Here is a 72,089-nt window from a genome sequence, read left to right as displayed (position 1 = left end):
TCCTCCTCTTGCCTCTCAACCGCCTTCCCCAGTGCTCGGAGGGTTGGAGGGAGAAACGGAGTGGGAGATAGAGGAGGGGGGGGGGGGGGGGGAGAATATCCATAGAGTGCAAGAAATAAGGAGGACAAGAAAGTGGACTGTTCAGCGAGTGATTAGTAGCCCTATTTAAATAAAGAGCATGAATACAGTATAAAGAGAAAAGCTTCAGGTCTTTTTCTTCCTTTTCCTTTCTTTGATTGATCTCGGCGTCGGTGTGCGGTGATTGATTGGATTGCCTGCGGAACATCATCCCGCTAACTAGTCGCTGCGAGAAGGGTGTTTGTCACTGCCATTGATCTTCTTGTAAATGAAATGTTCCATTTCCAGTGCATTTTATTGTTAAATGCAGTTCATTAGCTACTCTGAGATTTATGGCCGTGTCTCCTCTCTTGGGCAGGAAGAAGAGGAGAGAGAGAGGGAGGGAGGGGAGGGAGGGGGGGGGGGGGGGTGAGAAGGAGTAGCAGGGCAGAGACAAGTGTTGATGGTATAGAGCTGCTGTAGACTTGATAAATGTGGCCCAAGTTTGCCAAGAGATGAGAGAGAATGATGGTGAAGGGAAACTGACACACTGAGCTTCCTGATACGCTGTACTTATCCTTCATGAATAATTTTAACGTAGAAATCCGAGGAATATATATTATAGAATTTCTCTTTTTTTCAGTAAGTGTGAATGTATGAAAGAATGCAGGGAAGGAAAGTAAAGTTAGGCATTTTTTTATAGTTATGCAGTTTGTTTTATGGTGGCCGAACTGTCCGTGCATGAATTAATTATTTTATGATCCTGTTGATTAATGTACTGATGTGTTTGTTTAGGAGAAAAGGTCAAATCCAATCATCACTGTGGCATTTCGTTGTCTGATGATCCATACGGATTCCTTTGGAGACGACATGTAGCCTCGTTTGTGTACTTATTGACGGTTAATTTAATGAAGAAAAAGTAAGTTGCAAAGTATAGGAGGTGTTATTTCTTGAGATGGATGGATGGACATATGGATGGATGGACCGATAGATAGATGGATGGATGGATGGATGGATGAATGAATGAATGAGACTCGATTGAATGTGCTACAAGAGGTACAATCCATCTCCAAGTTCAGCAGTATAGATGATTTATGAAGTAAAACATATGTACCTTTAACACCAGGATTCTGTTTCTGTCCTGTAGGCTATTGTAAGAAACCCAGTGCAGCCCTTTCACACTCGTATAGCCCAGAGATATGTGATCAGTAGCCTCCTGGTTCACATCCCCTGACCAGCAGAGAGGATCTGAGCAGGCAAAGTAAATGAGCAACTCTCTGCTCTCCCTCAGCAATTATCGCACACGTGCCGTTGATCAAGGCACTTAAAGGAAGGCTCAAGGCTCCAATTACTTCAGCGGAGCTGCTCTGGTTGTACTGGGCAGCTTCCAAGAGGCAGGGCATCTCTGAAAAAAGACCAAGCATACTTAGCTCATCTTTGCTCATATGTAATCCACCTTCCTTATCTGTGGAAGTCACAGCATCGGGCTTGAATAGAGAACACACGCGAGTCCCAATTTTTAGTCTTTTTTTTTTTTACTTCAGGCAATTGTCTCTTTCCACATGAAGTATTAAACCAAAATATAAGTACATAATATGACTGAGCATTTTCACTTATTCCATCACCAATCACCGTGAAGAACTAGGAAGTCAGTTCGAAGCAGTTTGGTCATGTTTAATTAAAAAAAATGCTAAAAGAAACAAACAAACAAGCATTAGTACAAATTGCCATTGGCCGCTACGCTGCACAGCGCTGCTGGCTGCGTTTTTAGAAACTCATTTTATGCCATGAAATTTAAAGACGTTTGAAGAAATGTGTGTAGAGATGCTGGTAGACCAACTATAGCTGCTTCCCTCTGCTTGTTGCCTTTATGTGAAGCAAAGCCAGATGAGAAGCAGGTTTCATCCTAGAGCCTGGAAAACTAGACTTTAGGTAGTGTTGAGATGTCGATATAACGCGTTGCCCCTGAAAAGTCGTCAACCATGTCAAGAGGTCGTCAAAATAGGCGTTAAAGACATCGAATCGAATAGTCTTCAACTGCAGTGCCTGTTTCTTGCACACAGGTGAACGTTAAACCTGCAAGGGATCCATTGAGAGGCCGGTTGAGTCTCGACAGGCTACAATGAGCAAAGCAATATTTTGCTTGGCATTGACTTTTTCTCCACTGCTCATTTTCTCTATCTTTTATCGTCTGCGACAGAATGAAAGGTTTTTACTTGCGCCTTGCTCTTGACATAGTACTTGCGGTTTGACTCTGCCTTGCCCACGGTTAATCACTGCTTGTTAGAGTTTCTGGCACATTGAAGAGCCAGACCACGCTGCTGTTTGCCCGTCAGACGGTCTGAAAGAGCAGGGCAATTACAAAAGCAAACTTTGCTCAAACCTCTTGGTCGTAATGAAAAGGGAAGGTGAGTGTGTGTGTTCGCACGGTGTCTGGTCACACACACACACACACACACACACACACACACAGAAAGAAGCTACAGAATGGTGGCAGCAGATTGTTGCATGTCAACACTAATGGTTTGTTTTAACCAAATGCTAGGACTCATAAAAACACTTCAGGAAGCTTGTTTTTAAAAAAAGTAGTGCCCTATTGTAGAAATACATAATAGACATTTTTGTACTGATTTACTGACTCCACAAGCCTCCAATAAGACTCCTTTTAGTGTATTAAAAATTCACAACAGTGACCACTTTCGATAAAAATGCCACCGTACTACATTCAGCAGTGTCTCCTCTCCTTTATCCATTTATCGACTGGAAACAAAGGGTTGTTTTTGTCCTTTTTACGTGGCGGTATTAGGCACAGTGGAGCCGTTTCTCACGGCGGGCTGACACCGCTAAGGTTAGTCGGCCGTTTTCACAAGATATGATGCTCTTCGCGGGATGTTGAGAAAACCGGGCGGAGCAATAGATCAACCAAAATGGCACAAGTATCGTGGTAATGGTGAGAAGGGACGATGACTGAGGATAGCAACTTCTGTTAAAGGGGAGGACAACATGAAGCCAAGCAAACCCCATAAAAGACGATTTAGATACTGTATGTGATGCATTTATATGACTCTCGGGATTAGGGTTTGAGGTCTACATGTCATTTAGGCCTACTGTGCCCTTGAGCAAGGCAGCACATATATATTTACGGTGGATACATAGACTGGTAATGTAACTATTGATTTCATCCCGTCTTTGAAGCATCCTTCCTGCTCGTATTGACTATAATCAACACCTCTTGTTCATCGTTCACATAAACATAAAAAGAACAATGAATATTAGAAAAAGAATATTGTTTAACACCTTTTGTCCTTAACTTAAAGTGGTAACTCACAAGTTTTTTTTTTTTTTTTGTGTATACGTCAATGTGTTTGATGTTAGGTGTTGATTGCTGTTGTGTTTGTGCACTTAAGTTCCCCAGAAATCACCTGTCAATCAAACAGGTATACAGACAATGCAATTAAGTTGACAGGAAATGTATGGGCACTTGTACTTTTGTGTCCAATTCAGTTTCATTTATGTTTTTTTGTTGTTTTATTTAGTTGCATTGCATGACCTGGATCACACGAACCTACATGCAACTTTCTCTTCAGTGCTTCATTTTTTAATTTTTGCCATGGCGGTAATTAAATCTTACATCATTCACATGAGACCACTGTCATGGTTTTGGAATCATTATAACTTGGCACACTGCCTGGTTAACAGAGAAAACAACTGAAAGAAAGTCAAATATTGGACTCAGTGAAATGTTTAGTTAAGACACGTATCTATAACTGAAATTAAAATAGGATTAAATGTGATGGCTTTTATTCTCTGTGCAGTCACACAGCTTGTTGACGTTGTTTTTCTGTCAACATCATACATATAAGCAGTTATCCAGTAGAGTATAACCCCAATTCATGTTTTAATTATCAATTAATCTGTTCTCTTTTTCTATTAATTGTAGTCTGTGTTTTAAGTGTGAGGAAACAATTAAAATGCTATTTCCTAACCACCAAACACAATACAAATGAAACATCTCATCAAAACTGATGATTAATTGCTTATCAACAATAGTTGCGGTTGTTTTAGAGATGCAGAACTTCGGTAGTCGATACCAATATTAGTGAACATCCACGATTCTTAATACCCAATTTGAAGTTTAAAAAAAAACACGTATTCATCCTTTATTACTGTTTGCATATTTTTTTTATTTTGTTGTAAATGTATTATTAATCCCTGATCGCCTCAACTTCCTCGCCAGAAACACAATTTTACAAGATGACATTTGAACACATCATAATGTTAGGATTTAACTTCTTATACTCATTTTTACTGCATGGAGCTTTAACGCATCATAAAGTGAGAACCGTATGTTAGCTGTTAGCTCTGTTATTTAGCCTAGCGGGACTGTGCTGCCCAGTTAACCTTACAAGCCAAGGATTTGTTGTTCACAGTGTCGCACTGTCAAGGATATTAACAGTAATAGCACCGTTGTGTCTTACTTTTTGGCATCGACTTCATCATCATTTATAGCTATTTAGATCTGAAACCATGACAATTCTTCTTCCTTGTGTGAGCCTCTTGTCCAGCAGCCTGTGCAGAGAACCACAGTAGCAAACTAGGAGGTCAAAACCACTGACTCAGTTTTATCTTCATTAAGGGAAATCTTTGTCAGTTTTGCAGTGCTGGTGTCTACAACTCCACTTCCTCTCCGTGATAACAAATGAGCTTACACCGTCACAGTGCAAACCTGCTTCCAGTGGCGACGCCAGGACCCTGAGTTGTTTCTCATCCATATTCAATCCCTCTGAATTGGGGACGGTGACATATGGTTGGTACTCGCGCTACATCTCCCCCTCCTGTACGAGAGACACAAATTCAGAATTGGATTTAACACTTCAATTCCCCACTGACCATCAAGGCTGACACAATTACTATGCTGGATATGCCACACACACACACACACACACACACACACACACACACACACACACACACACATACGGGTGTAATCCAATTAGAACACAGTATTTATGCCAGTGTGTATGTGTTTGTGTGAGGCAGGATGTGTGTTTGAGAGATAGTTTATGAGAAATTCATATCTCAGGGCTCCACAATAACTTTTCCACTGGTAACACTGGTGCTTACCAACTTTCCCAGTGCAGCTGGTCCAGCACGGTATTAATGGATGACACACGGCGTTGAAACCTCCTCCCAGCTCTTTGCATTATATATTAAAAATAATAAGCCTACCTTATAGTCTGCCTCATCATAACTTAATGCAGACATGTTTATAAATATAAAAGATGAAGTTGATGTGATTTCAGTCATTTTCTTTGGCAGTTATCTGGCCTGCTGCGGTGTCACAGCAAGATAATTAATCACTTACAGCTCCAGGAGCAGTGATCAGGAGCCAAGCCTGACCTCTGACCTCTCTCTCATCGTATTGCACAAGTAACAAAAACACTGGGACAGGTCAATGACTTCTTATGTTGAGTAGCTCAGAAGAATGTACTGTAATTTATTTAGTCCAGTCGTCCGCTGACATAGCACTAGCCTTTTTGTTTTCCCAGTTCGTAGAAAGCCATTAAAGTTTCAGCAGATTTCTCCACTGCAGCAGAAGTAATATCAAAAAAATTACTTCCATGAGACCAAGCCCGAGTCTTGAACGCTGACATGATATACAGGCTCCTTTTTATACATGAGCCAACAATGTGCATGTTTTACTATTAATATATGAATAGTTGCTGTGCAGTTTGTGCATGCCCTTTATTTGCTTGAGGACGTTGAGGGAAACTTGCACACAGCGGTGAATGTCCTCAAATGTCCCCTCGGAGATAATCCGTGAACAATACCAGAAGGTGTGAGAGGATCAATATTGTCTTAGAATCGATTTTTGGAAGTCGTGCCCGTGAGGCAGCAGCTAACAGGGATCCAAGTAAGCGCAGAATGTGCTGATTTAGAGAATTTTACTGCGTGTGCTGTTTATATTCATCACTTCAGCTTGTCTTCTATTAATCCCCACGACAGCACTTGTTTTACGGTAGAATAGAGCAGCAAATCTTCCATTCTGACGAACTTCCCATGCAGACGGGGTCTAATAGCCCGGCTGTATGATGGACGGCCAGTTAGAAGTGCATCCGGGTCAGTTCCCTGCTGGGCGATAACAATCATTCCCGTCTTAAAAAGTCACTGTGGAGCATCGGCAAGGACGCGTTTCTAGGAAGTCTTCCACAGAGGCATCAACGGGCTAATTGATCCGCTTGTTTGGGCTCATTTCATACCTGCATGGAAGTGCTGATGGAGGGTTCTGTGTGTGTGTGTGTGTGTGTGTGTGTGTGTGTGTGTGTGTGTGCGTGCGGGGAGGCAGGTATTAGCCCTGACAGATCGCACTGTTAATTGCTAATTGTGTTTCTCATTAGGCGCAGGGGTGACAGGTGTTGTTAGAGTGTTGTTAGTTCTTTCGGCGCTCTCCCATGAATTGTGCTCGCTCCCCGCACGCCACATTGCCGATCCGCTCGCTAATGGTTCCCTGGAGAACTCCCATCAGCCCCTGGGCTCGGTGCAGCGAGGGGTCGGTTTTAGATACTGTGTATCAGCAACAGCCGCATCGGGAGGTCTCCAAACAGGGGAGCGTTGTCAAGTACAACATCCTTTCATCACAGTCTGTATTTTACTGTATAAGTTCAGTTAGTAAAGTGTATTCGTGTATGTGTAATAAAGTAAATGCATGGAAATGAACACAAGAAATCGGAATTATCTTTGTTTAATGGGTGTGTCAAGAATTATAATCTCTCAGCTGTCAAATATATCCTGATTTGATGTTTTCTAACACATTTCTTTAAGAACCAGGGTTTCTTAAATGTTCACAAGGCATGAAATACAGTAAGAATACATTAAATTAATTGACTAGGAGCAAATAAACATTCTCCCAGTGCCCAAAATGACTGAACAATTAAATATGAACATAAATGGAGAAAACTAAAAACTTCTTTTAAAATCTACCTGTTCTCATCCAGGATAAATGTAAAGGGTTGAAAATCCATCACATTATGTCATGTTGCATATCAATCAATAGCTATAAACAGCCTTTATTCTTCCGTTCCTTTCTTCCTTCTTGGAAAGTGTACTTTGCAGTCGTTTTTTTAGTCTGGATGTGGAGAAATGAGATAAAAAAAAAAACATCTTTTGTGGGATTAAAGCACACTCTAAAGACTTAGGTCAGTTCCCCACCCGGTGTACTTTTGTTTTTGATGTCCTTAAGACAACATTTCCTTCCACATTAAAAGACAGAGAGGATTCTAATGTTATGCGCGCAAGACGTGTGGCATTCATATTTAACACTCCACTCAGCCAGTTGAGCATAGCGGGTCAATAATTCCACAACTCACAATAACAAGTCTTGTACACACCGGGGACAATGAAATATGAAAATGTGTGCTGTTTTATTGGATGTGGTAATTGCATCTTAGACCATCAGCGAGGACACATTGCGTCTTACTAAAGGCCTGATATGTATTTTGAGGAAGGATAATGGGCTTCTGCCTCATCTTTGCTAGATTGCTGTTAAAACATTTGCACTTGCTATGCACTCATTTCTACGTTCATCAGTGGAGGGAAAAAAGGTATTTTGTGCAAAATGAACAAACAATGAGCCGGTGAGATGCCTCGTTTCACAGGAGAGCTGGAGTCACGGATCCTGCTGCTCTTTGTCTTGTTTGTTTTTGTTAGATTATTAAATCGGGGTGATTATTTCACAGTTGACACAATTATTTTATTTGCAAACAATTCTTCATATCAAGCTTCGTTTTAGGAACAAGAGATTCAGTGCAGATAAAATAGACAATAGTGCAAACGTTTCTAGTCCAGATTCAAACAGGTGAAACATGTTTAACCTCCACTCACCTGCTGTTATTTGGCTAAATAGTGAAACCACACCAAAGACCCAAACAACTGGGCTGGTTGCTTCCCCCCGTGATTGACTTGTCAATAATGGCATTGCAACACTGAATTCACGTTCTTTTGTTGTTACCACATTTCTAACATTGGTGTTAAATTCCCTTTTTTTCCCTTTTTTGTTGAATCCAACTTTGCAGAATTATCCAGATCAGTTCAGATAATCGTCTAAGTCTAACTACGGCATCTAAAAATGACCAAACAGTGGTATCAACCCTTTTTTAAAACACTATTCCAAAAAGAATTAAGGAAAAGGCTTCATAAAGCGCTACTTCTGGTATACTACTGAACTGAGATGCATTGGATTTTACAGTTGCAATACGTTTGCAAACTTGTTAAATATAACATTTAATGCTTTCAATTCTATTTAAAAAGTTTTATTGTTGTTGTTGTTGTTGTTGAACTTGGCCACCATCTGTATTTTTTCCTAAAAAACTTAACACAGTGTATTTGAAAGAACATTCAATAGAGATGCACCGATTGATCGACAGCCACAGCACGGAGCTAAACGGCTAACGCTAACAGAGGTTACGTTGACTGATATGATGCGTTCAAACTCTAATCTGTAAAAATGAGTAATCAGCGTTGTTTGATTACAATGCTATCATGATGTATTTACATTACCTGTTCATTTTTGACGACTTACGCCAACTTTGGGATGGTTGGATGGTTCCAGTTATGATTTGGGATGGTGGTTTAAACGTAATCCGGAGCTCTCAAACATAGTTAGATCTGCAAAAAATCGCTATCGACACATTAAATTTGCAGTCGCTGCATCTCTAATACTCAGCACTGCGGGTTGATTGTTTTGTTGACTGTTAATTATTATTGTTGCACAGACCCTTGTGTACCTGCTTGACATGTTGCTTTTCCTCTGTAGAGCCTCCTTGTTGTCGCTGGCTACTAATTACAGCCGGAGGACTAGGCCTCTGGACAGCCATGTTTGAGTGGGACGCGTCCCCACGGTGGCACCTGCCCGTCCCTCACTGCTGCTATTAGCTCACGGTTAGCTCCACTTGGCAGCCATTATTAGCCTGGGTATTAACGTCTCGCTGAGTCACTCTTGATGCCTAGATGAGCGCCCGTCACAGCACCCATGTGGATACTCATTGTTGTGGAGAGCTCGTGGGGGACACGGCGGCGCTCAGAGTGCTAATAGGAATAATTACCCCTCAGACAACAGTTGGGTCCCTGCTCTGCAGCCGTGTTTACAGTCGGCTCCATCGGGGCCCTGAGCGCTGATACGGCTTTGCTCAAGGGACGGTTGACATTTAGACGTTTAGATGTTTAGACGTGGGGTTAGATCGATATCAGTGTACCGATATTGATCTGTTAATGGACAGTCAGTCAGTCCCCTTGCTGATATGATTGACCCTTGAGGATATCATTGCTGTTAAAAATGTCAATTGAAAACTGTCTTCAGGTTTTCATACATATTTCAGTATTAATTTGGGCTTTGCACTCCAGAAAATAGAAACTCGCCTTGGCAAACAAACGTAACATCAAAATATAATTTCTATTTTCCATCTGTGAATAATGAGCAGCCAGTTGTATGAAAAGGTAAACACAGCCAGTTGGCTAATCTCACGATAAACAAGAACAAAGGAGAGTGGATTAGATGGCTTTTACTAGAATATCCTACAGCGACAGACACGTTGGTCATATCTGTCACACTGTGATGAATTTACACCAACAAATGTCTGATGGCATCACTCCGCTCAAGCATGTGTTAGTTGATTTGATCTCTGCTCTGTGCCCTAATGTGAATGGTTCAACCTTTATTTATCATCAAGTTTAGGTTGTTATTATAATCTAAACAATAGCATAAGATAACACATATTTGCATGCAAATTTGAGTAAAAATAAATGTTTTTTAGTTCTTTAAAGTAGACAACTACCACTTTAATATGACTTAAACTCATAAAATGTCATAAAAATCGTAAAAATATTAAGGCACGTTTGAACAACGAGGCAATTCAAAGTGCTTTACATAAAACATTAAACGCATTGGAAAGAAACATAAAAACAATAATTATAAAAAAAACATTAAAACAAGCAAATAAATTAAGATTAAACTAAAGCTAAAGGCACCCTTACAGAAGCCACCTGGAAATAGTCAAATTGATTTAATATCAAAACTCTAAATATGAGCCGTCAGTCACCTCAGTCCATGAATACATATTGCAGATTGCAGTGTTGTTGTTATTGGCTGTAATGTTGACAACATCCCAGATGTGCCCTCCTCCCCCAGAGTCATCGTATTTCCCCCCTTAGTTTCTGAAAACCATCAACTTCCTCTGTGACCTTGGCTAATGTGTCTTATTTGACGCGTCTTCCTTTCCCTTGTTTCTTCCGCTACATTAGCGACTGCACCATCGAGAGCACACATCCTCCACCCCAGCACCACCGAGCGCTCCGCCCGCTCCCCACTGGAGGTGAGCTCGGGTCTCCGGGGAGCTTTTTATTTTCCAGCACACGCTGCAGATCTGTCCAGCTCCAATGAGCTCATGATCTGCACTAACAACTTCACCAACAACCCAAATACTGGTTGACTGACTGAGGGACTCGCAGCCAAGGTCTTGTTTTTTTTTATATACTGAATCCAAGTGGAGGCTGCTAGAAACGCCACAGTAGAGCAGCGGTGAATGACAGTCTCATACAACCGTGTGAGCCAATGCAGCTAGAAAATGAGAATAAATGGAGAAAGGAAAACATGCTGCTTGCTGTTCATAAAACATACTGACTACTCTCTTTTTTTAATAACTTTTAGTTTGAATTCCTCCTTTAATACGTCAACTATCAACCTGCTTATTTCATTCTTAAAAAGAAACATCCGGGAGTCGACGTGCAGGTTGTGTCCTTAAAATTCATTAAATCATCAAATGCTCAGTGGTTGTAAGACAACTTGGAAACAGGCTAAACGCCAAAAATGATAGAAGAAATTGTGAAAAGGTTAGATTGATACAGTTTCATTTTCTGTTCTTTTTTTCGCCCGAGGTGCAAATTCTGCCTTTTATGCAACAGAAACTCCATTTGTATTTTTCTGAGCTGTACTCCCCTTTACCTGTAAATTAATTGACAATCAGACTTGATACTGAATCAGAAACCATTTTAGTGTTTGGCGTTTTAAATAACACATGTAGAGCCTGTAACGGAGACACTGGAGCGCCGCTGTCGACCCGTAGAAGCTTCAGCGCCTCTTTAGTGAGCCGTCCTGCTGGTGTGAGCGCTCTGATGATGGGATGTGACAGCAGATTCCTGAGCAAAGGCTCACGTGTCCGCACGTATCTTTGTGTGTGTGTGTGTGTGTGTGTGTGTGTGTGTGTGTGTGTGTGTGTGTGTGTGTGTGTGTGTGTGTGTGTGTGTGTGTGTGTGTGTGTGTGTGTGTGTGTGTGTGAGTGTGTCTGTGTGTGTGTGGGGCTGTCTAATTGCTCAACGTTTTACAAATTAAATGAACTTGACATGCATATTATGCTCACTAATACCACAATAATCCTCACACGGTTGACATGGAAACTTCCCTTGCCAACACTTACTCGTTTAGTGGATCGACAGAACTTTTAATGACCGACTATTTTGATGTCTGAATAATTGTTTTAGTCATTTATGAAGCAAAATGCCAAACTTGTTGTGGTTTCAGCTTCACACTTTTCTCTGTTTACTGCTAAATACATAATTTAAAGATACCTGTTCTGGTAGATTGTACATTTTCACTCTCGTTCTTCCATTTTTTTTAGACAAAACAATGAATTTATTGACGTAATAAATCAAATAAAAATAAACCAGTTGACTAATGATGCCAATCCCAGCATGATGTCATACAGCTGTCAAAGGAAAATATTCCCTTGTTTTCATGTGTTTTTCATATCCATGTAGTATGTGCCATGTGATTAAACACATTAATTGAGGATATCTCACGTGAGTGTCAGTAGGTCATTGGGCTGATTGATGAACATCAATGACAGCAGTAACGAGGGACAGCGATCAGCTCATGACATGATACCAGAAAATGACCATAATTGTAAAATGTGCTCTGTTGTGTGTAAACCTTGCTGTATGGCAGGTGAACTTTGTCCCAGCTCCCCATATAAAGGGAACATATTAAACCTACATAGCAGTTAAGGACATGATGGACAGCAAATTAGACAGTAAGAAATGTTGCACATAATATGAACTGTTTGAAAACACATTGTAGAAAACATGGATGTAGCATCTGTGATGTCCCAGATGATCTTGGGGGGGGGGGGGGGGTTGAAGTCTGGATTTGCGATCATCACTTGCTGCCATCTTGGCAGGAACTGAAGCCAGAAAATCCACATTTTGGCAAAAAGGAGGGAGCTGAGGGGGATGAGCACCATAGTGGAGCATCATAGGCCGAGAGAGCTGTCAATCAAGCAAACATCTCCTTAAAAGTCTCTTCATGACTCAAATGTCCACTTAGACACATTAGTAGGACTGGAACTCACTATGGACAGCAGTTGATTTAAATACACATTCATGGTTCTCAGAGGATGAATCTCAATCGATATGATGTTCCTCTGATTTGTCCTTTCGTGCCAACTTGAGGTCGACATTTAATGGTTCAGAGTGCAATGTCTTAACGATTTGATAGATTGTCAATCAATGTGGTACCGACATTCACGTTCCTCTCAGGATAAACTTTTCACGACTTTGGTGATTCCTTAAATCTTAAATGAGAGAAAATAGAGCCGTCATCGGCTTAAAAGTGTCCACAACACTGGAATACTTGCTACGTTGTAAATCCCAGAATAGTCGTAGCAAACATTAAACCCGCTCAACATCGTCACTGCGAGCATGTTAGCATGCTAATGTTCTCATTTAGCGTCGCTGCGAGTTTCCTCAAACTAAAAGTTAACGACTGTCGACAGAATCTTATCTGCAGCGCGTCTCAAACATCTTGCATGTAAATTCAAACTATTTGCTCTCGTCTGTGGTGGTTGTGCCTTGATTTGAAATGTTTAATACGTGTAACAGCACAGTTGTTTGCATGTCATTGAACCCCCCCTCCCCCTCCCCCTCCCAGTTAAAAATAATGCAACCAAATGTACTGAACGCTGTGAAACACCTTAAACAACAACCCAGAGTGTTTTCCAAACATATTAGCACTTTTAAAGTTGATCCAGTTTCTCATGCTGTTTTTACCTGACCTCCAGGTGTGCCATTCATCACATCAGTCCTCAGTTAGCTGAGTCCTCCTCCTCCTCCTCCTCCTCCTCCTCTCCGACGCCAAACAGCAGTCCATCTAGATTCCACCCTCTCTCCTCCCAGCAAACACTGTTTAAACAACCCGGTAAACATGTCTGTCTTCATTCATTACCCTGCTTCTCATCATGATCAAGCCTCCCGATTTAATGAGGCAAATAGATATTTCTGCGGTGATTGTCTCGCTCTCCCACAAAGTATTAAGACTATTAAATGGACACATCTGTTTTTAATTAGGAGCTAAAGTCACCCCGACGCTGCCTTCCATGTTAATGGACTCTGATTCCATCAAGGCTCCCTCAGCCTGACAAACAACGCCGTGTGGTTTGTGGTAAACAAAGGCCCGATGATGTGATAAGTGAGGAGGGGGGGGCGGTGTACTGTAACTCTGCTCCGTCCAGACAAAGATCATTCTGTACATCACTTCATGTCATGTTGAAAAGCTACGTCATATTTATCATGCAGGGTTTCGCCCACAGCTGGGATGGGCTCCAGCCCCCCCGTGACCCTGAATACAGGATAAGCCGTAGACAATGGATGGATTTGATATATACTGTCAAAATCTGAAGTGAAATAAGAGCCTACCTGCAAAGATTTTTAATTCATTCAATATAATAATAATAAGTCGGGTGTGACTGAAAAATACATAATACATCGACAAATCCCTCTCTGGTGGATAAAGAAGGCCCAGATTGCATATTTTCTGTCTTTAGTCAAATGAATTGTGATTACATCGAGCTTAATGAATTACAGGTTGTATCTTTAGAAGGTTTCTCGGGGGAGTGATGGTTTCACAGTAAAAAAAAGTTTTCAAAGTCCCAGGTTAACGCTTGTTTGCATATGAAAACCAACTTGGAGCCAAGTTTGAAATGTGTAAAGGTGTCACCCGACGCCCCAGAGTCTTCGTCATCCCTCACTCCCCGCGAGCCTCGCCGCCTGTCGTCTTCTCCACACAGCCTTTCAAAGGAAAGGTTCAATTCTGGCTTTTTTGTTGTCAATTTTTTTATTTATTTTTTAAGAAAGTGCCATATGCTCACAGCACCACTACAGTGTTTCCTCACGGAGGGGAGCTGCAGTGCATTGTGGGAGCAGGTTACTGCATTCCCCCGGCATGGGGGGGGGGGGGGGGGGGGGGGGGGGGGCAGGTGTGATACTCCGGCGAGGCAGCTCCCAGCAGAATAAGACATGATTAGATGGAAAACTCACAAGCAGCTTCAGTAGGGGAGGGGGGGCGGGGGACCGAGGAGGTGGGTCTCTGAGCTCGACCTGCCATCTAGTGGAGATCATAATCATGTGCACATTTTAAATACAAAATACACATCTCTCCCTATTACATATTTTATACATGACGATGTGGGTTGGCTCCCAGTGGACCTCCCAATACTCCCTGTGAGGGCAAAGGTTAATAGGCCATAAGAAAACATGTACATTTGAGAGAACTGATGAAAATGTGTGAAAAAAACACTACATTTATTATGATCTCCATGATACATTGTGCTGCAGACATGTGGCTGCATTTGAGATTTGCTAACGCTGCCCCCCCCCCCCCCCCCCCCCCCCCTCCGCCACTTGCCTGGAAACGTCAAACATTAAACATTAAAACGGGTCACGGCTTTATTTAGAGTAGGAAATGCTGTGTGGACAGGGTGCACTTGTGCATGAGTATCTGACTCCATGTGGCAGCACTACGTTTACACTACTCGTTTCAACCTGCAGGTGGCGGTAGACGACTACTTTTAAAGTGCATACTTCCCAAAGTCAAAGCCTGCATAATGGGAGACTTTTCAGGCTATTCTGAATAATTCTCTTTATAATAAATGGTCAAAGGCGGTTTATGAAAACCTCAAAATACTGTTCTTTGTCTACGAGAATGTGTAAGAAGTGGTCGTAGTCATCATGACGTCACACGTTTGAGGACTGCGGTTTTGAAGCCTCCAGATTGGCCGTCGTCTTCTTTGATTTTGGTCAATCACCATTTTTGATTTCAGCCAGTAACCTTACTGGATCTGGATCCATCTGGCTTCTGGTGTGAAGCTGCTAACAAAGTTAACCCTTACAGTGTTTAAATGGACCTGTCAATCAGTAGGTAAGCCCCGCCCCCCTAAAGCATCTCCTGCTTTCTGGTCTGTTGGACTCTAAATGGACCATAATGTACTAAATGAACATCATGCTGGATTGAAGAAGACTTGAAACTAGAGATTGAGACCATAAACTCATGTTTACTGAGATAATACATCAAGAGGGAAGTCATTTTCTCACAGACATGAGAAACCTCGACCTCAATAACCTTGTTATTGTTCCAAGACAAGAGCCATGACTGTAGATATGATGTGCTCTGAAATCAAAGGGAAGAAGGGAAGTATTAATGGAAGCATAAAAGAATATTTGAGATAATATCTGGGCCTTCATGCTTGGCGACACTGCGTGTCTTTTGTGCAAACACAGTTTTGTGGACTTCCTCTTTTTCTCTCTTAACAAATGGTTATTGTACCACACTGTTTCCCTTCTCTTTCTGCCCCCCCTCCGGGTTTTCCCTTCAAACAACAATGGATCATAACTCAGACGGGAACCAGCTGCTTCAGCAATTACATTAATACCTGTCCCCGAGTTTGTTGGTTCGTCGACAACTCTAATCAAGTCAGAGGAAACGAGGCGATCCCTCTTCGTAGCCCGACCTGCTCTGATGGAGAACGCATGTCATCCCTCCTCCATTAACGGCGCGGCGCGCACGCCGTTCCTCTTAAGGTCCAGGCGAAGGCGAGCGTGAGTTATGGTGTCAGACACGGGGCTGAGTGGAGAGAATCAGCTGTCCCTGCCAACGTGCCTCTGAGCAAGCCAGGCGAGATGAACGACCCCCACCCGTGACCGCAGCGTTGCTGTCACTTCACGTCCTTTGGTGAACTACATTGTGTGAGAAGAAGGCGCCATTATGTGTCAGAGGGAGCAGATAGTATAGTCGGAGTTTGTCCCGGGGGGAAGCCGGCGAGGGGAAGCAGAAAAATCCTGACAACACAGTTCTGGCACGAGTCCAAAACCCGGAGCCACAATGTTCGATGGCGGAGAACAAGTCGTTATTGTGACGCGCTCTGAGCAAGACAGCGAGCTGCAGGGCGACATTGTCCACGACAACAGGTCATTCAACAACACTTCCTTCATGAAACCTCTGCCAGCCTTTTGTTCTCAGCAGCAGCAGCACTGAGCAGATGCATGATGGGTATTCCACAGCAACAATGACCCAACCGAGGGACTTTGCTGGGTTTGGATTCATCTGGTCAAGAAGTCGCTTTGGGATAAAACGCTCATTGTTTCTGAGATGAGAAGAGAATTCATACATTCAGCACCTTCAAAGCATATATATATATATATATATATATATATATATATATATATATATATATATATACATACATATATATATATGTATATATATATATATCCATCTGCTAATTGGTTGTTTACCCCCTGAAGCGTGGGCCGGTCGGACCGAAGCTGTTCACTGGCCCTTTGATGACATTTAATAAAAGCCTCTCAGCTGCAGGACGAGCCGCCGTGTTAAACACTTCACGGTGTAACGAGCCAGCAGAGTGCCCTGATGGCTGTCGGTGATATACATTTCTTTCCATCGGTATCTCTCGTGTGCCAAACGGCGTCTCATCCTTCTAGCCCGAGAGGAAAAGTGCCTTATTGGCTGCCGCGTTATCCACGGGCAGCTGCCCAATTTCCAGAAGGTTCCTCTTTTGTCACTTGAAAAGAAAAGGCCCGTCTTTCAGGCCGAAGATGTGTATGTAAGAAAACTCCTCCGGGCGCCGCCGGTACACGCCTCCTCGTCCTCCTTGTCCTCCTTGTCCTCCTTGGCCTCTTCTTCCTCCTCATCCTCCTCGTCCTCCCTGTCCTCCTTGTCCTCCTTGGCCTCTTCTTCCTCCTCGTCCTCGTCGTCCTCCTTGGCCTCTTCTTCCTCCTCGTCCTCGTCGTCCTCCTTGGCCTCTTCTTCCTCCTCATCCTCCCGTCTTCCTCGTCATCCCCGTCCTCCCCATCCTCCTCGTCCTCCCCGTGCTGCTCGTCCTCCTCGGCCTCCCCGTCCTACCCGTCCTCCTCGTCCTCCTTGTCCTCCTTGGCCTCTTCTTCCTCCTCATCCTCCCGTCTTCCTCGTCCTCCCCGTGCTGCTCGTCCTCCTCGGCCTCCCTGTGCTGCTCGTCCTCCTCGGCCTCCCTGTGCTGCTCGTCCTCCTCGGCCTCCCCGTCCTACCCGTCCTCCTCGTCCTCCTTGTCCTCCTTGGCCTCTTCTTCCTCCTCATCCTCCTCGTCCTTCTTGTCCTCTTCTTCCTCCCGTCCTCCTCGTTCTCCTCGTCCTCCCCTGCCTCCCCTTCCAACTCGTCCCCCTCGTCCTCCTCGTTCTCCCCGTCTTCCCTGTCCTCCCCGTCCTCCCCTGCCTCCCCGTCCTCCTCCTTCTCCCCGGCCTCCCCGTCCTCCTCATCCTCCTCATTCTCCCTGTCCTCCCCGTCCTCCCCTGCCTCCCCGTCCTCCTCCTTCTCCCCGTCCTCCCCGTCCTCCTCGTCCTCCCCGTCTTCCCTGTCCTCCCCTTCCTCCCCGTCCTCCTCATCCTCCTCGTCCTCGGCTTCAAGCTGTGCAACTCGCTCGTCATAATGGCCGCGCTCAATCTGCAACGAAGGCACTAAGTGCTGCTGAAGAGAAACCACTTGCTTCCCACAAAAGGGCAAAGACGCTCAGGGGCAGGCAGTTTAGAGGCGAGCCGAGCATGAAATATTCACAAAGGAAAGATGGTGGGACGGCGGTGGGGAAGGAGGTAACTCTGCCACGACTCGAAGAGGTCGTTGGTGCTGTAGGACGACGCGGTGATGCTCGGGTCACGTTGGTTGGTGTGATGTCAGACCAAAGATGGAAGCTTTTGTCCCCCTGTGTTGTATGTCTGCGGTGGATTGATATTATTAATGTTTCTGGCTTCTGTATTTCATTTTAAAGTTGTGTTGTCATGACTATCACTTTGATACTACTTTAACATCTTCATACTGAAGTGATAACAACCAAAAACAGAAATGTAATAAATAGATGCCAGAACGTGGAGTCATTAAAAAATAAAGATTCATCAATAACAAAATGTAGATGGTATCCAGTAATTCATACTTGATTTTACGTGATTTCTTTGACACAGGACTCATGATCACGATTTACTCGGCCAAAATAAGTACGATTCACGATATTATCCCGATAATCATCAAAATGTGCTTTAAAACCATTAAAACACACTGGAATCACTTCACATTTAGTTAAGAAATTAATATTTTTATGGCATCACATGAGATGCACAACTTTGCTTTTATTACTTTTATGTGAAAATCAATCATAAATACGATCATCATGAGTCATGTGGTCTCCCTGAATGAATAAAGGATAAATATATTTTTAAAATGTCAAGTGCCAATCACTGTTTCCTGGACCAAGAGGTCATTAAATCTCTTATTTTGTCCGACCGACAGTCTGGAAAAACTCCCCAAGGATATTCAGTTTGTAGTGATCTCCAATAAGAAATGGAAGGAAATAAAAACATAATCATGTGACATCTAGTCAGTAAGACGAGCATTGAGGTTTGATCATTTGATCTCAGATGAATAAACCAATAAATGTGAGCTCTTCAGTGTAATTAGGAATCATTATTTCTAACAATGTCAACATTTGGTTTAAGAAGATATTTATAATTTTCTGCGATTTTCATGAACATGATCTCCTGCTGAAATAAAAGCTGCAGATGATTTCCAGAACTGTTTGAAGATGGGGGAACCATTCTCCACCCAACAAACCCATCTCGTAGGTCGCGTCCACACGGCCTCGCTGCCGCGCTCTGATGCATTGATGCGATCCGCGTCCGAGATGAAGGTGATGCGTTCAGGGACGGAGGATGGAACCTGTGGGAACGATTGACGAGGAGCGATGGAGGTGGAGTGTGATGCGTTTGCTGACCTTTACTCCATTTCAAACCTCTTAAAAAAAAATAGGCTTCTGGAGGTTGTCAGCCCCGACACACACACACACACACACACACACACACACACACACACTGTCCTGCCAGCGGTGGAGTAACCACAGGATCCAGTGACATCTACTTGGATGATTTAAACAGAAAGCATCTTCGCTGTCCAAACATTTCCCCACACAGCTCGACTGAGTGCCACCGCTCGGCTGTAAACACGGAGACGATGATTTAGGTTCGGACAAAAGGCCGAGGACCAGACTCATCCGTCCGTCCGTCCATCCCTCCGTTGCCTACTTTGGGAATGTGTGCCTCGTCTCCGTGACGCCGGCTGCTTCATTCCAGACGATGTTTACCGTCCCGCCGCCATGAATCTCTTTCCTACCCTAATGAATCCCCGCGTTTAACTCATCCAGGTGTGTGTCCTCACATCGGGACCAGACGCTATTGTTACATTGTCCCATTTCAGCTGATGTAGCTGTTAAAACAAAGCATACCTCTTAGTTTGCCGAACTTCACCTGCACTTTCTCCGTCTCTAAGTGTTTTAATAAATCCAGTTCTAAAGCAAGAATGATCTGTTGACGTGATGGTTCTGACTTAAATAGTATAAACGTAACATTAGAGAGTGATTTGCAGCATTGACGTTACAGACGACTCCTAAGGTGCAAACACAAAACCCTCCTGCACGCGGCTAATGAAATCCATTTAGCTAGATCAACAGCCATCGAGCACAGTAAAGAGCACATTAGAGGGCCATTCCGGTCAGTTTACATGTTCCTTACACGCATTTGGTAAACTGGAGCCGTCTGTTGAGGCGATAGAGGAAACAGTCTTGTGCCTTTATGTTTGCACGGCTTATCGGTGAGCGATACGACAGGTAGGCTTTAACTCTGGATAAGAGGAGAGATCATAAACGCTAACTACTTCATGCTGGCTGGCTGGCAGCTGATTCTCAAAGTGTTTTTTGTAAAGGTTTTAGTGATTTTATATGAAGGAAATATAACTGTCAGTCTTGTATTAATGTTTTTGATATATAAATTCATAACCTTAAATCCACAGACAATTATCTCGACTGTTCCCAGTTCTGGATTTTAAATCAAATGATGATCGAGTGTTGGGAGCCTGTGGCCCTAAAAACGTCATTTTACTCCGTGCAGAGCACTTTGTGTCTGGCTGTACAAATAAAGTTTCATGTGTGCCGGCCAGCGAGCGCTTCTGCCGTTTGCCCCTGCGTGCCTCCGTGGACGTGCGTGACGAGAGGCGAGATCCATCTGAAGCTTTTATTTCCCCCGGCACTCGCTGCTCCACTCAACACACGGGGAGCTAATCAATACTGATGCATGCTTCTCCAGCTTTGGAAAAAACAAAAACAGCTGGGAGAGTCGAGACGAGGTGTGTGTGTTTGTTGATTGAGAAGCAACTTTGAATTACATTTGTACGACGGCGTATCATGGGCCACTGTAGGAGGGAAAAAAGGGGCAATATTCAGAGAAAAAAGTTGCATGAGAGAAGTTATAATGAGGGTCTCAAATTTGGTACTTTATCATAGAGGCCATAGAGGAGGTAAAATACGTTGCTTGACCGGATGTTTGCTGTTGCTATGACCACAAGTGAAAGTTTTATAAGACTTTTATAAGATGACAATTTGTCCTCATATAAATAAAAGCAACAATAAGCATCAACATCATCACCCTAAGGACCTTAACGAGGCGTTGTCACATGTTGGGATGATTCATTAGAAACATTAATGTACATTCATGGGACGTTAGCTAGCATAGATGCTGGTTGTTAGCATCATAATAAAGTTGCAAATGTCCCACTTTTTTTCTCTAAATTTTTTTCCCCTCCAGTCGCCCTGATACGCCGTTATAGATTTGAGTTACATTTGCATTGATTTTATTGTTGTTTATTACTTATGTCTCACATTCTGCCTTTGTTTTTATACGATTTATCTATTTTTTTTTATACTAGATGCATTGTAGATGTTTGTTTGTTGCATTCTGTGGACAGCAAAAGAAGAATTTCATCGTACAGGGAAACATGTTTCTTTTACTGTGCATATGACAATAAAACCTTTTGAATGTTGAATCTTAAAAGCAGCTTTTAATTCCAGGATTCGATGCGAACACTGAGGAGCGTAAGTGAGGAGGAAAATACTTCCCTTTGACCTAAGAGTGACATTTTTCCAGGAGAGTGGTTTTCTTTGGAGGGACGCTGGGATGGGAATTACTACTTAGTGGAGGCGTAGCGGGAAGGTCAGTCCAACACGCTGCAGGCTGGACGAGGGAGCGAGTCAGCAAGAGAGCATGATGGGAGTTTTAACGTAGGAAGGAGCTCTTGGAATACAGTGGAGCGGAAATCCGTTCTATATATAAGGTTGTAAAGCGACGATGTATCACAAAACACATCAAACACAAGTCTATCCAACGTTGTTTCTTTATTGACAGATGAACGTGAGACCGGAGTACAGTTGAAATGCTTCTTTTTCTTCTATTTTCATTCTCTCAACAACAATTAGAAATACGCCGACTGGCACGGACACGACATATCCTTCATCTTCTCGTGTGTTTAAAATGAAATGAGCTGCTTCAGCTTCATTTAACAGTCCACATACTCTCATGGAAATAAAGAAATACAAGATGCCAGCAAGCCGGCTGGGGGGGGGGGGGGGGGGACTTAAAGTAAGCTTAAACCATGATGTTCTATGGGATCTCACAGCTTCTGTATCAGGCTGAACAATCCTCAGTTTTAAAGATGGAACAGCACACGTTTACATATTATTGCTGATGAGTTTATCACCCGGAAATAATTGGGTCAGGCAGCTTCACAGCGGTCCACATGAACACAGTGATAACTTGATTGGTTGTGAGTTAATCAACACTAATGTAAGTGCAAATACAGGCTTGAAATCTTAACAGGAAAAGAAAGATATTTAAATCCCCCAAAAATGGCAATTCAATGATAATTTTTCTCAAATCTCAGCCCCTACTCTTTTTTTTGTTTTTACCATCCATACACTCAATTGGCAGTTTATAACGTTCACCTAGTTAAAAATAATGTTCATTTCATACAACAACAAATGCTACATTCATAAAGATTATAATGTTTGAAGTTTCTAAAAAAAGAAAAAGGTGTTGTTTCAACTAATGCTTAATTTGGGAGGTTGTAGTTACTTGTTATTAAATTGTGTTTCTTATATATAAATGTGGACCGAATTTTAGGAACACGTTTTAATATAATATAATGTCAACAGAAAATGGAACTTTACAACCTTCATACATTTATTGCGGGCTATCGTATTAGACAGGATTATGTTTATCTGGGTGAACCTAATAAACGTGATCATGTCGACATGGCTGACATAGAATACGCAGAACTTTCTTATGAGATTTGACATGAAAGGCATAAATATGGACTGTTAAATAAATAAGCAAGATTTGGGGAAAAGCTATTTTAAAAAGGCAAAAACACGCCTCTCGCTTGCTACCGACGCCATTTGTTTCAGTTAAAGTGGAACAATTAAATTAATTATGGATCAGATATTACTTTGTCACCAAGAATGAAAATGATCTTTTTTTATTTTATTTTATTACTCTATGAGTTCTGAACCTTTTTCAACCGTCTTCTCAAGAGACCTGAGTTTAAAATTCTTACAAAGGGTTGACAAAGCATTTGGGACTGGGTTTGAGTTCCCAGACCAAAAACCTCAACACCGTTAAAGTCGCTACACTTTGCATTGAACGGTGACAAACTGCAAAGATGAAACACGAGAAATCCCACGAGTGTCTGACAGAGGGAAACGCATCGTTGACAGATTCAGAGCTTCACTGCTGGATTAAAGTGAAGCTGGACTTTGTTTTTTTGTACATGACCTCCCATTCAAGTCCGCAATCCTCCACGTTGGTTTCCCATTAACCGCATTTATTTTAAAGGTGCATTGTACGAGACCGGGAGCATTTTTGATTGCCTCATAGCTAATGGTGCTAACGTTGCTAAAAGTAGAAACTACGGCAAATAGTGCTGACAGAGCTGACGTGATTACCTGAGGGGAACCGGAGGGTGGGGGCTGTATCCGCAGAGCAGCGGCGCTAAAAGTAAGCTAAGTAAGTAAACGAAGCACAGAGAAGCTGAGATAACAACACACACGGAGGGATGGTGCTCGGCTAGTTATTGCTCCACTGTATCTTGACATAGCAAACAGCTTGCTGCTGTATTAATGCTCCGAATGTCGTAAATTGCACCTTTAAACTTGTTAATTTCCCATCAGGGTTTTTTTCTTTTGAAATAAAACAAATCTGGCATCTTAAATGTGTTGCAGACTTCTAAAAGTAGTTTTTTGCGCATTTTTTTAAAATCCGTTGTAAAATGGATTTTTGGATATGCTTCGCATGATAACGAGTTACCAACATTCGTTGGGGAGCAAAAAAAAGTTAATCCGATAAATTCTAGCCTGTTTTTAGCCGATGCTTCCAAAACAGTGGTAGCGATAGGGACAAAATTGCTTATTTTAAACCATTTACGAGGCTCAAAGTATCCCGACACTTAGGTAGTATAATGAGGGTCTTAACATATAAATCAAGGCATTGACAACTTTGTAAATGTACAGATAGTTTATTAAAAAGGGCCTTGAGTCGCCATCTTGAAATGAAGTCCCTACAAGTTGATTGAGGTATAGCAATTTCTTTTTACCATGAGAGATGCCGCTATCGCTACCACTGTCGACTAAAAACAGGCTAGCTTAGAATGCATCGGATTTTGCTCCCCAGCGAACGTTCAAACTCGTTATCATGCTAAGCATATCCAAAATCCACGAGATTTCCCCTTTAAATGGGCGGACCATGCCCCAAAAAATAAAGACCCAACATATTCCCTCGTGAAATGCATGAAACGGGAAAATGTGCCAACGTCGAGCTGCTGTTGCGTCGCGGTTCCTTCTCGTGCGGTTAACGGTTGGTTGAGACAAACGATAAATACATTCTATTATTAGTCCTTCTGTCTCGGTGTGAACGAGCTGGGAAAGCTCGGAGGTCAACTTTTTCTTTTCTTTTTTATTTAAGTGACAACCAACGATATCTACAGACAAATAAAACTTCTTGTTCTTTCACAGACAGGTTCATATATCTTTTTTTTTATAAAATAAATCTTATATATCCAAGTGTACAATAATAAAATGATGCACTCTGCAGAAAAAAAGGTAACAGAAAACTCTCTCTATATGTACACTATTTTGGCAGACAAGAACATGGACAAGTTCAGTATTGTAAACAGCTCTTTACTCTCATTCTTTTGTCCACTTTTTTCTTTTTCACTTCCGCTGTCCTGTTACATTCATAACTCTCCAAAAAATTGTGCTTTAAGAAATCTCTTTCTAATAATCCGAGGGCTCTTTTCTCTCTCGTGTTGCTCGGCCAACGCCCCCGGTCCGCTGAGTATTAGTTCTCCGAGCGCTGAGGTCAACGTCGTCTGTGATCCATGGCTGGTAGTTCACTCGGCTCTCGGAGCTCACCCGGCAGGTAAAGAACGGGGTGAGAGGAATGGATGCGGGGCTACAAACTACTGCAGATGCAGATGGAGATCAGGAGTCATGTCTGGCACTTTGATAAAGGTTTGGTATTTATATGATGTGTGCATTTTAATGGCTAGGCAGCATCAGATGCGTGGCACGTTTTTTTAATACTCTTCCAGCTTCAGTCCAGCGCCTAAGCATTTTAAGACTTAAGAAGTAATGCCATTGTCATTTTCCAAACCTGTCTAAAGTGTCTGTGATCCTGACCCTTGGGAAGGATTGGTGTCCCGGGTTTAGTTGTGACATTTTATTGATGATTACAAGGCAGACGTCTGAGAGGATACAGCTGTGCTCGGGATACAGGAATGTACACAATGGAATGTATGTGAAAACACTGGTGTGTGTGTGTGCATGTGTGTGTGTGCACGCATGATGCCAGAGAGGTAAAGCAGAGAGAGCAAGAGCTTCGGGGTTTTGAGCTCAGGAGGCAAGAACAGGGTAGAGGTCTGAATGGGGGTGGGGGCAGGACTTAGGGGGTCTTAGTTGTCCTCATCAGTGAGCTCCTCTTCCGCGGTGGCCTTCTCGGGAATGGCCTCCAGGCTGCGTCTGCTCTTGGACTCGGATCCGGTGGAGCCCCCAGTTGGTCCGCCTTTACTCAGGTTACAGGTGAGAGCGGCGTAGTGGATCTGCTTGAGGTTCTCCTGGACTTCACTCCTGGCGTGCTTCAGGAGGTCTGCCTGACCCTGAGGGAGACCGAAGAGTGAAGCATAGTTTCTAAGATTGTGACTGACAATTACTTTTTTCCCACATGCAATAATATAATATATAGTTATGAAAAAAGTCATATTTTGAGTTTGTTGAAAAAAGTAATGAAAAAAGTAATATTTTTAGTTTCTTGAAAAGTCATGAAAAAAGTAATATTTTAGTTTCTCGAAGTCATAAAAAAGTCATTTTAGTTGTTCAAAAAAAGTCATGAAAAAGTCATTTTAGTTTGTTGAAAAAAAGTCAGTATAGAATGTCGAAAAAAGTGATGAAAAACTGTCAAAAAAGACATAGTTCTTCGTCATTAAAGTCATTGTAAAATATGTTCTAAACAATCAGAATGGAACCCTTTTCAATAACAAAGCATTGTATATAAACAACAGGGTACCAAGTACATGTTCTCCGTTCCATTCCTCGGGTCTCACCTTCAGGATGGTGATGTTCCACGTGAAGCTCTCCACCGCCTTGTGCAGCTTCCGGCCCTTCAAACCCTCCTTCACAGCCAAGTCGTGGAGGTTCTCGTGAAACTCCATCGCTGTGGGAGAAACAGACGAGATGGAGTCTTTATCGTGGGAACTCACGGCGGTTTGTGAGACATAAGAGCAGCTGTGAGGTGACTGGAGTCTGGTTGTCAGGGTGAGGAAACACATCGGTGTGCTGTCGACGTCTCGCAGCCTCCTGCAGCAGGAGGGTTTGAGTGTGTCGACGTAGAGGAATCCTCTGGCTGAGGAGGAGGATTCCGCTCTCGTTACGGCTCGTCTGCACTGTGATAATGGATCGGCTGCTGATGCAGGTGTGGTGCAAAAGGAGGTGATGAATGTTAAGACGTGAAACAGTAAACTCTAAAAGAACCTGTCATCAAAACGTTAATACATGTCACCATTTTGTGGAAAGCAGTGTTTGGATAAAACTGTTCAGCAAATGACAGTTATTTGAAAGATAACGGAGGGCTGTGTGAGCATGTGTGAGTCCTGGCACCTGGCTCCCCCATCTGAACTCTATATCCTGGAGTGAAATGTTAGTAAGTGGAGGGTAAAGACAGAAAGCCAAAGGGCAACTCAGAGGCAGGGAAGAAAACACAGCGGTGGTACGGGTGCTGGAAATCCTTGAAGCCACTTGAATTTCAGTGTGGTGGTGTTTTCAAGGTTTGAAAAGTGCTTGGATTTAGAATAAAGTGCGTGAAATGTGTGTTCTATGTGATGACATATATGATAGAACAGAGAAAACCACAGCTGGAAGGTGCTGGAAAAGCATGGAAATGCACCTTGAAATGCTTGAAAAGTGCTTGAATTTGACTTTGGAAAAAGGGTGTAGGAACCCTGAAAACAGAAATCAGGGTTGAAGGGAGCAGCAAGGCCGAGGAGAGAGAGAGGCAGACAGACATGACGTTCTTTCACCGTGGATTAGCATCAACGCCGCAAACAGAGGAGGGATTTGTCTCCCGAGGAGCTTCGCCACCTCCCTCTCTTCCCTCTTCCCCATGACTGAGTCTGAGTTCGGACATGTTTCACGTCGACTCGGCTTTAACAGTGCAGCGCTGACCCTGCAGCAAAAGACCACGGCGGCGGAGGGAAATAAACCAAGGGGCAGCTATCCCAACACACCGCACGGGGAGGTTCCTACTGCCAATGCACGCATTTACGCTTGAAGCACCGATATCAGCTAGAGTCTGCCCTGGCGCCCCCGTTGGTGCTGTTGCCATGGAAACGTGGCGTGCACACGCGAGCGAGCAGGAGAGAGACCCCCTTCGTGTGAAATTGCCATAATAGGTGTGGGGTGGTGCCGTCTTGGAGCTCCTCAGCTGAGGATCCCAGTCTGCCACCAGAGCTCACGTGTGAATATAACCTCCAGCAACATTCCACACATTTAAACCAGAAATGACTCACAGACATTTATTTATTTATTTATTTTTATTTAATGTGTTCTAACCGAGATGTAAAATAATCTCTCTGCAGAAATCGGGTTGCCATTCTGCCGCTGCTGCCGTGCACGTGAACCATGACTGTGCACAGCTTCCTCCATCTCTCACACACACACACACACACACACACACACACGGTTAACTCACTGGACGTTGCCTAGCAACACTTTATGGAGTCTGGCAGCAGCCGAGGATGGGGGGAAGCTCCTTCTCAGCGAGGCGTTTCAGATTGTAATCTGTGAGGTAATGCTGTATCACAAAGGCTTCTGCTGACGCGTCTCACAGCTGGAAGCGGCTACTGCTTCATTCTTCTGATTGAGAAATGATCGTTCTTTCCACCAGAGATGACTGTACCACGATTGTTTTTAGACGTGATATCTACTGCTGTATTTTAATCATTTTCATGATCAATTAATATCAGTTTGTTGTTTTTTCTCAATTCGCTAATCATTTAGTCTATTAAGTGTAGAAAAAGAGCCCAAGACGACAACCTTAAGTCACCTGTTTTGTCTGATCAATAATCCAAAACTCAAGGGAAAATCATCACAACTCTGACCGACACCACGACTCATAACGGGCAATGATGGGACATTAAAAACAATAGTATGGAGATTATTGTCATGAACATTTTTTAATTAACCATATACACTCACAATATTTCATATTTTATATGTTACTTCTTAGTTTGTTTCTTTTGGCACCTTACTGTTCACATGATATTTTTAAGATACGGCCCGTTTACATGTTAGCCATTGTATATATTCGGGATTTTGTCTATTTTTTATGATCTTTACTGTTTGGCACTGTTAATATTTTGAATATTTATATATTTAAAAATATTTATAAAAAAAGGTTAATCCACATTAAAAGGCTTTATATATTGTGATAAATGTCACTGCAGCTGCTCCACACCATAATGGTGCACTTGGCATTTAAGAACATCTTCTGCAGCGTGTTGTTCGTCTGCAGCCGGACTCTTAATTGGACGCTGAGTGAGTCGGCCGAGGGAGCTGCAAACACCTGACTGTTCTCTGACACGCTGCCTTTGTGTGGCTCTTTTGTTTCTGTGTGTGTGTGTGTGTGTGGGGGGGGGGGCTGCCTGAGCTGATTTGATGGATTATTCACAACTTTAATAGTGGTTGCTGCTGGAACGGAGGGGGAATTGTATTTGCACTGACCCAGTTTCCACACGGCAGATGAAATCACGCCACATGCATGCATCGAAATACAATACATGCACACACACACACACACACACACATTACTGGGATGAAATTATGTCAGTTTAGGATGGAATATAAATCAATGTTCACGTCCATCTGTTGTGTCCTAGTTTGGCTGCTGAATTTTCTCCATCTGATTTAGATAATCATATATAATGATGCTTTGAGACCAGAAACTCCCCAAAAGCTTCTGTGAAAGCTTTTGGAAAGAAATACAAGTTTGGTCTACTTGAGCATTTTCACTGCTGTGTTATTTATTTGACTTTGACTCTAAAAAAAAAACCCAAAATAAACTGACACGGCATTCCTCAATCACAGGGCTGGGCTGTTACATGAAATCAGGACTTTACTGATGATGAAGAGCCAGTTTGTTGAGATGACTAAGTAATGGCGTGGAAAAAGATCTCATATCGTCTGGCCGACCTCTCCTTCGTGAGAAACAGGCAGGACTTTGGCAGCAGAGAGGTTGACGATGCACACTTGGACATGCTGGCAAACCGACAACAAGATGCTGATCACGGCTGTGCGGGTGAACCGTTCCATTACTGGACGACTGAAGATACAACTCCTCAGTCATTTCATACGTTTTTAAAGCCGTTTTAAAGTGCAAAATGTCACTGCCGGAATCTGACCCAAACAGGAAACGGTCAAAATAAAACTCCCAGCTGCACAGATGTGAGCGGAGGCTTTGGGGATCTCTCCGATGCCAGTAGGCTCAACATCACAGCATGTTTTCCCCGAAGCCACTGGCCGGTCATTGTTAAGGGCTGGTCAAAGTGAAACAACAAGAAAAGGCAGCACGAAGACTTTGATCGGTTTAAAGACACAGTCCTCCTCCCCCCTCGTGTGCCAAGGAATTGAATATTTTATAATTCCATCCATCTGGAAAGCAATAAAGTGGAGCTGTGTTAACGATGGTCGGTCTCACTCAGCTCCTCCAGTAGACCCACTCAGTGATTAATTAGCCTCCTGTGCTACTTAGGTAGGAATTCATGGCCAGACAGTGCTGCGTTTATATAAAAGGCTCCTGTTGAACAAGTCTTACTGCAACGTGTGTTACATTAAACAAGAATCGTCACAGAATAAACCTCTGAAAGCAACAGGAGCACCGATAAAACCAGACGGCGATCTCTGAAACCAATGCCTTAAAGCTGCATTCTCCCTGCTGGCCACCAGGGGGCAACTCCTCTCTGGTTGTATAGAAGTCTATGAGAAAATGGTCCTACTTCTCTCTTGATGTATTATCTCAGTAAACATTGTAAACATGAGTTTATGGTCTCAATCTCTAGTTTCAAGTCTTCTTCAATCCAGCATGATGTTCATTTAGTACATTATGGTCCATTTAGAGTCCACCACACCAGGAAGCAGGGGATGCTTTAGGGGGCGGGGCTACCTTGTGATTGACAGGTCTCTACCACGCTACCAATGTTAGTTAGCTACTAGGATGAACACTTAGCTGTAAAGTTGACCTTGAATCATGAACATCATTAACTTTTCTTAGCAGCTTCACACCAGAATCCACATGGATCCAGATCCAGTAAGGGTGCTGCTCCACCCGTCGCTCCTCCACACTACAAATTTGATCACTTCTTTTTGTTTTACTGGTTTCAAACGTGAGATGGCGACGGCCAAAATTAACTCAAGGCTTCAAAACCGTAGTCCGGGTGTCGTCATGGCGACTGCGCCGATCCAGTGACAGCATCATATGTCATTCTTCTACCTCTAAATACATATACAAATACATAGTAATGTCCATAATCCCAAATCAAGCAGAGCCATCACTGATGAGCTGCCAGTCAAAGGAAGGCTGAGTGGGGCTACTTTCCCCCCGACCACACAAAGTCATTCTGTTACAATCGGCTGGAGAGCCGGGACGGCATTAAATACATTCAAACACACAGACGAGCGTCCAACTAAAATTGAGCATCTGGTGGAGGAGCGCGGCCATCTGCTGGCTTTGATGTTGTCCAGCTCGCCCGGCTCTCCGAGCCCTGAACCAAAACCCTGTAATTAGAATACAGCACAAAAGGCCGTTTCTGGTGTGAATAAAAACACCTCTGTCTGCGCCGCCGCCGCCTTTCAAAACGGGAAGCGGTGGATTACATACTTGATTATGTTTCAAATGGTAATTACATTTATGCATAATCAGTTCATTCCAATTTTATATGAAGTGGATCTGCGTATGTGTGGCTTCGGAGGGATGGCGGGGGCCGCCGGGCGAGCATCCAGGAGCAGTCTCATTGTGTCAACAGGAAGCAGCCTTTCCTTCGCCATCTCTTACCTGCTTTCTGGGTTTGTAGAATCCTCTCATAGACCCCCTCGGAGTTCTCCAGCAGAGTCTTGCTGGTCTGGATCACCTGAAAAGGAGACAGAATATCTTGTTCATCTTTGCCGTTTTTTTTCCACATGAGAAGAAAAAAATCTGGCGTCCCACAATAAAGCAGGGAGCAGCCTCCGTGTGGTGGCCGGTGTTTCTATCCAGGGAGGGCTCCGGCTTAAAGGACTGTTATTACAGCCACAAGGGCGGGCGTGGTTGCTGAATTGCATTTTGGAAAGCCAGAATTAGAGGGTAGGAGACACAAGCAATTAGGGTGTTTATTAAAAGTTACATGTTTTTTTTTTTTTTCTTCAAACAGGAACAGTGTAGACATAAATGTCAATCCTGGAAGTTGCTTTTTAAATGTATCTCTTTTAGGCAGATAATTAAGGTCATGTGATGATGATGAGGGTAAAAATATAACCGTGAGTCATTAGGAAGCGACCCGCCACCTACGTGTCTGTGACGTAGCTGTGAAAAGTGCACCGGTTAGCCCCGGTGGTGCTGGCCCTTAATAGAGTGCACAAACTCTGCAGACTGTTAAACGTCTCACGGTGGCCCTAAAAGGCGGTCTCAAAGACTTTGGGAAATTAATTTGCATATTAAATGCCAACATCACCGCCGCCGCACCACCCTCAAAAAACAAACAAACAAACATTTGGCTTCCTTACACGAGGACGACAGCACGGGTGTTTCACAAGGTTAATGATGCATATGGAGCTCCGGCTCTTCCTCGATTATCTCAGTAAAAGCTGAATTGTTTCGTCTGATGCAGAGGATATATATGTACGCAATGTTGCATCTCAATTTCTGCCCCGCCATCGAGCCCCGGCCTTTGTGTGTGCAGGATGGCTGTAATTGACTTGTACACTCTTCTTGTACACTCTTCTTGTACACTCCCTAAGTGACTTCAGGGCACCGCAATGTCGTGTCACAAAGCCAGGGCGGCCCGCTCTGCTGCCAAAACGGAGAGGAAGGAAAAGAAAAACACCATTTTATTCCAGCTCAGTGTAACATGGCTACACTGGAGGGGGGGGGGGAGCAGTGATCCAAACAAACAAACAAACACACATTTCAACTGGTCACACCTCATATTACCCCCATAGACTATTTACTTGTTATTAAAAAGGTGATTCACATTCTGTATTCGTCTTATTGTCAAATCTCATGAGAAGAAAGAACAAACCAACGATTCACGACTATTTGTCGTTGCATCCAAAAAGCTTCTTACTCCAACGAGCCACAGAGCTCCATTGTTATCCAAAAAAACGATTACAATTTCATAAATGAGTCACTGTTGCATCGGCTGATAAGTATGAATATAGGCACTGTGTTTTATTTTGAGTCAATGTCACACACACGATCCTGCTGTGGGAAATACTCACAAGAGCATCGCACTCATGTTATTCACCATTCAGTGCACCGCTGTTGGAAGAACGTACTGAGGATTCTTTTGCAAAGTGATATTTTACATGTGTATCCCATTTTAAGATTTAGGTCATTCTTGGGAATTAATGGGCTTTGGCAAGTGTTGAGAATCAGACACACACACACACACACACACATAAGATAACGCCTCACTCATCCTTTAACTGAGAAGTGAATCAGCTACTGTGGATTTAATACTGAGGTCCCGCTGGGTCATGTGATGGGACACAGTCTGTTTTTCCACCATCAGCTTTTGATGTTCATACGATTACATCATCACATGGACTGTTATTTTGAAACAATATGTGAAGACACGGCAAAGTGAGGCAAACATAAACAATAGGGGGGGGGCACGCAGATAATAAAGGTATTAGAAACCCGGGCAGTGAGTCATCGCGTTACCCTGAACGCAGTCATGACTAAGCGATCGTGGCGGTTTTGTGTCACTCTGCAGCTGCCGTCGCGGCACTTAGAGCTGTCGCACACGCTGCGATTACTTCCTTGATGGGAGAGGAAATGACCGTCCTGGTGCAGAGAGAGCGTCTCAGATGGTATTTAAAGGCCCACCGTGAGCTGGAGTGGGCGGACCGTGTCCTGTTTGCACACCACAGACCACCTCTTGTAAGTGCTATGTTTAGTTCTGTCATTAGTACTACCCACACAGGACACACATGCTTATTTTTAAAACAGTGATGTTAGCTTAGCGATGCCTTTATGACGTTACTAGTGAACACTGAAGGGGACGGTTTATTTGAAACGAGACAAACTAACTGTTAGGGGTGTAACGGGGCGCTGTGGTACTTCCTTTCAGTACCCTGTAACCCAAACAGCTGTTTGATTTAACTACTACTAGCAAATATTCTGGAGTGTCTGTTGGTGTTAGTTTGTAGCAGGCTAGTTGGTTTAGCCTGGTTAGCCTGGTCAGAGAGCTGCTGTGCATCCTGTCTGTTAAACCAATATATGCCGACAATATGCCAGTATAAATAAATAAATATATATATATATATATATATATACATACATACATACATATACAAATATGATGGCCAATGAGCAACTGTTGAATGTTTATAGTATTCTAAATAAATGAACAAAAAAAGTTATTTTCATCATTTTCATTCTCCCATTGCACTGAAAACGTACCATTATACCCCTAGTACTATGAAAAAACTATCAAAAATATGCAGATGAATGACACAGAACTAATATTCATGCATCCTCTGTATTCAAGTTGCACAGAGAAAATCATGTTGGCAGAACCAAACAAAGACTAGCATATGGGCTTTGTACTCTGCTTGTTCCAGAGCGAGTACGTCTCTATTTGCAGGCGCTGCCGTCCATTCATCTGTCCTGAACGAACAGTGACATCACAGCGTATTATCTGAGACCGCACGCTGGCATCGCGCCTCGCTCTCCACCTTTTCTCTCTCTCAGCACACAAATATAGGCCCGGTTTGAGACCCAGATTCTATTTTTGCCAATTAGGAAGCGAAGGCCCGGCGGTGGATTCTGACGCGGCGCCGAGGTTTCTAACTGTACCGCTCCATACATTACATTATTTACAGCTCTTTAGGTTCGCCAGCTTTCATTTGTGTTTCTGTCGGCGGTTCACCTTGCTGCTCTCCGTCAACCGATGCCTGCAGCTTCACACCACTTAAGCACTCGCTCTTAATTTATTTGATTTTGGTCCCCAAACACCCGTCATTTTCTCCTTTTATTCCCTCCAACTCTTTCCTGCCACTCTTTCAATCAGGACCAATTAACTAGCCCTCTAGTCCAGAGTCTGAATCCGCTAGATGATGGGGGGTGGTGGGGTTGTCTTTTTGTCCTCATCCCCCTTTTCAGATGCTCACCTCCCGATTCCCAAGGGATGTGTGCCAGAAAAATAATGCAGGTGTGCATATCTTGTCTTTGTGTGTAGTGCCACTCACAATGTCAGAGTATATTACGAATATATGCAACTAAATATTTAATATTGTTAATAACACCCTGCTTGCCCTCGCCAATATGTTTTTAACCTTCCAGTGTTAAAATCTCAAAATGTGTAAACTCTAAGAGCAAGCACAAGTTATCAGATTTTTGCCTTGATGCTCAATTCCTGAGGAAAATAATGGGAATCACAGGCCAACCAGCTTTAAAAGGGACATATTTCCTTGTCTTTTTTTAAATGCTGTGTGGTGGATTTAATTTATGGTGATATGATGTGTCGCCCATGCCTATTTCCTGCTCTACCGGGGATCTCTGCATCGTGCATGAAATAATGATGCAAAGTTGATTTGCTCGTAATGTGTTGAGAATCAATGTAAGAGCGCAGCGTGTGTTCAATCTGATTTACCATTTCCTGAGAATAGCCTAAATGGCATGTTGCATAACTTGTGAACATTGATTTTATTACCTAACAGAGCTGCAGCCATGTTACCTAACCAGCTCTGTGTGCCCCCATTAAGCCCAGTAAAGCATAAAGTATCGATTTGTTTGGAGCCAAAATCGTTTGCTGGGTTAGGACTTCTTTATTCTTTAATATATGGATGTATAAATAACAGGGATGTTAATCAGGACCATTCAACTAATCAGAAATGAATATAACAATCAGTGTTCTATTGATCGGCGCGTTCACAATGTTATGAAGTCGCACCTCTAAACGGGTAGCGCTTAAAGGAACACCCCTCTCGTGTTTCACGTCATTTTGCATATTTTTCTTTAAAAGCCGGGGTGTCGGGATGTACTTCCTGACCCAATAAAGTGAATGAATACTTCACACTCACCATTTCATAAGTGGTGATGACTTTCTTGAGGACCTCTGGCAGCAGACCCTGGGGCTCCAAGTTGGGGTACTGGTCGTTGAGGTTGAACACCAGGAGGGGGCTGTTGTCAGGTCCAGTCAGTCGAGGGGAAAGGGCCAAGATGCACTGCTTCAGGTTAGCCACCGCTGACAGACCGCACAGCTCTTTAAAGGGCACGATAGCATTCTGCAGAGAGAAGAGGGAGATTACAGCCGGGAGTTTTGCTTCAGTCGTAAAAAACTGAAAAGAAAGGAATTATGTTGCTAAAGTCTGGCATTGATCCACGTTAAATATGTAACCACAACCACACAGTAGTCAGACGAAGTGTGTGTAGGCTCACTCATTACCTGTGAGAACTTTCATTTTGGCACTTGTTAGCTGGTCGTAAACACTCAGCCCTGTTGGACCGACGCCAGGATCACACGGAAATGGAAACAAACTCACACACAAACGCTAACCTTCCTGCGAAAGCCAAAATTTAAACCCCTACATAAACAACCGGAGGGACAAACTGTCAGCACAGCCACGATGGGTTACAGTCTCAAGGCTGCTGGCTTCACATCATGTCACACAATGTCTGCAAATAGAAACAGGGCCACCCAAATAAATACTAATACAATGCCTGAAGAACCACGACACGGGACCGGCCACAGACTGTTGTGACTAGAGCTTTTCTCATTAAATGCTTTCAGTGAGACTTCAAAACCCAATGGATTGAGGATTACAAAGGTGATATTAATGAAACCGTGAAAGGGAGATGAGATTAGTGTTGTAATGATCCCTGTGGGGGTCATGTTCCTCATCTGTTGGTGCTGCAGAAATTTTAACATGATACAAAAAAACTAACATTCAAACAGGCATCTCATCAAGATGTTTCTCAACTTCCTCCTCACATTTGTTTTTACTATTGCAAGACATAAGGCTTAGATCAGAACTGATCATGGTTTTGTGTTTCTCTCTCCAGAGTGGGAACTTTTTTTTAGATGCTTAGTAAACCTGGTTCTGATATATACTTGACATGGGGGTTACATTTCCTGCAGTCTGCCCTTTCACAGAGAAACATTCCCATGCTGAAAGGAGAAAATGTCACGATGCTATTGCTGAGGGGATACCCAGAGAACAGAATTTAAATTGCTTACCTGCATGTTCTCTCTGAGATCCGTGGCCTCCCTCAGTGGCAGCATAGCCGTTTTGAAGACGTCATCCAAGGCCTTGATCGTGAGCACCCTCATGCTGGCGTACTCTCGACTCCTCTTGCCCTTTCGTACAGACAGCCCCCTTTTGTGCGGTTTGCCGCCGCCTCTTCGGTTGGTGATGGCAACGTGAACAAACAACAAGGTGTGAGGCAGAACCTCGCCCGTCAGCGACTGTAGCGGTACGTGGCGAAAACCTGGCTGGAAACACTCGAACGGGATGGTATACTGTCCGATGAATTCGTCCCCAATGTAGTCGTCGTCGAGCACCACGAAGCGCACCATCGCCAGCTCCGGGAGATTTATCTGGAACTCAAAGCTCTCATCAAACAGAGGGTTGTCCCCATTCTGGTGGACCGTTTTAGTCCTTTGCTCAGCGCAGTCGGCAGGAATGCCGTGTATCTCCACGTACACGTAAGGGTCTACTACATCCCCTTTGGCACCTGAGCCTTTGGGTTTCGGGAAGTTCTGTCCACTGATGATCTTGATGTGCAAGAGCTGTGGAGAGACACCAGGCACTGAATCCTTAGTGTTGGCACTGAAATATGAAACGTGCTCCCTCATGATCGCCGGACGCAGCACGTAGCCACAGCTCCCATTCTGACGGAACCAGCCAATGTTTAAATCCATCATCAGGCCGGGAGTCTGGTAGTTCATGGCCACAATCTGGCAGCCGCACTTCCAGAAGTCTTGTGGATTCATGTTGCTGGAGTCGATCCGCATGGGGCTCGGGTAAACTCGCGCAAGATACTTCTTGTTGTAGTTGACGAAGTCGCCTGGGAAGTCGGTGGCGCAGCGGCTGGCGAAGACCTCGTTGAAAGAGCAAAGCTCCCATTGCTTCTGGCTCTGGAATGACGTCGGAAAGTCTTTGAACTCCACGGACTTACACAAGGTCACCAGATCGGAGAGGTCCTTTGACAGCTGGAATTGTTTGAGGGTGATAGTCTGTTGCTCCGCAGACTCGATGCTCATCCTCTGAGACATTTCGGCGCCCTCGTCCTCGTCCGTCACCTCACCCTCTGAAGCAGTGCAGTTGGTGCTCAGTTTCTTACCCTTCAGCAGGATCCTCCCCTTCAGTTCTAAGGGAGAGGGGAGGTAGCAGTCCTCGGGCTTTGGTGGATCTACATGAATCTTGTCTCCGAGGATCTTCTTTAGGTGCTGAAACATGACTCTCTGCTGCTTTAAGGAGCAGTGGTTTTCCAAACACAGTAGCAGCGGGAAATCGGACGCAACAAAGGCGTACTTGTTGATAACGTCAATGACGCTGCGGAAAACTATCTGTGATGTCATTGTGTGACCAGTGTATATGACAGGTTCGTTATCGGGGCCATCCCACACATCCAGCTCTACGCTGCGGCAGCCCATCTTAAGGGCCCGGATATACCCCGTCACATCAGAGGGACCTCTGAACTGATCTTCTATCAGATATGTGTTATGGGATGCATTGATGTAATAGTGGGACAGAGGCTGGCTCATGTCTTGGCATACTGTTTTTTGTTCAGGGTCAAATATGTGACACTCTGGAGACATAAGATAGTTGGTGAAGCCATCAAGAGACAGCCAACCTTTGAGCTGGCCCTCTTTAGATGGTTCATACTTGTATATGACCTCTAAGCTGGTGTCCTCACTGACTTGTGCCATTCCCTGCTCTGCCTCCAGAAATATCATCAGGTCCTTGGTATCCAGAAATTCTTTGTTACTGGAGAACTGAACAAAGAGGAAATAGATTTCTGGCCTGGTGCAAAGATCGTGAAAGACCTCAATTAACTCGTCTTTTGTCACATCCGAACCGGCTTTGTCTTTTGCTTTGTGAAGCTCCTTGAACTTCAGTTCTATTTTTACATTTTTAAGTCCCGGGTTCAACTTCTTGACCAGCTGCACGGCAGCACAAATCGTTATTTTTTTGCTGTTGTTAGCGTCCGCCTCGTCAAAGAGTTTGCCCAGCCAAGACGAGCGCATGTTGCTCTGAGTGCTTTCTATCATATTCAAAGTGTGTTTCCCGTAAGAGATCAGGTACCTCAGGCCCGTGACCCAAATGTTGGCTACATCTGCAGTGTTTGCCACCAAGTCCAGGGACTCATAGTTCTCCCCAAAGATGATGGAGAAGGCACAGTCCTCTGATATTTGATCATAGGTTCCATTAGTTCTAAAAGTGTCTGTGTTTTTCCCCGTGCGTACTTCCTTGATGGATTTCACGTCGATTTTGGCCTTTTCTGATTCCTTCTTCGAGGGCTCCCATCTCAGAGACTGCATGTCGGCGTCGAGGAGGAAGTAGCGGTGATAGATGCGGGAATTGGATCGCACCTTCTTCAACTCAGAGCCGTCCACCATCGCGGTGATGCAGTCGCTCGCGCTGCTAATTTTCTTCTCTGTGGGCATGCTGCTGAAAGATACGGTCTTCTTTCTTTCTTTACGCTGCCGTGAGGCATCCTGCAGAGAAACAAACAGAAGAGAGTGCATAAATTAAAACCTCTCTGTCGATAAGGAATGGAAAAAAAGAGGAAACATTTAAAAAAGAAAGAAAGTGAAGACCGAGTGAATATTTGATGCACATTTACTGTTATTTGCAGTAAGAAACCTAGTAGTTCAACACATAATGCCAGGGGCATTAAACATAAAATGTCCATTTACTACTGTACTGAAATACTTAAATTACAATTTGACAATAACAAAAAATCGATTACATTTGAGGGGGAAATAGTACTAAATAATAGTATAGCTTTTAAAAGGTTGTTTTAACCAAAGGCAGTTCCATGTGTTCACTGCAGTTAGTTTTTACCCCAATAAAATTTAGATTTAGGGCGATCCACTTCTTCAACTAACCTCTTTCCTGGTCACGACAACAGTTACTTTATTATTTATTTTACCCAATTTGTGCACATGGAATGAAATCACTTCAATATCAGGATAAAATATTCTGCCTTCAAAGTAGATCTCGACCTTGCATAACAACGCTCTGACACAGTATCTGCATGTTATTTCCTCCCTTCCCCTCTGTGTTTCCTTTTGCTGAGCAGAATCACAGCAGCAGCCTTGTTGGGTGACTCAAGGTGCATGTCACTGTACGTTACGGAGATGCGACGGGAAAACTCCCCTCGGAGAATCGGCATCGCCCACACAAAACCAGCCATCTACTGCAGCCACATATTTCTGACTTTTTCAATGAATCCTTCTCTTTCACTGCAGCAGCTTCCTTCAGCAGGACATCGTTTTATATTTTGGATTATTCAAACTCCTTTCACACGTTTAGCATCAACAAAGCCCCAAACCCTTGTTAATCACCACGTGGCAGCTTAATGGTTGCACTTTATACAAAAGCGATGCATCACTTTGTCAACTGTACAAAGTTGCAGAGAATTCCTCCAGTGTAAACCCTTGATCTTCATTTTCTTTGGGGTTTAATAAAAGGGCACAAAAACATTCAAAGACTCTCATGTAATCAAACTGAGATGCATAACTTCATACTGCATACCAGCACTGATATGCACGGAAAGATGAGCAAAGCCACAAAATGCTATTTAGAAACAGGAATGCTGGGTTAAGATTGATGTATCTACATGTGCAGGGCTATAAATACATATAGGAGTGTTCGTATCGTCCATCTTATGTTTAAATCTTTCTCCTTCACCCGGTCAGCTGACAATACTATTAATAAGAAACGTGACAGCTCTTAGAAAACAGCCTCATCGGCATTTTTTGTAATTTCAGATATAGTTTCATCAGAATTACTCGTGTTTGTCTCCTGTCTGTCTGCGTAGTGTCCCCTACTGTCTCTCCTGTCTGTCTGCGTAGTGTCCCCTACTGTCTCTCCTGTCTGCCTGCGTAGTGTCCCCAACTGTCTCTCCTGTCTGCCTGCGTAGTGTCCCCTACTGTCTCTCCTGTCTGTCTGCGTAGTGTCCCCTACTGTCTCTCCTGTCTGTCTGCGTAGTGTCCCCTACTGTCTCTCCTGTCTGCCTGCGTAGTGTCCCCAACTGTCTCTCCTGTCTGCCTGCGTAGTGTCCCCTACTGTCTCTCCTGTCTGTCTGCGTAGTGTCCCCTACTGTCTCTCCTGTCTGTCTGCGTAGTGTCCCCTACTGTCTCTCCTGTCTGCCTGCGTAGTGTCCCCTACTGTCTCTCCTGTCTGTCTGCGTAGTGTCCCCTACTGTCTCTCCTGTCTGTCTGCGTAGTGTCCCCTACTGTCTCTCCTGTCTGTCTGCGTAGTGTCCCCTACTGTCTCTCCTGTCTGTCTGCGTAGTGTCCCCTACTGTCTCTCCTGTCTGTCTGCGTAGTGTCCCCTACTGTCTCTCCTGTCTGTCTGCGTAGTGTCCCCTACTGTCTCTCCTGTCTGTCTGCGTAGTGTCCCCTACTGTCTCTCCTGTCTGTCTGCGTAGTTTCCCCTACTGTCTCTCCTGTCTGTCTGCATAGTGTCCCCTACTGTCTCTCCTGTCTGTCTGCGTAGTGTCCCCTACTGTCTCACCATAGGACTGAGGCTCAGTGGTTGCTGTTAGACACACGGGGATTAGCTGTGCTACATTGCGTACGTACGTGTTTGCAGTTGATAGTGACCCACAGTGCTGCCTGCTGCTGATAGCACCGTCTCGGTCAGATTGTGGATTTGTTTGCATAATCAAGGCATCACGATGAGACAGAATGATGAATCTCAATAGATGGTGTCCAGTGGAGGACAGAAAACAAGGCTCTAGGCTTAAACAAAGTTCCTCCCCACCATAAAAAACATCTCAAATACAATCAAGTGAAACAATAAAAACACCTTATCAAATCTCGAGAAGCCTGTGAGCAATTCTGAAATTACAAAAAAAGGCCCAATTGTATTATGTAATGATTTTTTTTTAATTAATAATGAATTATAAATGCCAGCTGTGTGTTGGATTGCAAAACACACTGATCGGCAGATGTACTCTGATTGGTAGAATCTCACATCTCCCCGTGTACGGACCGTTGAAGACATAACAATCACATTCTGTTACACAGTCTGCTGCTGGTGGAGGGTCTGTTATATAAAAGGAGAGCTTAGAAACCTAAATGCATGGCTGCAGACAATCCTTATGATCTGGACAAGAATGTGAACTTACAGTAACAGTTTACTGATAGTACATGTCTGCTTCCTGCCGTATTACCGGGCCAAGCATTCTCCTCAGGATTTCCCTTGGCTTCCTTTACCAAAACTATAAAACAATACTGCCCACACCCATCTCTGTCTTAGACTTTTTCTACTGTTTCCTGAGGATGACTGTTTCTTATGCAACAATCCCCTTTCTGTCTCCGCTGGAGGTCAGTTTTACTTTTGTTATTAAGTATAGTTTAAGTCCTTACATGGTACTTTAAAAGACAAGATTGCCATCTTCAGATCGTCTATTTGTAGCTCAATCAGATATTCTCTTCGTAGGGTACATATTCTTCTAGACATAAATATCACGTATCTATGTTAATCTGTGTTTCCTCAAGTACAACAATATAACAAGTGAATTATGGTCACAGTGTTTTTGTCAGTCAGGCCAAAGCACATCAACAAGAAAAGCTGTAAAAAGGGAATACCTGAAAAAACAACAAAAATATTTCTTTTAATATTATGTCGGGGGGAAATCAAGGTTAAAGTCATGCTTTCGTTGTTGACAGAAATTCTTGCATAACTGTGGCTCAACTGTGCTGATTATCCATGAGAGAGTTTATTAAGTCACGGTGTGTTGAGAGAAGGAAACCCCCGGTGCATTTTTAAAGTAAGTCAGTCGAACATAAAAAAAAAGGATATTGAAGGTGATTCGTAATAAAGAGATAATAAGATGACTAATCTCATTAGATCACCGCGACAGGGCATATTATTTTAATGCCTTTACATACAGTTTTAAATATGCTTGGTGTTTGAGTGCGGGGACTCAGTGAAGGAGACAGAGAGAGGAAACCCAGGAAGAGACAATGAAACGACAAATGAATAAGTAAGACGGAGTCTCTCCAACTGCTAACAGATCCCACAGGACTGTGAATCCCCCAACGGACTGAATCCTGCATTTTCTTTCTGGCTCAGTGAGCAGTTATGAACTCTCTGTACAGCTGAGAACATGACAGGGGACCCATTACGCTCTGCTCCACTGTTCAACCTACATCCCCGACAACAAGCAACGCAAATCACATTGCACCATAAATCCCCCTTCAGCAGCTCCAAACCAATATTGGCTTTAATTCACAATAACCAAAATGTATCTGACGAGAAGGCAGATTTATCATGTCCTGTGGCACCACACACACACACACACACACACACACACACACACACACACAGTCCTGATATCAGGAGTCAGATGCTGAATCATTTTTCTCTGGATTAGACCCAAGACTGCTATAAAGTCTCCTCCGCCACCTACCAGCGAGCCGAGGCACCAGCCCGGTTACCTAAGAAGCTGGTACATATCCCACTGCTCTAACAGTTGGATACTTACTGAATATAGGACCAAATAGTCCACCCGGAGAGGAAACAGCAGAAGGCTGGTCACCAGCCTGAAGAGGTTCTAGACGGGGTTTTGTGCAGCGTGCGCACATCTAGTGGGCAGAAGGCAGCACTCTTTAGGGGATTTCTAGCAGAGCCGAGCTGCAACTCTGGGATGACGGGGAGCTTGTTGTGCAGTAAAGATGGGTGGAAAATGTTTAGTATGCCGAGCAGGTCACGTGACCATTAAAAGGGTGGATCTGGATCCCGGTGGGTCTGGCACGTTTCGGTTTGCCAACATGATCTAAATAAGATGCTCATAAACAAGGTCTCCCTGCATAAATAAAGGATATGAAATTCATTTAAATGCATTTCCTTTTATTTTGTGTGGAAAAAGTAAAAAGGCTTAACGTGTCTAATGCATTATTCAGTCATGACCTTTACATGAGCTTAAAGGCTTCTAGATTACAAAACTATTCAACATGTTACAACTGTGGTTTGAGCACTTTGAGCATGCTTGAACATGCTGTTCTCTGTGGGTAACTAACAATGTCGATGCCATGTCATTTGTTAATGATATCTATTAGCAGGGAGATCTGTTGCATCCAACCACTCATCATTTCTTCCTAAATTGCGTCAACGGATAACAAGACTGACACCCGATATGTTCAGGAGGCCGAAGACTGAGATGAAACTAAATCTAATGTGTGGGAAAGAGAGAGAGGAACAACAAACACTAGAACAAGATGAGTCACAAGCAAACCAAACTGGTGACAGTGAGCAAGAACACATCAATGTCTTGAAAGCCAGCTGTGATGAAAATATTGTGCTGACACCAAACGAGGGTTAACGTTCTGTTGTGTAAACTTTAAAAAAAAATGGTGAGGAAAGTCACTTTGCATGCACTGCGACCATGGTAACGCCACAATCACACAAAACACACTGCAAAACACTTCTGTTGGGATGGATTACTCTTAGATAAGGCAGGAAACGTTTCAACATGTATATGTGAAAAAAATCATGAATGTGATGATGTAGCAAAAACATTCAATAAAGCCAGACCTAATATCCTGCAAAAAGCTTGCTATTTGATTTAAAGTGGCAAACGAATATTTGTGTCTGTCGCTGCAGTTAAACCCCACAGGAGTTTAAACCTGGTAGAGGTCCAGCTGTTGCCGTTCTGCACCATATGATCTCAGTCGTTGGGGACTAAACTCTGCAAGCATTACCATTTCCTGAACAAACACAAAATAAAGTCCAATGTCTATCTTTGGAACGTTGTGGTTGTGACTAAAAGCAATCAGTCACGAGAGTTCAGCGTGAGCCGACAGAAAAAAAAGGGATCTTAGGTCAGGATTAACCCCCTCTGCTTTCTGACCTCATATCATTTTGGTTTGTTTGCTGGTTTTTTCATTCTTTTATTCATTACCTTTATTATTATTATTCATTTTATGTATTTGTCAAAAAAGATGTCTCATCAGTATTCAAACTTCATGGACTTTAGTTGGTATAATGTAACAAACAAATTGACTAATAGCTAAAGGCTTTAATTGTATATAATAGCATATCGTCGTGGATCAGGACGAGCATCTACAGCTTTAGAGTCACTTTTTATTTTTACATCCAAAACTCCTTTTGATGTTTGTGAATGAATCTCCCTTTGTGGGAGAGCAAAGAGAAAATGTTGTTTTGTAAAGGCTGGATTTACCGAGCCTGAAAGCACTCGCTTCACCGGTAGGAAGTCCTGCAGCATTTTTATTTTTTATTTTTTTTATGAATCTGTAAAAAGAAGAATATATTGAGTTAACGTCTCAATATATTCGTCTGACGTCTGCTTGGTTTTATAGCTGCAACAAAAGAAAAGCAGCTTCAGTCACTGGATTGTTTCCCCTCTTAGGACCACAACCTAGTGTAGGAATGCACCATTGCTATAGGGTCTAATACATTATTGATAGTTGGACATTTATATTAATGTGTATTATTCCAATCGTGACATTCGCGCTAAATTATCGGCTGATGATACAAAACCAAAATACTTTCATTGATTTAACAAGGGGAGGCATCTACACCAGTAGGTGGCGGTATGCACCTTTAAAGTGTGTAATCCACCATTGACCCAAAATCATAATTCACTGAGAGCGTCTTTAGAAATGTTTCAGGCAAATTTAAACTCACACAAGCATTTCTGTCAGTTTTTCAGTTTGAAAAGGGAAATTATACCATTAACCAGAAAAGAAACTGCCTTAGGTGTTCTGAGCTCGTTGTTCACCACCGTTTCCCTCCAAAACTGCTGCATGGAGCAGTTCCAGCATTTACATCATCAGCTCAGTGTCTTGGCTCTAGGCTTTGGAAAAGAGAGAGACTCATGTTCGCAAATATTATTTGAGCCATTAACCACAGTTACAATAAATTAAAGTTGTTAATTCAGTCATATTAATAAGTACCTTTCAACAGATTCAATGCTTGATTGAGTTTCAGAATAAAACCTGCGTTTCATGTTATAATGCAGACAGGCTGCTCAATACACAAACGGGTTGCCTCGAATCAACTCTCACATGACGTTTTCACACAAATGTTATGTTGTTATGTTTCTTTTACATTATGGAAGAGGACAAAAAAACTGCAGATATCAGCTGGATGAACAGAAAGGTAATGGAGTCATTGCCCATTTGTCCTACAAGCCAGCTTTAACCGTGACCATGTAACCTTCTACTGGTTAGATTTGTAGGCTCGTGTAATTAGAATAAATGTAATGAGACCTTGAGAGACCCATCCACCAGCAAACCAAGCACAATGATGCTTTGACCTCATTAGCATACACTACCGGATCTACGGCAGCCGTTCTCAACCTCTTTCGTGTCAAGGACTTCTACATGGATACGCACTAGGTCACAAACCCCCATTTTTAAGCTTTTCCCTTCAGAGAACTCCATGTGCGAATATGTTGGTTGTTACAAGTGATCATAGCAGGATTCTAATAGCCGTCAACTACAGTTGAGGAGATCTACAGTTGAGGAGATCTACAGTTGAGGAGATCCACGGTTGAGGAGATCTGCAGTTGAGGAGATCTACAGTTGAGGAGGTCTACAGTTGAGGAGGTCTACAGTTGAGGAGATCTACAGTTGAGGAGATCTACAGTTGAGGGGTTCTACAGTTGAGGAGGTCTACAGTTGAGGAGATCTACAGTTGAGGGGTTCTACAGTTGAGGAGGTCTACAGTTGAGGAGATCTACAGTTGAGGAGTTCTACAGTTGAGGAGATCTACAGTTGAGGAGATCTACAGTTGAGGAGTTCTACAGTTGAGGAGATCTACAGTTGAGGAGATCTACAGTTGAGGAGTTCTACAGTTGAGGAGATCTACAGTTGAGGAGATCTATAGTTGAGGAGATCTACAGTTGAGGAGATAACCGTGGAGGAAGTAAAACCAACATTATGACTCTTATTGGGCTGGACGCCTGGCAGATACAGCGATACAGCTCAGAGATAACTCAACAGTGTAATTTGTCACTTACTGATCTCAGCAACTTATTGCATTATGTCAAAACTGTATCATGTAATTGTATCATGACAAATGTCTGGTCAAAGTTCTCAGGTTTAACTGAATGCGTTTTTGAAAATGTAGCTGGAAATTGAAAGTCTGCCAGAATTGAGAATTCCTCGGCTGTCACATAGACGGAGGGGAAACAAAGGCCGACATCATGGAAAATGAATGACTGAATGAATAAGTGTTACAGTGCGAGCACACTAACGCAATCAGAAATACAATCTGGATGGGAATGATCAAGTAAGTGCTCAGGCTTCACACGTTCGCTGGGAGCATAATTAACACGTTAGCTGCCAATTCCATAAGATGTTCACAGCCAACATTTTACAGTTACAAAACCGCAGAGCTGGTTCATCCTATGAGCCTCTTAAAGTTGAGCAGCAATGCAAGACAACGGTAAGGCACCGGGAACAACAACAACCACCACCTGGTCGATCTTTATCCAATCAAATCACAACAGGCTATTTCCTCTAGGATTTAACACAGTTCATATGAAGGTACTATTAAGCTAAACACATAATAACAATGTTAATATGGAGCTACTTCATGGTCGGTATGATGTAATATCACAGTTGCAAACCGTTTCAGAAAATAGCTGCTATCGTGTTACCTGCAAACAGAACTAGACTTTGGCAGGACGTCCGTTTGTGATTTCATCAAACAAAGCATTCCAGTTTGTAAAGTCAACAGGATTAAGTTTCTGTGCTCAAACAAAGACTGTATATAAGAAGTGGACGTCGACGTCGTGACGTCACCCATTGGTTTGTGGACTCCGGCTTCCCAGAGTTCGGCATTTTGTCCTTTGACATCTTGAAATTTAGTGAAACTATTGAACGGAAGTGACCATATTTGGATTGTGGAGGAGCGACGGGGGGATCTGATGAACACAAGCGGCAGAGCGCCCCCCACCCGAGCAGGAAGATCTGGATCCATCTGGATTCTGGTGTGAAGCTGCTAACAAAGTTAGCTTCTGAATTCAAGGTCAACTTTAAGTGTTAAAGTCATCTTCGTAGCTAACTAGCATTGGTAGCGACCTGTCAATCAGCAGGTAAGCCCCGCCCCCTAAAGCATCCCTTGCTTTCTGGTCTGTTGGACACTAAATGGACTATAATGTACTAAATGAACATCAGGCTGGATTAAAGAAGAAAAAAGATTGGTGTACAAGAAATGACTTTGTAAGCCAAAAACAATATCCAAATGTGAGCTCTAATAAGAGGAAGCAGCTGCTGTACAATAGTTCTGCAACTAACGATTATTTGTGAAAAACGCCCATCAGCTTCCTAGAACCCAAGCTAGTATTGTCACATGACTTGTTTTTGTCTCAAACCCAAAGATATTCTATTATAATGTTAAGATGAGGAAATGTTGTTGTTGAGAAGCAAGGACCATCAAAGTGACTAAACACAAACAGTTGAGATCCTGTCACTCTAACAACGTATATCTGTAGCTCTGGTCTACAGCAATTACCCTCAAAGTAGACCAAATCAAGATCTGTATGCATCAGCACTTTATAACAGTTATATGAGAATATTTCAATAAACCCTGAGCTTTATAAGCAAGTATTGGTTCTCATGATCCAGTCCCACAAAGCAGTTATGCTAATTTCCTGTGGAGTATTTTTAATAAACAAATTCTAGGAATGATGGTCAGCCTTGCATTTCCGCTCAACAAAAGGGTTTTTTATTTAATATCTTTTTTTCAACATCACAGAGCCTGCAGATTCTAATATCCTATGATGGTGGTGCAGGAACGTGATTATTGATAATGAAACTCCATGTTTATTGTTTCAATATGTATTCTCCTTTCTGCGCTTCACTGCTCATTACAGTAAATTGTTAACGTAACTCCTCATAAATTACATAGAAGCAGCTCCACCATTAATGGGGCAGAACTGTAATTACTGCCAAGACATTTGAGCAACGCTTGAAATACCTGGGTGAGGCAAGCAGCACTTGTGTAAATCAGTGACACCTGAGCTGACTAATGAATAAGCAATGATTCAGGTGAGTGACTGATTGCTGCTAGTTACCTGGAAGGCATGCAGCCACAATGAGTCATATAACAGCTACCACTAAGGACAGCTGTCAAAATACCTTTAATAAATTACCCCATCAACTGTCAAGAGTCACTGGGTTGGCCAACAAGATGACACTCATGCAATCTACATTACTCAAAGATATTTAGGGGTAAACAACAAGCTGTAGTTGGAAGAGTTTGGCTAACTGATGGTTGGGAGGTCTGTAACAACACCAACGTGGCAAATTAGAGAGTGAAATTATGAATCATTCATTTGAATATGCCAGGCGATATCAACGTTTACATCAGCACATTCTCAATGGGAATGCAATGCCACCCACATCAATAAAAGACAGTAAGCAGTAGACTGCTGTTGCTGAACGTGGGCGCTCAGTGTCGAGTACTAAAAAGTTAAGTTGCTTGTTGAAGGCCACTTCAACAGCATGAATGGGAATGACTACAGTTACACATTCCAGTGAAGGTACTGTAAATCTAGGTATAGGTGCAGAGATGGACTAGATAGAATAGTATTTAAAGCATGGAATTAGCATGATAGCGTGATAATTCCACCATGCTTCCATGCTTCACTTGTCACAGAAAATGAGAGAGCTGGTGGCCAGAGGCAGCGCTGAATCTAATCTAATCTAGTAGTTCTTTTGTACAAGTCAAATTACCACAGAAAAGACTTTAATGTCAGTTCTACTGCTATTATATTCCTATGGTGGAAACTATTAATTACAGACGGTTTATAATTTCTCCATGACACAAAAAGCAGAAAACTGAAAGTAACAGCAAGAAAGCTCTGAAGGGCAGTCGATTTTTAAGACTTCATGGAAAAGTACCAACACAACAACTACATTATACTTTAAATATTAATTTACAATGTCTACGCTCCGAATTCAACTCTAAAATCACATTTAAGAAGTGAATTCAAAAGGGTATCCAACTCTCCCAAAAGTCTCATTTCAAATGAAGAACTGAACTGTTTATTTTGCTTTTCTTTGCTGCTGCCTTAACAGAAGTTAACATTCTGTTATCCTTTTAGAGGCGCTAAAAAGGACACTCGTCAAGATAATTCTGCAATAAAACCAAATCTCACTTTGGCTGTGATGCACTGGCCTGAGGAATTCAAGGCTGAAATGCCACTGAGCCTTACTGACTGAAATGATACAATATGGTGATTCCCGTGGAGAAGCTTGGCCTCGCAGCACTACCATAATTAATACCATATTGTTTTTCCCTTTTCGCAGGGTGAAATCACAATGTTTGTTTTTCTAACCGACCGAAAACTGTGAAGTAAGTGTTATTTACCAGCAAAATGGAACAATCCTTTTCTTGTTGGAGAGGATCCGAGGTAGGACGGGAGGTGAGAAGAAAGAGTGTGGCCAACGGCTCATTATTTCTCCCGACGCCCACATACAGCATTGTTACAAATGACTGGAGAAGACCGTTTAAAATGGACTAGTTAACAACTTAAACATTACTCCCGCTTTCTGTAATTGCCTTCGTATCACATAGCCGTCTTTCACGCAGCAGTTAAAACTGCTGCAAAAAGTCATGATTCAAAGCAAAGACTGCATTCCTCTGGCAAAGCTATACACATCCCTGTATTTGTCATTTTGCTATCAGAACAATGGTGATTTGTGGAGTAAATCATTTTTCCATTCAATCTTTTTTTGTATACATATGTTTATTTTGCTTAGTAAAGAACAAACAGGATTGGAAACATTGTCTTCTTATATTATACTACTTCAGTTCTGAAAGGAAGGTTTTGAGAGTTGTATCTCTCTTTTGCATCAAACAGTCATCCCGTATGAGGGTGGTGCTAAAAGTGTGTTGTGCCATATTTCGTAGAGAGGATGTGGTCATAGGTTGTGGTCAACCTGAAAACACGTCAGTTAAAATCGCTTCTAAAAGAATCAAAAACAGCCATAAATTGTGGTTTAACCTTTTCTGCAACAGAATAATTGCTTCTATTATAATCCACATGCTCAGCACGTCACCAAAAAGCCATTACTTTGCCAGAAGAAATGGAGGGGGGGGGGGGGGGTCAACAGACACAGGGTACAGTGTATTTGGCAATATCTTTATGAATGTGACATAGTTTTAAATATTCTGAGCATACAAATGTACAGAATACGATTTACCAACGACTTGAAAACTTGCCGCCAAGTGGAAGGATGGTGAGCGAGGGGAGGGTTAGCACAGATTTTGGGTGGAGTATCACTTTGAGTTCAACAATCAAATTAAAGGAAATGCAAAGGTGCTATTTTGTCAATGAAGGACAGCGAAGCACCATTAGGTTGCTTCACCACACACACCTACACACCCTCACACCCTCACACCCCAAAATAAGATCAGCAGAATCCTTCATAGACAGCAGATCAACGTAAGGCACAAAGTATCACAGCTGCCAGTGTGAGGCATCTTGTGGCAACAACCCCGACCGCATCCTCCCGTCTCTCCAGAGAAGCGGACCGCCTTGTTAACGTTACTCCAACCCTTTACAACCACCGTCTGTAATATTTGATCAGTCAGAGCTGTCAAAAACAAAAACAATTGCCTTCCGAGAATGTTGTTATGCAGACGGGCTCGCTGCGTACTTGATTTCCTTTCATGGCCTTCGTGCAGGAAATTCTAAGTTTCACCTTCACACGAGCTCAGAATGAGTGATTTATGACATGTTTTCTCTTTCCACAGCCACATTTACACATCGTGCTACTTCCATTTTTCACCAGGCTGACCCCACGTAACATAGCAGCGTAACACCAGTTAAGTCCAGATTACTTTCAAGCAGGTCAATCTAGATTATGAACTCTTCAATCCTTAAACTGACCAACACTCGTGATTAGGGCTGGGTTTCGATTGCGATACAGATACCGTGAATGTGATACTGCTGAAGCAACATATCCTGGAGCTCCATCTCTGAAGGATCTCTTTAAAGATGAGTTCAAACAACACACTTTCAAAGTCGTCAGATCACTGCGCCGCTCACATTTCACCATCTTGTATTCTTGAATCCCTGATGATTATGTCTCATCTGAAAACTGAGTTTTATCATTAAACCCGAACGATAAGAGGCACCGGTGCTCCTGCCTGTCAGGTAGACTCTCCTCCATTGCTTTGGTCTTTTGGCATTTCATACACAGCGCCCAAGCAACAACGTGGATTTGCCTACGATTTGGGGATTTTGTCAAAGGAGCTCCCAAAACTGCCTGGAAGTGAGAAATCAGGGGTGAGCAGATCATAAACATTTTATTCTACGTGATCTTTTGATTAGTAACGCGATAACTAATGTAATGATTTTCACTACCATTCACTGAGCTGCCCTTGAAACTAAAAAAGGGCCCCACCTCCCACTTTAATTTTGCTGGAGCATAAAATAGTTTACGAGAGCACAAAGTTCTTCATAGATTGAGTATCTTCATTTTGCTCCGTCGTTTAATTTGATAACGTAGAAAATGTTCTGAATGCAAAATCTTCTAAATCTCAAAGTCAATGAGTAATCGTGCTAAATAATCACAATCTTAATTATGTCCAAAGGAATCGTGATTATGTTTCTTGCCAAAAATCCTGTCCCTAATTGGACATTAAGCTCAACAGGAACAGCAATGAGAGGTTTTCAAAGTAACGTGTTGTACAAAGAAGACTTTCTCTGTCTCACAATGGGTTTCAAGCTCAATCCAAAATATCTAACAAAAAAAAACGAATCAACATTCTGCTTATTCAAATAAGCTTCCACCTGTTTTGCCAGGGCCTATAGCTCACAGCAGTGGACACGTAGACCGAAACAAATCACACTCAAAGGGCCTGGGAACTGAGACAGGTCCCCGTGTAGTGAGAGATTACTTGGAACTTTACAAAGCAGAAATGTCAATATTACCCCCCCATCAATCTCCGGGCGGAGGGAACGTCAAAGTTCAACACCTACATTGTGCCAAGAACGCCCGTCCACTTGCCAGAGAATGAACCCCGAAGCAGAGAGAAAATCTCCTCGAGGCATCAAATCACGGCCCTGATAACGTATTGATTGTGCACGTGGTGGTAAACGACTATTCCACATTCACTCGGACACACCGGACACTGACATTTGAAGAGTGCATCTCAACAGATTCCTCACCGTCTCATACATTTTAAATCAAGCTGGCCTTTCAAGGGAATGAACGCCGACTGCTAATTCACTGACCTCTAAAAGCCGAATGTAAACAACAACAAAAATCAAGAGGCATGCATCTCTGACATCTCTTTCATGATTTCTATATTATGGTTAATGTTAGACTACTGTTAATGTGAATAACAACGTAATGATTCTTCGGTTCAGTGCAGCAAAGGAACCCCCTTTTTTGTTTTTTCAGACTAACATGACATGACGAGAGCCACAGCAGCGGAGGCAAGACTTAAATTACATTAACATTACCTGCTGACAACGTCCTGAAGGCTTTCAACATACAGTAAACTGATGCAACGGCAGGAAGTGTCATCATCTTACCCCTTGGGCAACACCACCAACGTCCACACCCGTGAGACGAGTGCACTGAAATGTAAAGCTTCAGGCTGAAAGTCAGACTTCTATTAATCTGTTAAAAAAGGTACGTTTGTTATTTTCATATCCCTCTGAAATATGCATGCAGTCGTTAAAGCACCCAGGATCTGCACCGGCAGCAGGTTAAGACTTGAGTGGTGTTGCTCGAGGTGTTTTTTTTCTGGCAGCGCGAGAGGGTTTTTATTGTGTTACTCACATATTAGAGTAACATCATGCAGCCCTTTAACAATGTTAAAGGTGAACCCTGTCATTAATTTGTCTGGAGCACCTGACATCACTTGTGCTGTAATTCCACATTGTTTGCTGCTGTACAGCACAGTCTGAACTGTATACTACACTGCTATTCACTTTGTGGACACTCCCTCTCATCACTCTTAAGTGCAATATTTTTATTGCATGGTATTCACTGTCTTCGCTGCACTCTGCAGAAACATTACCCTATTTACCTCAGTGCACTTCCATCCCTGTGCAGCATCGATTTAATCATTTTCCAAATGTCTATTACCATATCTCTGTAAGCTTCCATATTAGTAATATGATGAACACAGCACCTTCAACCAACATGCTTTTTATTGTACGCAGGACTATTTTTCTCACATACATGTCACTGCTGTAACTATGTTATAAACATGAAGATGCCCCTCTCTTATCCAGTCAGCCAGGCAACATAGAGCTAGATTAACTGATATATGCATGCTTAAATAAGGAGACGCTCTGCCATCTACACAGAAAAAAAAATCTGCAGACACAGTACAGGATGTGCTCAGGGTGATCCCATTACTGTGAAAACCACCCATTTCACTGAAATGTTACCTGCAAAACATACGATGGCGATTCTCATTAACAGTTAGGGTAGAAGATGCATATTAAAAAAAAATAGATAAATTAAATCAGAGCAGGGGTTTCTGCATTGATGGTTCAGGTGGTGGATGTGCAAAAAAGGGCTAAAGCTCACCGGAATGAACCGGGTGTTTACCTTGATAATGCTGCTCCTGCGTGGTATCTCACATTTGGCGTCCGGTCCGACGGGGGTGGAGGTGTTGGCGGTGTCCGGTCCGGCTTGGTGGTGGTGGTGGTGCTGCTGCTGGTGGTGGTGGTGGCCGCCGCCCGGTGCGACGAGGGATCCCGAACCGACCATGTTGTCTGACATCCCACAGTCTCCATTCGAGACCGACACTTCGCAATGCGTCTTGCCAGCCTCGTCGTCGTCGTCGCCGGGCACGGCCGAATCCCCGCGATCCAACGGAGGCAGGCTGCCGTCCTCCCCGAACTCCGCCATAGGCACTTCGAGCACGCGCGCACACGCACGCGCAGAGTGTGTGTGTGTGTGTGTGAGAGAGAGGCAAAGCTACCGAGCAACCTTGTGTTTTTTTTTCAGCTTTACTCCAATTTCCTGCCCCGGCCCCCTATCGCCTCGTTGTTATACATGTGCACGCATTTTTGTTTTGTCGATATCATCTTTTCGGGTGCACACGTTTTGTCTGCCCGGGTGCTCCCGGAGGCGGAGGGGTTCGCTGCGTGCACCGTCCGCTGTGAAGAGAAAGAGAACACACACCGCCGTTAGCGTAATTAGGCGAGGTGACAATAGTAACAGCGGTTTACGTTGACGGCACAGCAGCGATTCAGCGTTGCGTTAAGTTACTACGAGGAGCGGATGTTAACTCACAATGGGGGGGGGGGATAGATCGCTGTCATCGCAAATGCAGCATGATGAGAAAAACAACCGACGTGCTTCACTTACATGTATGGACGAGTTTTCACATTTCCGACGTTTTCACACACAAAACCGTGTTGCCCATTTTTACCGTAAAACCCACATTCTTCACTTTCGCCGGCAACGTTAAGTTAAAAGCCGTTCAACTAACTCTCACACAAGAAACTTTTTACTTTTTACGGGACTACTCACCGTTTGCGCTGCCTCGTATCTCCATGTGAAAGGACGGCTCTTCCTCCTAAAGTTCGCCCCCCTCCTCCCCCCCTTCCCGCAGACAACCGCTCGCGCTGAGCTAAAAACCTGAGCTAGTTAGCTAACTAGCTAGCTAAGCTAATCTCACTCGCTAGCTCTGCGAAGTTTTTACACACACACACACACACACACTCTCTCTCACACACACACACACACACACCTCAAAGTCCAGTCAACGCAGCCTCGGGTTTTGTCGTTAGTCCGGTAAGCGAACAAAGGAGGACCGTTAGTTATCAGTTGGTTTAAATTTTAAAACTTTTTTTTAAAAATGCCGTTTTGTGTCTCGCGCAGAAGTCAGTTACATCTTTATAAACACGTCACTCGTCTCCAAGGAATAGTCGGCAGCAGCAGCTTGAGGTGTCAATCAAACCTGATTCTTTTTTTCACAGACAGGCAAGACACGCCCCCTTAAAAAAAAACTTCCCTGCGGAACAAAATCTGCATTTTTCTATACGTATTTGTATTGTATAGGGACGTGTAGGATAGATTATGTCACGTGGGCGAATACCACAATATTTAAGGTAAAAAAACAGTAACTGCATAATCTGACGGGAAAAACAACACAAAAGTAAACAAGGAAACACAAAACACACTATATTTTTATTTTATTTACCGGTATTTATTATTCAGATACACTTCCATATACACACATGTATTACTATGTTATACTTCTATTAATGTGTAATTTGATATATCTCTGGACATAATCCTCAGACAGAACAGATTATTTCCTCATGTAATAATGATATTTAAAAAATACCCAAAGCATAAAGTAAAGAGTATCGAGTCTGTTTTGAAAATGTGAGGAGTGGAAAGTATAGATGTGTGTTTTAAATGGAGGGAGGAAAAGTAACAGTTGTCATCATAATAAAGTACAGATACCTGTAAATTCCACTTAAGTACAGTAACAATTTGTATTTTTGCTCTGTTTAAGTGAACTTTACTGTGATAACTTCTCTGGAGTTGACCTTGAGTAAAGAAAAAAAAGAAAGAAAGAAAGAAAGAAAGAAAGAAACATTACACGAAAAGCCTTTATAAGGTTAAAATAGTAGTTTTAAACCGACATACTCAATATTTAATAAACTTTTCTTTACGTTCTGTCTCAGGGTGGCTGTTTTTCTGTATTATTGAATATAGTTTGTTTTTTAATTCAAAAGTCACATATGACATCTATGAAAAGAAACTCACATGACTTTTCCCTTTGTTTCGAGTCACATTGGGCATCAGGTCTTCCTCTTTATGTGGACGGCCCACGGAGACGATGAACTAATAACTCTTAATGGTGAAGTAACACTCTTCTCTGAATAACAGCCTCTTGTGCTTTTCTTGTGTAACCTGCATGGGAATCTGTGCAGAATCATCCCAAATCATCAATTCTTGACCAAAGACCTCTGAAATAGTCACAGCACATGTTGGAGCACACGCCTTGTATCTGCAGCCGCTTATATAAGAGACACAATGAGCGTTGATGCATAACATTGTTCTACATGATTTAATGCTTTTTATTCATAGACCACTGGTTCAAGTTGTGAAAGCAGATCAACTCAACACTTAAGGATGCGAAAGCAGGAGGGATGGTGAGTTGTACAACAGAGCCATCTGCTGGTCTACACGGGTTATTGAGGGTTTTTTTGTGTTTGTTATTATACATTGCAGATTTTTTTATCCTTTGTCCTATTTCGACAATAAACCGCTGGTCAACGTTTATTTTTATAGGTCAGGCGCCTCCAGGCTTTCTGGCCCGTGTACCCTTAAAACAATAAATATCTAAATGTCTTCTGTGAAAATGTCACCCAAAGAGTGATTATTTTCTGTATATAATTTGAAACCGGTTGCACTTAAAAAAGGGTAAGTATTTATAACTATTAGTGTTAAGTTTAGTTTACTTTACATCTACTTATTTAGTTAACTTAATTTTATTAAGTTGTCCAACTTAAAGCAAGTGTAAAGAACTTGATCTTTCTAAGTATTAGCAACTTATTAAGGTGACATGCTGAACATGTTACCGAATAACTGCATATTTACACATCCATGAGAAACTTTGAGTGTTTCTTATACTCTCCTTCTGTTCTCAACGAACTCTCGAGGCAGATATATATTATATATATATATGTATATATATATATATATATATATATATATATATATATATATATATATATATATATATATATATATATATATATATAATAATGTAATAAAAAAAATACAAAAAGAAAATGTTGATACAAGCTTTAATTTGAACCCACTATATATGTGAAGTAAAACCTTTTTTCCCCACCTTCCATTATAATGACTTACTGGTAAAGAGATAATACACTTCTATTTTGTTCTATGACTATAAATGTAAATAAAATAAATGTGCTGAAGAGCGAGATGGGTCCCCTAAGTAGACCACAGACCACATCCTACCTGCAGGTTCAGTGAACATGATGCGCATGCAACCCTGGAAATATTCCACCAAGCTAAAGGTGTTTTTGATTAGAGATACATCTAAAACATCCCTGAAACTAAATGTTTTTCATCCAGATAAGTTCTTTGCTTGTGTCGTGGATATAATATTAGAAGCTGACAGGAAATTGATTACAGTTACAGTAGCTTGCTTAGACAAAGAACAGACAGAGATGTAAATAGACTGGCCAGTTTAAAGGACCATACCAGTGTCATTGTCCATCGACCACATCGGCCACTTATTTTTGAGATATTGTTTATTTTTGAGTTTGTTCATTTAACGTTACAGAATGTTTCTGAAAATGTTTGTCAAGGTTCATTAAAACTCACTTCGTCGTTAGAATCCTCCTTTTAGCTTGAATTCGGTTAGAAATTCAGTTCTTGTAAGGAACTACTTTTCCAGTAATAACATTCTTGGCTCTGTTATGATTGACAGCTCAGAGGGGCGGAGCCAAAGTATAAAGGAGGTCAGGGATTGGCTGAAAGTTACACCTCCTACTGATACGACTCAACAGTCGCCAACGTCCAAGTTCTCCCAGTAAGTCTTCCTCATATCCATACTGGGAGTGTTGGGAGGTTCTAGAATCTCTTCTCTACGCTGAATTGTGGATCGTTAACTAACGTTGAGCTGTATCTCATACAAGCCTGTTTATCTCAGCGCTTCCTGGTGACAAAGTCCAATCAGAGCCAGAGAACTTTTGACCAATGAGAAGCTGCCGAGGGATCATGTGTTCATTGTGCAGGAAGTAGAAGGAGAGTGAGCTTGTTATTAAGGTCGGCGTATGCTGGAATGAGACTTTCTTGAACTCGATATTAGCGGCTAGCTCCACCCGGGCCACTTACGTAAACTGGAAGCAGCCGATATTAACAACAAGTGAACCCAGAACCTGCTTCTAGCTACTGAGGCAGACGGGATCGATATCAATGCGTGTATTTTTAATGGATTTTATTAGATTATTAGTCATTTGAGATATTTTAGAGAAAATGAACAATGCAGTCATTTTCAGTTGAAGGTTAAATTCTCTAAACCCAGAGATTTAACAGTCTTGTTTTACACCGTTTCAACATGAATGACAGTGAACGGAGGTAAAACAGGTCGGCTGAGCTCTACTAAAGTAAACCCTGATACACTGATGAAGAGGAGGATCCTCTGCCGATGGAGAGACGTCACAATTAGACTGGTATGGTCCTTTAAGTATAATTTGCAGATACTCTTTAGGCGATTGGAATGATTTCCGTGGGACATTTGCATGAAGCGGGGCACCAAGCATTCATCAGCGCCATGTTGCATCCGTGATTCTTTTTCATGGTTGGACAGTTGAGGAAGTGGTTGATGTAAGGACATGGGTTGGCTGAAATGAAACAAGGAAGAGGTTATCTCTATTTTTATGTGCCTCAGCAGAAGATTTGTACGAAGGCATATGAGAGCCACTGGATGAAAAAAAAATGGAGAAAAAAAGTTGCACGTTTATAAGTTACAAAGTGGAACATTTGTGAGTTTATTACAATTCTCACAACCTGCATCTATGCTAGCTAACTTCCCATGAATGTACGTTTATGTTTCTAATGAATCATCCCAACGTGTGACAACGCCTCGTTAAGGTCCTTAGGGTGATGATGTTGATGCTTATTGTTGGTTCTATTTATATGAGGCCAAATTGTCATCTTATGGGGGTTTTATTGATCCTGCTATGTTAGCGATAGCTTTCACTAATTCACAAACATCCGGGGTTAGCGGAACCAAGCAACTTGTTTACATCAGCTATGACAAGTGAAAGCTACAGCTAGCATCTTAGCTCAACCACCGGTTGTTAGCATCGTAATAAACTCACAAATTGGAGTCTTTTTTTCTCTGAATATTGCCCACTTCTCTCGGCTGTTTTTTTTCTTCCTACACTGGCCCTGATAAAGGTGTCATTCAAAGAGCCCAGAAAGTGTGTATTCGTCATAATATCGGTTACTTACTGCAGAGTTTGTCGTCGCAGTTATTGGGACAGGAAGCACACGAAGGTCCGGCCTTATAAGGAGGCCAGTTATGGAAGTTTCCTCTGTGAAACAAATTATAAACATTAAATTTTTTTACCCCAACTTACTCAGAACTAACCTCTTAAATAATATAGACACTTTTATCTTTTTTTCCACGTATAGAACAAAGTCGAGGGTGAACGAGGGTCACATACGCTCGATAATAATGGCAGCCATAGAAATAAATGCTGCCGGGGCACTTTGTCATTCCACAGCCGACCTCGTAGGAGCTGCTCCACACCACCTGGCAACAAACGTAACAAAACAAAGTTTAATTTAAATACTTTACTTTTTTAGTGATGCAAACTGCTCAATTAGACACAACCATGGCTCATTCATATTTCCTTTAATTTTATTAATACATCTCATTCTTGTTGTGTCCGTTCTAAATTAAAATTGCTGTGTAGGTTTTAGAATATGGTTGATAAACTGTATCTATGCCGTATCTCCAGTTTGTCTTTGAAAGGTTGATAATCGTTTGGTGAAAGCAAGAACGGTCACTGTCATGTAAAGACAATTCAACATGAACTGAATATTTAAGAACACTTTGAAAGCTAGAATCCACATAAATAGTCTCTGGTCTGTCACAAATATTGGTCCTTAATTCACGTCGAAATAAAACACTTAAAGCAGTTACACAACCAGAAGATGCCGAGCAACCTCAGCGTTCATTCTGTGTTTTCTAATCACCTGAGGGTGGTTCAATAGTCTAATATTCCCCCTATTAGCTCCTCTTTTGGTCCCTACCAACTGCTGAGGGGAAATGTCTGGATGTTTAGCTGCTTAAATGCTAAAAGGCTGTGGATCAAAAAACAAAACAGTGAGCTGAAAGATGCTACAGCACTCTCTGGAACTGAAGTGAACTCTGGAGCTAGGCTGGTAAACCACTGTTGTGCTGATGTTAATATAAAAAAATATATATGCTATAGATTCTTCCGTTCTTCAATAAAAAAAAAGTAGCATTTTTTGCTTGGATTGGATTTCCGCAGCTCTCTTTTTCTTATTTTTCAATGCATTACCGTTGCGTGGCAATAGCTAAATGTCACCTGCGTGTAGTGGCCGACAGGTTTGCCGTTGGAGGATACGTTGGGAAACAGGAAGTGGGCGTCCTCACTGTTCCAGGCGCTGATGACGTCTGTCCACGAGTACGGCTTCGATGAGTAGAACAGATTCTCACCGAGTTCGTATCCTGCTCGGTGGTGAGAAACATGACTGATTAATGTCTGCAAACACACAGGTTTATATTCACGTCCCAGTAGATTAAGTTAGATCAAAACAGAGTTCATTCAACAAAAAAAGGGGCCTATTGATGATAATCTCCTTGGTGATAACGTATCCATGTAATTTGCTATTAAAGTGAAGATAAGCTAATGTTCACAGCGACTCTGACAATCAATCACAAGGTCAGTCGGTTCACAAGGAACCTTTACGCCACACGCCCCTCTGAGGTTTTATCTCAGGTCTTGAAAGGAAATGTTAAAGAGGGAGAGAGAGAGAGAGAGAGAGAGAGAGAGAGAGAGAGAGAGAGAGAGAGAGAGAGAGAGGAAAAGTAAAGGAAGACAAATATACCGTTGAGCAGGCGGGTGCTGGGGGTCCCATGAGCCAGGATGCACTGGTCCACCCAGTTCTGAGCGGTGACTGCGATCTCGTTGCTGTAGTTCTGTAAAAAATAACAAATCAAGAGTTACATTTCAAAATAAGGGTCAGCGTGTGTGTGATTTAGCGACATCTGGCGGCGAGGTGGCAGATTGCGATGACTGAAACTTCTCCCATGTGTGAAGCACGTAGTGAAACTACAAACGCGAAAAATGCAATAACAGGAAAATCTGGAGCCGGTGTTCGGTTTGTTGTTTATTTATCAAGAGAGCCGCCCGCTCCTATTGGCTGCGTCGTGCAGGTGCATCAGGGTTTCTTGTGACAAAAATGGCATAAAAACATAAAAAATAATAATGAAATACTTTATATCTATGGTGAGGTCTGAAGTTGTTGAAAAGATTTGATGTGGTGAAAATTTAACACACAGACGTCACGCATTTTTGTGAATAAACTCCAAAAATACAACATCAACATCCCAAATATTCCACTTTGCACCTCATTTTTTGAAAATATTGCATATTTTGTGTTTTTCCCATAGAAAAAAACAGGGGTTCTTATGAAAATAAGGGCAAAAAAATATAAGAAAATAATAACAACTTTACATCTATGGTCAGGTGTGAAGGTGTTGAAAAGATTTGATGTGGTGAAAGTGAAAAAAATGTTTATATATTACATTTTTATTACACTTTTATGAGAGGGACTGACCTGAGGGTAAAGAGTGTAACGTCATTTTAAAGAGGCCTCCCCCCTAAATGCTTTGCACTAGCCTTTAATGTTGAGTCGCCTTTTAATCGTCAAACAACACACTTCACTTATTTGGAAAGACCTCACCCACATCATTGTTTTCTTTTTTTTTATTATCAGCAAATATTACTTTCATTATGCAACATCTAAAAGTGGGACTGACCATCCTCAGCATGTTGGACGCCGTGGGCTGAACTGCTCTCCTCTCGGCATTGTGGTGGTCAACGATCTCGGCCTGAACTGCAGGGTCATCTGGGCAAAAGCCTGCAAGCACACACACACACACACACACACACACACACACACACACACACACACACACACACACACACACACACACACACACACACACACACACACACACCAATAGGTAAACAGATCAAAGATATAATAAAGCCTGATATTAAGTGTGGAGGCTTATTATCTTGGCTATGACACACAAACACATCCTGGTCTAATTAGCCTGAAATTGATCGACAAGACAAATAAGAATAAGAGATGATTGTTATAAATTGCTCGTTCCATTATTGACACGGTGTCGGAGCCGATGCTGGAAAAAGAAAGTGCTTATGTACTTATACAAGTTAAACCCTCGTGATGGATGGTGAAGGTGCTTACCTCGCTGTCGTTCACGGCACGCAGGAAGGGAGAAGGAGAAGAACAGTGAGTTTAGTTCAGGACATCAGGAGAGGACAGGTACACATATATACATAGTGTGAATACATCATTTTTGTGTAGCTCAACACAACTTTCAGACTGATGTATTTTAGTTGTAAGTCAGGACGAGATTATGCAAATAAGCAAACGTTACGTTTATGCACACACATACAGACACACAAACACACACTTAGCGACAACACTTTGTGTTTGATTTGTGTGTTCACCCCGTAAGGATCCTAACTCGACTTCAATTTCGTCCCCATTTCACGATCCGCCTTGACACAAATGAGTTTGTTGTAAAAGTAGTGAGCTATAATATTATATTATATATGAATTAAAAATATTAAGAATTCCAACTGAAAGTGTCATTTCAGTTTCTCGTGTCTCGCATTCTTGTGTGATTGAATCAATAATCAATATTTCGAATTTTCCAAACTAAAACAAATACGATATAAGAAGATTATAATGAGTATTATTGTCTCATGCCATAAAAAAAAAACCTATTCTGCAAAGTACTCAATGAAAAAAGTTTTCTGTCTAAAATGTCACACAAAATCAAAATACTCCAATGTAGCCTACTTCCACAGTGCAAGTAAACGTACTCTCCAGCCTATTTAAACAACTTATATAATGCATTACAACAGTTCTACTCACCTCAACGCAGGCCGAGTGCACCTGCTGCAGCATCAACATGCAGGTCAGGAAGGCGAACATTCTCTCAGACGAGGGGGGGAACCTGGTTAAGATTTAATACACATCACATTCAGTGTCACACAGAGGAAAAGACATTGCATATGACACGCTGGCATGTATGTGCGAGGCTTTACCTGCTCCTGGAGGGTGATGACCGCCTCCCTCCCCTCCTCCTTTTATAGGACGGGACTCTGTTTGCTGACTCATCGATGTGCCACGCTCCCGCCTCTCAAAGCGATGCAGGAGTACCTCGGGGGCGTTTACGACAAAAAAAAGGGGATGCAGGACAAAAACAAAAAAACAAAAATTATGCTTTTTTTTTTTTTCTTTTTTTTAAGTCCAACTGACAGAGAGTAAACAAGGAATTGTTAAGCCCGTGGGTGTAGCGACTTTCTGATGCATTGGTCTTTCAAGTTTACACAGTGTACAAAAGATTGAGAGACATTTAAGTTGAAGGTAAATAAAAGGAACGGAGCATTGGTAGATTACAAGATAGATCCGTGTGGTCCTATATGCAAATGTATTAAAATCATACAGCGGCTGTTTGCCGAAGACGCACCCATTGCTTGCTTGGCACACAGTATCATGTAATCTGAGTGAATGCTGCTGTCCAACATGATGGAGCGTGTTAATTGTTTTGAAATTGTTAAAAAATGTTGTGGCGTGAATCGTTGTGAACCAACCAGTTTGGTTGGTGTGTGTCTGTGTGTGTTTTATTTGCTTATACAGAATGATGCATTAAAACAAAATTGAATGTGTGAAATACTCAGCACAAGCTCAGAGGTGAAGTATGAGATAACATATCTTTATGTTACATAATAAAAAAATGAACTTGATGCTAATGTCAGAAAGGTTATTTTAAAAGTGTGACCGATTCAACAAAATTCATCATTCGTATTAAAACGTTACTTTCGTGTATACAAATTACTTTCTTTCTGGAACTTAACAGAAAATCTACATCTTTTTTAAATGATTATTAAAACTTTTAAAATGTTAACTTTTTTGGGGGACAAATACATTCCAGAAAATTAGGTATTTAAAACTGCACTCATCAATATTTTATTTTAATTCATTCATAAAATGCACTGTTTAGTGTCTTTCAGCTCATTGATGTTTACTTTACTGTTTTAACCCTCACATACTGTTCATATTTCATTCCCTCATAATACATTATACCAAATTCTGAGCCACAGATCTATTCAGAATGTATAAATAGCCCATCTGACATTAATAAACAGAACAGATGATTAATACGATTCATGTTCCAGGGAGCGGGGGGAGTGTATCCTTTAGGTTTTACAGCTCTCGTTCTTTGAGTAAAACATCTCACAAATACACATTAACATGTCCTGTTTTTCCAGTGTGGGCTTCTTGTGTGACTTGTGGATCAGTACATTTGCATATAGAGATAACTGAGGCGTCGTGGCTGAAAGCAAACACCGGGACAGTAAATCTTTCTGCTAAGACCTCTGTCACAGACAGTTAGTCTTTTCTAATCTCATGAGCCCCCAAAACCCCATCTGACCTGTTTTGATCTCAGTTAGCTCACAATAAATGGATTGGTTTATTTTTTGGATTATCTTTTTACATTGCAGGTTTCGGGGGCATCCTTTGACCTCCATATATCATCACCTTTTTCCTTGGTTTGACCCACACATGTGGATCTAAAAATCCATTTAAATAGGCACGGGATGAAATGTGATCCAGAACAGCCTCATTTGCAGCACCTAAACAAAAGTATAACATTTTAAATTGTTTTGTGTATTTAGCTAACTTTAGGAAAAATCATCAGATTTCAGGCTAAAAGAAAATAATTTATGGTATTTTTACTGCTTCAAAACGGACCTAAAATAATATGAAAGCGTTAATTCACTCTTTGCTCTCATCCACCTCATTTCCAGCCACAGCTCTGATAAACCTCCTGAACACTTTACATGAAAGACACATTTAGCCACTAGCTGGTGACCATAGTGACAATTAGCTGCTAAACAACCTGCAGATATTTAAATCTATAGTTGATTGAGAAAATAAATATTCTGCATTTATTCTTCAAAAAGGCAAAAAAAAAATCTCAACTCCCGACGTTTTCGTAACCATAAACCATGCCGGTGATTCCTCCCACTGCTTATTTGCTTATTTAGGCTTCAAACATGCAAATTCTGGTCTGTCTCAGCTGGAAGTGTAAATATTTATGAAAACTTAAGCAACAAAATCTTTTATAATGTGTCAATATTGTCTTGTGAACTTGGTCTGGCGCCTAAGAATCAATGAATGCTGCTTAAAATAACCAGATTTGAAAGACTTGTTTGGGAGGAAAAACATGTAATTATGACAAGAAAACAGCACTGGAAGAAGTAATAATACAGCAAGACTGTGTATCTTAATCTAAATATGAATGTATATGAGTATATTATACACACCATGCCCATTAATCTACTTTTAATGTTTCATTTGTTTTATATATATGTGTGTCTGCAGATAAACTTTGTGAAATAAATTTCAGATTCAGATAGCTGACTGTATGTGCGAACAAAGCAGATTTTCTTTATCTCCGGACTGACCTTGCATGCTCCCATTCCGCTCTGTTGACTCTTGATTATGTGTCTTAATGCATAATAAGCATTATGCTGCTATCGCCTCTTTGTGCCGTGTTACGCAGCACAGCGGCCAGCCGGACTCAAACAGGCTCCGCGGTCAAAGACACGTTGCAGAATGCTCCAGGTTTAAAGGGCATCGCCTTGCAGACGGCAAATTCACTGCTGAGTTGTCAAAATGCAAACTGTTTTGGCTCTATTTTATTGCCTTTATGTGCTCATTCATACTAAACACAAAGTACAGCTGAGGCTCATGGGAACGTTGTTGGTCAACAACCAAACATTACAGTTTATGAGATCGCCTTGAACCGTCCTATTGGCCGGTTCTCACATCTGATATTCACTCTAAATGTATTCCCATGGGAGACTTCAATCTCCCGACAGAAGTTAAAAGAAGCATTCAGGACTCGAACACTCTTTTAGCATTTCGATTTTTACGTTTTTAAGCTTTCGTCTACATCGCATTTCAGGACGATCCGTCTTATTTCTTCTTGAGAAATTTCACTCAAAACCACAAATTTACGATGGCATATCAGGGCCACTGTAGGGAAAAAACGGAGCCGAGAGGGGGGGCAACATTCAGAGAAAAAAAGTGCCAAATTTCTTTATTACTTATTCTTATTATTATTACCATGCTAACAACCAGCATCTATGCTAGCTAACTTCCCATGAATGTACATTTATGTTTGATCGGGGTGGTTGGGCTAAGATGCTAGCGGTAGCTTTCACTTGTTGTCATAGCAACGGCAAACATCCGACCTTAGCGAAACCAAGCAACTGCTATGACAAGTTTGCAACTTTTTTTTTGTTCCTACAGTGGCCCTGATACGCCGTCGTACAAATGTGAACATCATACTGTTAAAGAAAAAAAAATCATGGAATCACCAAAAAATAATGAATTCATCTTCAGGGAACCATGAATTTCCACTTCAACGTGAAACCAGCCAGTAGATTGAACACTGACGTGGCGGTGGAGAGTTTCTGTACGACGGGCCGGCCGAGGCACGTTACCGCTAACGTGGCTAATAATTAAGATATCAGATAAAGCCGCGGTATGTTTCAACCCGAGTGCAGCAGGACAATACCATAAACCACAGTCTGTTTGCTCTCTACTGTCAACTGCTAATTGTCTGAGATGATGGATATCATGGGTGCAGTGCATTATGTATACATAATGTATTTGGATACGCTTTTCTTGGAAACAACATCTCTTTTTCTCATGAGGTCAGAAATGGAAGCGTTTGTTGCTAAACTTCGACTGTATCGACTGAAATACGGCTCAATGCAGGCGACAGATTTGATTAAGAAGCGTGAATAACACAAGAAGTGCACTGATCCATCCCGAATTCTAAAAGTCTGAAGTCGTTTTTTTATAAACCTATATTCTGATTATGTAAATGAACACTAGCCCATGTTTTACAGACATACTGTTAGATTTAGACACAGGATGCTGATCTAAACCAGGCTGTTAATTCAGACGGTAGCCATTTCAAATTATGACTCTTTTGTTTATTTGTTTATTTATATTTATTTGTTTGCATTGTGCCTTTTATATGGTACACAATGATGGTGCTGTTTATGTTTCTGATTTGGCTTTTTTGGGACCAATAAAGTTGTTTGAATCTGAATAAATGATTTTCTCATTAGTTCAGGTATTTCAGATTTACAATTATGGATTTTTGTATTGTATCGTCACATAACTATAAAGTTTACTACCGCCCGACTGACCCTACCGATCAATCGATCGGTCGGATAGATAGATAGATAGATAGATAGATAGATAGATAGATAGATAGATAGATAGATAGATAGATAGATAGATAGATAGATAGATAGATAGATAGATAGATATCTCTTTGTTTACATAACAAAATAATAAAAATGGTATAGGGAGGAGCATTACAAACATAAATAAATAAACATTGCAGCAAAGTTAGCCAAAAGGAATTTAAAAAACAAAAAACTGGAGTCCAGAAGATCCAGTATGTTGCATTCAGTCGTCTCCCTAATAAAGAATTATATAAAAGTGAAAACACATATTTAAATAGGATACAAGACTGCAGAACAGTTGACATGGATATTAAGATTATTTGTACAGGACGTTATTGTGCTGTAATATCAGTTGTTAAGTGAAACAGCTCAGCACAGTGACTAATTCCCCTCGTGAACACTAGAGGGCGCTGTCACACCTCTAGAGGAGCTGTGGAGGCAGCTGAGCTCCACAACTCTGCTCCTCATGTATGAAATCTTACTTCTCTGTGTATGTTTTTCCACGTTTTGACATATTTGGTGTTTTAGCTGCCATCCATCGCTGCAGCATGTCGGTAAAGACACTGGGAGATATTTAGCTTTACTCTGAGTGAAAGGCTTGAAAATCAGTCGATCCCAATTTAACGTACGTCTGCTCTTTGATTCCAGCAGGGAAGCTTTCACGTTTCAAAGTGCTTTAATGCTGAACTGTGGACACGTTGGCCAGATCCAGATATATACGTGTTGGCAGTTCCAGCTCAGGAAGGCTGATTAACGTCTAATGGGGCTCCTGATGTGACACACACACACACACACACACACACACACACACACACAGGCAGGAAAAAGAGACGTATCATTAATTTGCAGCCTGGAGATTCTCGTAGCAACATCTGAGCGACACAATGAGGGCTCTCCTTGAAAAGGCAGCTACAATGCTGGCAAATGAGCGAGTGAACCTCCCCCCCCCCCCCCCCCCCCCCCCTCCATTAGGCTAAAAAATGACTTTGAGAAGAGCCCAATGTCATGAGCACACTGTGTGAGACTCGTAAGTCTAATCACAGTACAAAGAGCTCCTCGCCGGTAATTATGGCAACTCATCACAAAGTCTCCGCCGCCGTGTTCTTTCTCAGCTCGTCAGTCAGCGAATGTTTGTCGAGCATTTAAATTCACGCTTTGCAGAGATTTAGCACATTAAATTATGATTTAATAGTGAATTAAAGAAACATGTTTCAAATGATTGAAATTCTAAGCCAGAATTTGCCTTTGGTGTCTGGACTAGACATGTCGGGACGAGTCCACGAGGCTTCATTGTTAGCGTAGCGATCTCTTCCGACTGGATGTTAGCACGCTAACATACGCTAATCAGGGCTAAACACAACACAGCCGAGGATGACGGGAATGATCACAAGCTTTGGAAGTATTTAGCCATAAACCAAAAAACATTATACAAATTGAAATTTTGATCAGATAGATACAGTTAGAGTCCAGACGGAGGGTTTAGGGAACTAAAAAAAAAACACACTGGACTTTCACCCAGGTGACCGCTGTTTGTGTCCTGTGTGAATCTTGATTTGATCAAGTGACTTCCATTCTTTAACGCCACTTCCGCAGCGATAATTCTCATAATCAGTGACTTTCAGATACATATATCATATAATCATGTGACCCCTTGCTGATATTAATATGGTGATCAAGTTTTAAATGACCTTAAAGTACCTTCTAGTCTTCCAGTCATCAGATTCTCTCCAACAACAGTCAGCAAAACAAATCCCTCCGAGGTCAAAGAGCGCCGTCCTCTCCTCCATCACATCGCTGGTTTGTCACGGAAACATCTCGCCTCCAGCTACGACTTTCTCCACGAAACACAGATATGTGTGTTGTTGTTGTGTTATGGTGTTGTTATGTAACAGACGTCTGGTTGGTCCCTCACACAAACACGCCGGGGCTTTAGATAATGAATCTGGAGCTGTACGGGTCCTGAACCGGACGGATGAAATATGCAAAACCCACCACAGAGACAGACACACACACCTTTCACCCTTGTTTTTAGTCATCACCAGCTGCCACAAACATGTGACTTTACGTGTGCACGTGTATTGATTGACTTGCGGCATCTTTCTCAAACAAACTATTCCTTTTTTTTGCGTCCGCCCATCTTTCTTTAGTCCTTCACTCCCTGAACAACAACCCTCTCTCTCTCTCCCCGCTCTCTCCCTCCCTCTTTCTCTTACTAACTCTGGTATTTCCCAGCGAAGCCCCCTCCTCACCTCCCCCTTCCTCCTTCCTCCCTCCTCCCCCCTCCTCCTCTCCTCAGATGGATTCTTCAGGCAGCCGAGTGGAACTGGTGCGGCTGCTGCTGGAGGGAGAGAGCGGGAGAGAGAGAGGGAGGGAGGTGCTGGACGGACGCTGGGTCAGAGCGCTCAGTTGCTTCAGACAATCACGGGGGAGAGCGAGAGAGAGACACAGGAAACAGACAGAGAGAGACCACATAGAGAGACGGATTGTAAAGAGAGAGCAGGCAGGGAGGTAGATATGTGACAGGATGTGGTTTCCCTGAGCTTGCAGAACATCGGCATAAAGGCATAGTTTGAGCATGACCTAAACACACAAGTGTGTTTGAGCTCCGTGAGGTGGCGAAGGAGGGGGAGGAAGCGCAAACCGCTGGATCTGCATCTGCTGAGCCTGCCTGGTGTCTCCTGTCGCCTCGCCGGAGGATCACCAGCCGGCTACCACGGCAACACCAGGGGGACGGGACCTGGACCTGAACCCCCACCCAGTCCTCCATCATCCATCATCCCTCCGAGGTAGAATGCCTTTCTCCGCTGCCTTCCTGTCCAAGCAGTGAAACTTTTCAAGGAGATTTCTTTTTGTTTTTTGGTGGCGAAACAGGTACGTGCACTTCCTGTTTGGGTTAAGTGTTTTTTGCATTTGAAGTTCAGAACAGATGTGTGACCGTAAAAGGAACCTGGACCCGTTTACCACAGGGGCGATCGGTCAGAGACGAGCTAAGTTTCAGTGTTCAAACACACGTACATCCATGAGCATCAGGGCTGCGTGTTTTGAAGTCGTACTGCCTGATGGATGGTGGAGAGACAGCCGGGTTGGGAGCGCCAAAACAGGTCTACCTGGATCCAATCCTGTAGACCCTGACAGCCGTTCAAGATGTTTCCGGCTTTACAGGATCTAGTGAGCAGACAGACAGGGGAGCGTGAGATCCGAGAGCTACTGTACTCTACGGATGAAGGGGGAGAGTTTCCATGTGTGTGTGTGTGTGTGTGTGTGTGCAATATACAGTTATATGTATATATATATATACACATATATATATATATATCTGTCTGTATAAATGGATGTTTGAACTATTTGCTACTCAAGCTCATCCGAGCGATAGAGGAGGTTTAAAGGGAAAAACAAGTTGAGCGATGGCAGAAGGTGAAGGAAGGGCGGGTGGTGTCAGGGAGGAGGAAGACGAGGGCATGAGAGAGGGGAAGAGTGTATGTGTGTGTGTGTATGTGTGTGTGTGCTGTAGAGAGAAAGAGAGAGAGGGAAAGTGAGTGAGCGAGAGAGCTCAGTCTAACTGAACTGCTGTTAATTAGTTCCAGCTGGTGAGCTGTGGAGCATCGGGGCTGCGTTAAGTCTACAGTGTTGGTGGGTCAGAGACACACACACACACACACACACACACACACACACACACACACACACACACACACACACACACACACACCTGTGCTTCTATCTTTCTGAGGACACAATACATTCCTTAGCCCCTTCACCCTATAAGCTAAAACATAAAACCATCCATAGTTCTGTGTTGTAGTTCTATTTCCGCGTATTGTAGTTTTTTTCCCCGTGTTGTAGTTCTATTTCCGCGTATTGTAGTTCTTTTCCCCGTGTTGTAGTTCTATTTTCCCGTGTTGTAGTTCTGTCTTAAAGTTCAGTGGATTAGAGGATTAACTGAAAAGTCGAGATCAGATCGAGTTAGTTGTGATGTTTCTTACACAAAAACGTCCTCACTCTGAAGGTTGAAGGCATGCAGATACAAAACACATGAAACACGAAATGCAAAGAGAAAGATTTATAATTCACGACCGTAAATGCACACACACACACACACACACACACACACACACACAAACGTGCTCAGGCGGAGAGGGAAAGCAGCCCTCAGTGTGTATATCAAAGGGTAAGTGTAGTGAATGTGTGTGACATGCAATGAACACACACATTACAACATGTGGGCATGCATACAAGCTGCACACACACATGACGCAAGTACATAGACACACACACACATACACACAGAAAGCCCATATGGTTGCATCACACACACACACTCACACACACACACACACACACACACACACACACACGCCGGCCGCTCTGCAGGCTGCTGGAAATGTGGAAGTGATTGTGGTTTGGGTTACGCTATGCTACGCTACGCTAAGCTATGCTACGCTACGTTGCAAAGGGAATCATTACACGGGGCAAAAGTTGAAGAGAACATAAGATAAAAAACCCAACACATTGTCTTACTTACTCCGGTTACATGACGGCATCCAGACGGGGTTCCTGTTCAGGTTTGACACATCGGTACCAGAGGTTTCTGCTTTCATGGACTTCACTTGTGGGTCGTACCACTTTTCTAATAAGGAGCCCTTTAATAATGAGTAATATCAGCGACCCCATCACTTGTTCTTCTTAGATCAGTTAAAGGCCGACAAGAAAAACACCATATTAGTTTTCTTTTACCC

At 42.5% G+C, this 72,089-nt stretch overlaps 3 protein-coding genes across 4 annotated transcripts in view; 1 reads left to right on the top strand and 2 right to left on the bottom strand.

Annotated features, from left to right (window-relative positions):
* Positions 1–21,616: 21,616 nt before the first annotated feature.
* On the bottom strand, positions 21,617–54,867 carry plcl2 (phospholipase C like 2). 2 transcript variants are annotated; one of them, XM_084027921.1, is made up of 7 exons: positions 54,761–54,867; positions 53,831–54,384; positions 36,278–38,761; positions 35,121–35,324; positions 30,892–30,967; positions 25,892–26,001; positions 21,617–25,447 (listed from the first exon to the last, which is right to left on the bottom strand). In XM_084027921.1, the coding sequence occupies exons 2-7, from the start codon at positions 54,131–54,133 to the stop codon at positions 25,244–25,246; spliced, it is 3,381 nt and encodes a 1,126-aa protein (XP_083884047.1). In that variant the 5' UTR covers positions 54,134–54,384; positions 54,761–54,867; the 3' UTR covers positions 21,617–25,243. The 2 variants fall into 2 exon arrangements, with proteins under 2 accessions (XP_083884047.1, XP_083884048.1); XM_084027922.1 differs by lacking the exon at positions 54,761–54,867 and adding an exon at positions 54,596–54,683.
* A 3,432-nt stretch (positions 54,868–58,299) lies between these two features.
* LOC311024352 (cysteine-rich venom protein) lies at positions 58,300–63,028 on the bottom strand. The gene is made up of 7 exons (XM_084026720.1): positions 62,947–63,028; positions 61,800–61,900; positions 60,866–60,956; positions 60,343–60,485; positions 59,452–59,540; positions 59,237–59,319; positions 58,300–58,623 (listed from the first exon to the last, which is right to left on the bottom strand). The coding sequence occupies exons 1-7, from the start codon at positions 63,008–63,010 to the stop codon at positions 58,487–58,489; spliced, it is 708 nt and encodes a 235-aa protein (XP_083882846.1). The 5' UTR covers positions 63,011–63,028; the 3' UTR covers positions 58,300–58,486.
* Positions 63,029–69,688: 6,660 nt separating this feature from the next.
* The window catches only part of rftn1b (raftlin, lipid raft linker 1b), an 83,055-nt gene continuing 80,654 nt past the window's right edge, over positions 69,689–72,089 (top strand). The window contains 1 exon segment of the mRNA XM_084027447.1: positions 69,689–70,224. The gene's annotated coding sequence lies outside the window, so the exon portion shown is untranslated.

Source organism: Eutrigla gurnardus (genome assembly GCF_963514095.1).
Source record: "Eutrigla gurnardus genome assembly, chromosome: 14".
NCBI lineage: Eukaryota > Metazoa > Chordata > Actinopteri > Perciformes > Triglidae > Eutrigla > Eutrigla gurnardus.
Note: the sequence above shows the minus strand (reverse complement) of the source record. Positions and strands in the feature narration are given on the sequence as shown.

Excerpts from the sequence above, each read along its gene's own strand:
- plcl2 (XM_084027921.1), bottom strand. The coding sequence starts at position 54,133 with ATGGCGGAGTTCGGGGAGGACGGCAGCCTGCCTCCGTTGGATCGCGGG. Across the intron at positions 38,762-53,830 it reads GCAGGAGCAGCATTATCAAG|GATGCCTCACGGCAGCGTAA; the intron begins GTAAACACCCGG and ends GTTTCTCTGCAG. Across the intron at positions 26,002-30,891 it reads TCTACAAACCCAGAAAGCAG|CGATGGAGTTTCACGAGAAC; the intron begins GTAAGAGATGGC and ends TTTCTCCCACAG.
- LOC311024352 (XM_084026720.1), bottom strand. The coding sequence starts at position 63,010 with ATGTTCGCCTTCCTGACCTGCATGTTGATGCTGCAGCAGGTGCACTCG. Across the intron at positions 60,957-61,799 it reads CGTCCAACATGCTGAGGATG|AACTACAGCAACGAGATCGC; the intron begins GTCAGTCCCACT and ends TATTTTTTACAG. Across the intron at positions 60,486-60,865 it reads CAGCACCCGCCTGCTCAACG|GATACGAACTCGGTGAGAAT; the intron begins GTATATTTGTCT and ends ACCACCGAGCAG.